This window comes from Ictidomys tridecemlineatus, chromosome 1 (assembly GCF_052094955.1).
Source record: "Ictidomys tridecemlineatus isolate mIctTri1 chromosome 1, mIctTri1.hap1, whole genome shotgun sequence".
Classification (NCBI taxonomy): Eukaryota; Metazoa; Chordata; class Mammalia; order Rodentia; family Sciuridae; genus Ictidomys; species Ictidomys tridecemlineatus.
In genome coordinates, this window is record NC_135477.1 from 209,351,185 (window position 1) to 209,423,273 (window position 72,089).

General features: G+C 37.5%; 2 protein-coding genes and 1 pseudogene across 4 annotated transcripts; 1 reads left to right on the forward strand and 2 right to left on the reverse strand.

Moving 5' to 3' along the window:
* Positions 1 to 8,292: 8,292 nt before the first annotated feature.
* On the reverse strand, positions 8,293 to 40,896 carry Cdk7 (cyclin dependent kinase 7). 3 transcript variants are annotated; one of them, XM_021722471.3, is made up of 12 exons: positions 40,791 to 40,896; positions 40,250 to 40,309; positions 34,028 to 34,061; positions 26,042 to 26,109; positions 24,183 to 24,251; positions 22,010 to 22,120; positions 19,295 to 19,413; positions 18,166 to 18,265; positions 11,633 to 11,719; positions 10,924 to 11,073; positions 9,040 to 9,187; positions 8,293 to 8,506 (listed from the first exon to the last, which is right to left on the reverse strand). In XM_021722471.3, exons 5-12 carry the CDS (start codon positions 24,198 to 24,200, stop codon positions 8,478 to 8,480), a joined length of 762 nt encoding a protein of 253 aa, XP_021578146.1. In that variant the 5' UTR covers positions 24,201 to 24,251; positions 26,042 to 26,109; positions 34,028 to 34,061; positions 40,250 to 40,309; positions 40,791 to 40,896; the 3' UTR covers positions 8,293 to 8,477. The 3 variants fall into 3 exon arrangements, with proteins under 3 accessions (XP_021578146.1, XP_005319592.1, XP_040128668.1); XM_005319535.4 differs by having other exon boundaries at positions 40,658 to 40,799; XM_040272734.2 differs by lacking the exons at positions 26,042 to 26,109; positions 40,791 to 40,896.
* On the forward strand, positions 9,183 to 10,198 carry LOC101959967 (deoxyuridine 5'-triphosphate nucleotidohydrolase, mitochondrial pseudogene; annotated as a pseudogene).
* Positions 40,897 to 46,774: 5,878 nt separating the features above from the next.
* Positions 46,775 to 55,182, reverse strand: Kgd4 (alpha-ketoglutarate dehydrogenase subunit 4). Its single transcript, XM_005319536.5, has 4 exons — positions 55,030 to 55,182; positions 49,990 to 50,053; positions 47,374 to 47,561; positions 46,775 to 46,906 (listed from the first exon to the last, which is right to left on the reverse strand). Exons 1-4 carry the CDS (start codon positions 55,069 to 55,071, stop codon positions 46,889 to 46,891), a joined length of 312 nt encoding a protein of 103 aa, XP_005319593.1. The 5' UTR covers positions 55,072 to 55,182; the 3' UTR covers positions 46,775 to 46,888.
* Between the last annotated feature and the right edge of the window lie 16,907 nt (positions 55,183 to 72,089).

Below are 72,089 nucleotides of genomic sequence, written 5' to 3' on the forward strand. Positions count from 1 at the left end.
CATGCCAGGCGAGCGCGCTACCGCTTGAGCCACATCCCCAGCCCAAGAGAATACTTTTTTAAAAAGCAAAAAGCTGCTGGGTGCAATGGTGTGCATCTGTAATCCCAGTGGCTCTGGAGGCTTAGGCAGGAGAATCTCGAGTTCAAAGCCAGCCTCAGCAAAAGCAAGGTACTAAGCAACTCAGTGAGACCCTGTCTTTAAATAAAATACAAAATAGGGCTGGTGAAGTGGCTCAGTGGCTGAGTGCCCCTGAGTTCAATTCCTGGTACCAAAAAAAAAAAAAAAAAAGCTGAAAGTTTTATTTCCTAGTTCAGTCTGAATGACTCAGAAGTTTGGATTTGAGGGCTGGAGATATTGCTCAGTTGGTAGAGTGCTTGCCTAGCATGCACAAAACCCTGGGTTCAATCCCAGCACCAACAAAAAAAAACAAACTCAGAAGTTTGGATTTAGGTTATGGATGTCATAATCTATTTGAAATCACTGGTTACTGTTTTAGAACAAAGAGAAAATAAAGAATCATGTAAATACATTTATGTAACTTACCTTTGAAGCAACAGCATAATAATCAGAGATGAGAAAACATGAAGGATTAAGAAAAGGTGTCTTCACAGATGTCTCCTAAATTCAAAATAAGTATTTAGATTACCACTTTGGCAAAAGAAAGGATTCTGTATTTAGAGGAGCCAAAAAGCTTCAGAAGATAGCTAAAGCTAAAGGAGCAGGTTACAAAATCATGTATGAAAATAAATAGCTTTCCTATACACCTATAATGAATCTACAGAGAAAGAAATCTGAAAAACAATCCTTTCCACAATAGTCTCAAAAAATAAACTAGGAGTAAATCTAACTAAGGAGGTGAAAGATATCTCCAATGAAATCTATCGAACACTTGGGAAATAAACTGAAGAAGACACACGATGGAAAGACCTTCCATATTCATGGATTGGCAGAATTATTATTATTAAAATGGCTATTATACCAAAAGCAACTTACAGATTCAATTCAATCCCCATAAAAATACCAATAATATTCTTCACAGAACTAGAATAGTTCTAAAATACATTTGGAAGACTAAAACACCCAGAATAACCAAAGCAATTCTAAGGCAAAAAAGCAGTGCTAGAGGTATTACAATACCTGACTTCAAATTATACTACAGGGTTGTAGTAACAAAAATTGCATGGTAAAAAAAATAAAATACTTTGGAATCAATCTAACAAAAGAGGTGAAAGACCTCTACAATGAAAATTCCATAACACTAAAGAAAGAAATTGAAGAAGACCTTAGAAGATGGAAAGATCTCCCATGCTCTTGGATAGGCAGAATTAACATTGTCAAAATGGCCAGACTACTAAAACTGTTATACAGATTTAATGCAATTCCTATTAAAATCCCAATGACATTCTTCATAGAACTAGAAAAAGCAATCATGAAATTCATTTGGAAAAATAAGAGACCCAGAATAAGTCAAAGCCATCCTTATCAAGAAGAGTGAAGCAAGAGACATCACAATACCAGACCTTAAACTATGCTACAGAGCAATAATAACAAAACAGCATGATATTAACACCAAAATAGAAATGTAGACCAAAGGTACAAAATAGAAGACAGAGACAAACCCTCATAAATATGGTTTTCTTATACTAGACACAGGCATCGAAAACATACACTAGAGAAAAGATAGCCCATTCAACAAATGGGGCTGGGAAAACTGGAAATCTAAATGAAATTAAACCTCTCTCACTCTCACCCTGCATAAAATCAACTCAAAGTGGATCAAAGACTTAGGCACTAGAACAAAGACCCTACGCCTAATACCATAAAACTTCTAGAATAAATAAATTCATCAGGATATAAAATCATTACCCATAAACCAAATGCATTTCTATACATAAGCAATGAAGCCACTGGAAGAGAAATTAGGAAAACTACGCAATTCACAATAGCCTCAAAAAAAAAAAAAACCAATAAAATGCTTGGGAATCAAAAACTGCATGGTACTCATATAAAAACAGACACATAGACCAATGGTACAGAAGATACTCAAGTAAACCTACACATCTACAGGCATCTGATCCTTGAAGAAAATGCCAAAAACATATACTGGAGAATAGACAATTTTTTCAACACAGGATGCTTGGAAAACTGATATCCATGTGTTGAAAAATGAGATTAGATCCTCTCTCGTCCTGTACAAAAGTCAATTCAAATGAATCAAAAGAAGTAGGAATTAGAACAAAAACTAAGCAACTCCTAGAAGAAAACATTTCAATACTCCAATATATAGCACAGGCAACCACTTATTCAATGGTAACCCTAAAGCTCAGGAAATAATGCTTAGGGGTAATAAATGGGATGGCATCAAATTAAACAGTTTCTGCATAGCAAACAAAACAAGAATGTGAAGAGAACCAACAAAATAGGGGAAAATCTTGCCTACTTTTCTAACAGAGGATTAATAGAGTATATAAATAACTCAAAAGACTAGACACCAAAAAACTAAATAACACAATCAATAAATGGGCAAATGAACTCAACAAACACTTCTCTAAAGAAGAAATACAAGGGGCTGGGGTTGTGGCTCAGTGGTGGAGCGCTTGCCTCACATGTGTGGGGCACTGGGTTCGATCCTCAGCACCACATAAAAACAAACAAATAAACAAAATAAAGGTATCGTTGTCCAGCTACAACTAACAAAATATTAAAAAAAAAGAAGAAATACAAATCGCCAATATATACATGAAAAAAATATTCAACATCATTACCAATTAGGGAAATGCACATCAAAACTCACACTAGTCAGAATGGCAGTTCTCAAGAATACACATAATAATAACAACTGCTATGGAAAGCAGTAAGGGTTTCCTCAAAAGGCTAGGAATGGAACCACCATATGACTCAGCTATACCACTCCATGGTATTTATCCTCAAGAATTTAAAGTCATCATAGTACAGTAATATAGTCATACTCATGTTCACAGCAGCACACTTCACAAGAGCCAAACTATGGAACCAGCTTAGGTGTCCATCAACAGATAAATAGATAAATATATACACAATGTGGGGCTGGGGTTTTCTCTCATGCAGAAGCTAGAGAGGAAAAGGGAAAGAAAGTTGGGGGCAGATCTCATGGAAATCAGTAAAGGGACCAATGATGGGAGGTGGGGAGAGAGGAAGTACTGGGAAGTGATACTGGCCAAGTTATATTGTTATAATGCATACATATATGTAACAACAAATCCCATCAGTATATACACCTGTAATGCACAATTAAAAATGTGAGCCAGGCGTGGTGGCGCACACTTATAATCCCAGTGGCTCAGGAAGCTGAGACAGGAGGATCCTGAGTTCAAAGCCAGCCTCAGCAATGACAAGGCTCTAAGCAAATAAGTGAGACCCTGTCTCTAAATAAAATACAAACTAGGGCTGAGATGTGGCTCAGTGGTTGAGTGCCCCTGAGTTCAATTCCTGGTACCTAAAAAATAAATTAATTAATTAAATTAAATAAAAAACAAAAAGTGAAAAAAAGTACTAACAATAAAAGCTGGAGAGGACAGAGAAAAAGGATTAATTTTACACAGTGAGATTTTTAAATTAATATAACCACTATGGAAATAAGTATGGAGCTTTCTTAAGACTACAAATGGAACCACCAAATAACCCAGCTATACCACTGCATATATATCCTAAAGAATTAATTATACTACAGTGATACAAGCATACTCAGGTTTATAGCAGCACAATTCACAACAGTCAAACCATGAAACCAGCCTACGTGACCATCAATGGACAAATGGATAAAGAAAATGTGATACACACACACACACACACACACACACAATGCAGTTTCATTCAACCATAAAGATGAATGAAATAATGTTATTTACAAGAAAATGGATAGAGCTTGAAAACATAATATTAAGTGAAATAAATGAAACTCAGAAGTCAAGGGTTGTATGTTTTTTCTCTCATATGTAGGAGCTAGTGAGAAAAAAGGAAAATGGATGGTCTCATGAAAATCAAAGAGAAATCAGTAAACTAAAGGGATGAGGGGGAAGGAAACAGAGGTGAAGAGAGAAATAATGGGGAATGATTTTGGCCAAACTATACTGTTATGTTGTGTGCATACACGTTACAAACAAGTCCCAATATTATGTATAGCTATAATGCACCAATAAAAAAAAAAGTGAAAAAGAAAAATACTTGATATTCCAATGTTTCCTTTTCTCTATATATTATCATATATATATATATATATATATATTTTTTTTTTTTTTTTTTGAGGGACACACTACCACTGGGCTACATCTCCAACCCTTTTTTATGTATTTTGAGATAAAGTCTTGTTAGGTTGCTGAAGCTGGGCTCAAACTTGAGATTCTCCTGCTTCAGCATCAGAAGTAGCTTGGAATACTGGTGTGTGCCACCTCAAACAGCCATGTAATCAATCTTTTTTTTTTAAGTGTGGATAGGCTGATTTTATTTTTTAGTGGTTCATGGACCTTTATTTTATTCATTTATTTATGTAGTCCTTTATTCATTTATATGTGGTGTTGAGAATCAAATCCAGTGCCTCACACATGTGAGGCAAGTGCTCCACCACTGAGCCACAACCCCAGTCCCATATAATCAATCTTGTTTAATAATACTTATCATTTACTTTATAAGGAAAAGAGTGACTTGAAATTACATAGTAGTTCCCAAGCTTTGGGATTATGATCTTATTTTTACGTCAGTGTGAGCAACTGAGACAATGTCTCACAAACAAAACTGGCCTGGGGTCTGGATATGTGACTTAGTGACATAGCACTTGCCTAGCATGTATGAGGCCCTGTGTTCCATCTCCAGCATGGGGGTAAAATAAAAAATAAAAACAAAAACATACAACTGCCACTTCAAGGATTTTCATCACAGCATTATTTGTACAAGTTAAAAAAAAAATGGGGGGGACCTAAATACCTAAAGGCTTGTCCCAAATGTTTGTTCACAGGGTAAGTAATATGTATCTATATAGCTAATGAAAACAGTGAAGTATACCTACACACATCTCCAAAGAACTACTCCACAAATGAAAAATAAGCAATACTGAAAAAAATTCTTTGAAGCTCATAATTGATTCAGCTAGGATTTTATCATATACAGGAATTTCTTTTTTGTATTTAGTGTTTTTTGTTTAAATTTTTTTTCAAATATTTATTCTTAAGTTTTAGGTGGACACAACATCTTTATTTTTACATATTTATGTGGTTCCAAGGATCGAACCCAGTGTCTCATGCATGCTAGGCAAGCACTCTACCACTGAGCCACAACCCCAGCCCCTGTATTTAGTCTTGTATAGATACCTTTCTTCTTTATGTAGCAATGGGGATGGAAACATGTACACTTTACTACTGAGCTACACGCCTAGTCCTTTTTGAGACAGGTTCTCCCTAAATTGCCAAGGCTGGCCTCAAATTTGTAATCCACCCTGCCTCAGCCTCTTTGGTCATTGGGATTACAGGTGTGCACCACTCCTGGTTCTGATATATTAAATGGCTATTAACTGCTTCTCTCCTTGCAAGAACAAATGATTCTAAATAGTACAAAGGTCTATCAATACAAAAATGTTTATGTAAGTTAGCCGGGCGCGGTGGTGCACGCCTATAATCCCAGCAACTCTGGAGTCGGAGGTAGGCTAATCACGAGTTCAAAGCAAGGCGCTAGGCAACTCAGTGAGACCCTGTCTCTAAATAAAATACAAACTAGGACTGGAAATGTAGCTCAGAGGTCAAGTGCCCCTGAGTTCAATCCCCAGTATCAAAAAAAATTTATATGTTATAGCATAACTATGTAATGGAGTTATGTGTTTATATAGTGTGATCCCTAAGATGTAGCAAATAAATAAAAGCAAAATGTCCTCAGACTCCTTTGACCTATTATTTCCTAGGCTCTTCTCTTAGCTGTGTGCTTTTCTGTAAGTGCCATGTACCACTCTTCCAAGGGAATACTTACAATTTTGCTGCAGTTGTCAATCAACTAACTCAGTACAGCTTTGGAGCCAGCCCATTAACTCCAAGTTTGACTTTTCCTGTCTTGAATGAAACAATGGGTATGGGATTCTTGGCTCCTGAATGGCTGCATAGCGGCCAGATGATGCAACGTAGATATACAGGACAGCTAAGTGTCTATGAATGTAATCATTGGGAACAGGAGTGAAAAAAACAGACCTTCTTTCCCCCTTCCAGATTGTTTTGAGGCATGGTTTTCAGTCTGCCTGTAGATGCAACAAACTGATAATTAATATTTCTTCAAAAATATGGCAATATAATTAATTGAAATATATATACTTTATGACCTCACAATTATAATTCTAAATATGTACATTAGAGATATTTATGTATATGCAAAAGAATATTGCCTTTTCTATTAACTTTGAAAAACTGAAAATGACCTAAATGTCCATGTGACAGAGTTCTAAAGATGGGTTTCTCAAGATTCATATTCCGATTATTCAAAACTAATCTAGGTAGTGCTTTGAAGGGGTAATTAAACTCCTTAGTAAGTTTAATATATGGATAACCCAATTAGGGGTTTATTATTATTTTTTTTTAAAGCAGTTCTCTTTAGGTAGTATATAAGGAAATCAGACAAGCTTTTTAAAGGGGCATGTGATGCCCTTGCTGAATTGTGATGGTGAGTGCCATATGATAAGGCACTCACCATATGAGTGGCCTTAAGAAGCTGAGAGAAGCCACAGGTTGGCAGCTACCAAAAGCCTGGGCCAGCAGAGCACCAGAATTAGAACCATAAGAACTGTATGAACTTCATAACAAATTCTCACCTAGAGTTTAAAGGAGTTTTAAAAAACAAAACAAAACAAAAATACCTCTGGCATACTAAGTTAAAGGGACCTGAAAAATAGCAGGTGCAAGAAGATTACTCTTTCATACTGTTTCTTAAAAGAAAAAACAAAGAGAAGAAATTCCCATATGAAATATGCAAATCTTAGCATCAAAGACAAGAAAAGTTGAGGCTGAAAGAATTCTGTACCAAAAAAAAAAAACCAAAACTTTGGTTATATACTTTTGTGGTTTTGGTCTCACAAATTGAACTCGGGGGCACTCAGGCACTGAGCCACATCTCCAGCCCTATTTTGTATTTTATTTAGAGACAGGGTCTCACTGTTGCTGAGGCTGGCTTTGAATTCACAATTCTCCTGCCTTAGCCTCCCAAGCTGCTGGGATTACAAGCATGCACCACCACGCCCCTTTTTTTAAATAAGGGCTCCCATGCCACGTAAGTCTTCTATTACATTTCTATGCTTTTCCCTATTTATCTACGTCAATCTTATTCTGGAACTCAGTTGAGACCCTACAAAAATGATAAAGTTTCCTGCCCCTACAGCCTCCAAGTTATAGCCCACCTGACAAATATCTTGGCTTTCACCTTCTGATATCCTAAGCAAAAATAGCTAAGCCATGCCAGATTTACCTCAAAACTGTGGGATATAAATCTGTGTTATGTTATTTTAAACTACTGTATTTATGGCTTTTTTTTTTTTTTTTTTGGTGGTGCTGGGAATTGAACCCAGGGCCTTGTGCATGCAAGGCAAGCAATCCACCAACTGACCTATATCCCCAGCCCTTTTGGTAATTTTCTTTACAACAGTGGAAAAATACTGCAGTCGGGCTGGGGATGTGGCTCAAGTGGTAGCGCGCTTGCCTGGCATGCGTGCGGCCCGGGTTCGATCCTCAGCACCACATACCAACAAAGATGTTGTGTCCGCCGAGAACTAAAAAATAAAAATATTAAAAATTCAAAAAAAAAAAAAAAAGAAAGAAAGAAAAATACTGCAGTCCATATATAGAGCATGGGTAAATACTGTTGCATACATGACAATTAAATCAACTACATATATATATATATATATATATATATATATATATACACACACACACACAAGAGATATACATATATATATGTAATCATAGAAAAAAGTTTCAAGTAAAAAAAAATTCATTATGAGATACAGACTGTCATTAATAATTTTGAGATCCTAAAGAATGCCATACATATTCATATTACTACAGGCACTCTTAAGGTTTCACCAATGTGTTTTCTTTTAATATTTATTTTTTTAGTTACAGATGGACACAATGTCTTTGATTTACTTTATGTGGTAGTGAAGATCAAACTCAGTGCCTCAAGCATGCTAAGCGATCGCTCTGTGCCACAACCCCAGCCCTCACTCATGTGTTTTCAATTCTGCATTTCAAAGAACCAAACTTATCTCATTTCTGCACTCAGAAAAACTAGAATTAATTTTTTTATTTTAAAATACATTTAATAAAAATAACTGACAGTTTTACATATTTTACATCTGTAGAATATTTACAAATTCACTTCTACAGTATTTACTTAATATTTATTATTTTTCCATTATTTGCTTTTTGAACTATTTCCTCCAGTAACAGAATATCATCCTGGAATCTCTGTAACTAAAAAATTAGCTTCTTGGGCAATCCTCCTAGAAAGCAAAAAAAAAAAAAAAAGTGTTCACAGTCTTGTAGTAATTTTAACCAGTCCCTGCATTCCAACTCCCATTATTTAACTTACTGGCACTAAACATTAAGCATAGTTTATACTTATGAATGTGTGAAAGGAGGAAGGAACACACAGATAGCTCTCATAACTCTGAGGTATACTAAACAAACAGTTAATAGCACATTTTGTCTATTTAATGCAACTTAAAAAAATAGCCAACCCTGGCACAGTAGTATACAGCTGTAATTCCTGCTACTTGGCAGGTAAATCTGAAGTTGAAGCCAGCCTCAACTTCAACCCTCAGCAAATTAGCAAGACTCTGTCTCAAAATATAAAATAAGAAGCATGGAAGCAGCTTAGTGGAAAAGCACCCCTGGGTTCAATCCCCAGTAGAAAAAATTAAAGTTAATACCTCATAAGCTACAATTCTTAGCTTTCCTTCAGTCACTAACTATATATGAGCTCTTTGGAGTTCTCTGAATTCATTTAATTTCTTACAAAAATGGGAATATTTACCTTGTTCCAAGGCCTCAGTTCTTTTCCGTTTTGTTGCCATGGCTGGGTTTGACTGTTCCTTTAAAGTTTCCACAGGACAATTTGGTCTTGGCAGCTGACATCCAGGGGTTGGTCCTGGACGATTACTGAAGTATTTAGTTTTCAATGCCTTTTCAAAGATACCAAAGTAAGGTTTTTAAGTGAATATCTGGACTGTGTGCAGGAAAATCTATAAATGCTCAAAAAATTAATGCCCCAAAATTGCAGGGGGCATTAAAAATACTATGTGATTAGGCTGGGCCTGTGGCTCAGTGGTAGAGCGCTCACCTGGCACACTTGAGGCACTGGGTTGGATCCTCAGCACCACATAAAAATAAAATAAAGGTATTGTGTCCACTGACAACTAAAAATACATTTATTAAAAAAAAATACTATGTGATAATTCCTATTCCCAAAACAAAGTCTAAAATAAAGTATTTGGACATGCAAATAAATCACTACAAGTAAAAATCTAGCATTCTAAGATTATTAATTTCGTTACTTTAAGAAAAAGACTGGTGGGGCTGAGGCTATAGCTCAGTGGTAAAGTGCTTGCCTTGCATGTGTGAGGTACTGGGTTCAATCCCCAGCATTACATAAAAATAAAGAATCCCTCGCTCTCTTCTTGGGTCTCTTGTCTTCCCTTGCCCTCCAGTGCTGCCATGCCCTGTTCTAAAGAAGTAACCCCCATCTCCCCCAACAAGAGGCCCGGCCTGCGGAGAAGAGCGGCTTGCGACTCCGCTTTGTAGGTCTATCGGCCCCAACCCGGGGGATTGCGTGGGCTGCAGGCACCTGCACAGTGCCTATGATTATAAAGTACCACCTATAGAGAAAGCCCTTGTGAAAACATTGAGATAGCTCTTCCTTCTGGGTGCTATAGAAGAATAGCTCCACATTCTGGGTTGGCTGCAAAATATTTCATAGATGTAGGAGCTGGTGTCATAGATGAAGATTATGGAAAAAATGCTGGTGTTGTGTTATTTAATTTTGGCAAAGAGAAGTTTGAAGTAAAAAAGGGTGATCAAATAGCACAGCACATTTGTGAATGGATTTTTTTATCCAGATATAGAAGAAGTTCTAGTGTTGAATGATACTGAAAGGGGTTCAGGAGGTTTTGGTTCTACTGGACAGAATTAAAATACAGGCCAAGTATAGAAAAATGTTACTTTCTGCTTAAAGTGTTAGTATTTTGCACGACTGTAAAGCTAACTTTAGCTTCTAAAAGTTTATTTTCTTATGATAAAGGAAAGAGTTTCTTTGTTAGTATCACATGGAAACTTTCCAATATTTTCAGTTTATAGTTGTATATAAATCTGTGGTAACCTAATGCAAAATTTTAAAAATCAAACGTACATTAATTTCACATTTAAAAAATATTCAATAAACGATATCCTTTCAACTTAACAGTAAAGAAACTGTGTTTATATACAACTAAATATTTTAAAAAATAAAGAAAGAGAGAAAGAAAGAAAAGAAAAGAAAAGAAAAGAAAAGAAAAGAAGAGAAAAAAGACTCCCCATAGCTGAGTGGTAGAGTGCTTGCCTAGCACATGTGAGGCATAGGGTTTGATCCTCAGCACCACATAAAAAAAAAAAAGTGTACATTAACAACTAAAAATAAGGTCAGGCACAGTGGCACACAACTGTAATCCCAGCATCTTGGGAGGCGGAGGCAGGAGGAGCATGAGTTCAAAGCCAGCCTCACCAATTTAGCCATGCGCTAACCATCAATGAGACCCTTTCTCTAATAAAATACAAACTAGGGCTGGGGATGTGGCTCAGAAATTTTACAAAATTCAAATTTTATTTTATCAGTGCTAACACTATCTTTATATCTCCTAATATAAAGAAAAATTGTTAAAAATACCTGTGTGGCTGTAATTCGAGTACACGGATTAAATAAGAATAAGCCTTGTATGAGATCCAGCAAGTCGTCTCCTGCTGCAATAAAGATGTGTTGCAATGGGATTCCAGGGAAACTCTTAAATGTCACATAATCGGGAAGACTACACATGTCCTGTAAAAATATTTTATAATTCAAATTTAAGTAAAGGACTGAAAGGTACATAGATGAGATAAAACTCATACTTGCAGATGATATGACGGTCTACATAAAAAATCCCAAGAAATCTATTTGTAGAAAACAAAACACTGAACATGGTGGCACATACCTATAATCCCAGCTGCTTAGGAACCTGAGGCAGAAGGATTACAAGTTCAAGGCCAGCCTCAGGAAGAGGTAAAATGCAACCCTATTATATATGTTTGTACTTGTGGGTATACAAACTCAGCATAGCTTTATACCAAATATAACAGTGATAACCTAAGAAGGAATTACTCGAGAGAAGGGCTATATGTATAACAGAGGTTGAAAGGTATACCATAATTTTAACGTATTCCTTTATAAACTTTTTAATCATTTGTAATTTCGTAATGAGGCTATCACAAATAAACTAAGATATTTAATATATTTCTTCAATAATCACATGACAGAACATACATGAAGCATATGACAACTAAATAAACTTATAGAACCCTAACTATAGTTAAAAAAAAAAAAACTCGTAAGGGCTTACAGGCCACTGTTCCTCAGTTGGTGTGCCTAAAGTTTCGAATATTCTTGTTAGTTGGTCGAGATCTGAATCTCCCGGCAAAAAAGGAACCTGAGGAAAAGCAAGAGATATTTCAAGGTGGTTTGTGATAGTTTTTAATACAAATAATACTATAAATTTAATAATAAAAATGCTAAAAGTCTCTGTAATATTAAAAAATGTAGACTGAGATATAATGTATGTGGCATTAGATCCTGCCCCCATTTGCAAAAGTAAATAGTACCTTCGGTATCCATTTTATTCACTACATAAATTTTTAATAAATTTTTACCATGTAACAGGCTCTGTGCTGTACCCTAAACACAACAACAAAGGATTAAAATTGACCCTGCAGTGAAGGTGGTGAACACTGTTGATGTAAGTAAACAGGCATTTATTTACAAAGTGTTAAGTGAGAGTACAGTATCTTAGATGACAGAGAAATAGCACCTAGCCCATTCAAGATGGGTCAGGGAAGGATATCTAGGAAAGCGGCAGTGATAGGTGAAGGATGAATACGAGTTAGCAAGAGAAATATCTAAATTGAAGAAGAAAACTATTCTAGGGCAGACAAAAAAGCTAGGAGGGAAAAAAATATTCCAATCTTATTTAAACAATTTAACAAATTCTTTATCTGAAGAGATATATCAGCAAACTCGAAAAGACAAACAATTACAAGTTAAAACTTGAGCTAGCTGGGCTCAGTGGCATATACCCGTAATCCCACAACTTGGGAGGCTAAGGCAGGAGAATTGCAAATTCAAAGCCAGCCTCAGCAAGTTAATAGGCCCTAAGCAACTTAGTGAGACCCTGTCTCCAAAAATAAAAAGGTTAAGTCTCTTAACCTTTAAGTTAACCTTTAAGTCTGGTTAAGTCTCTCTAGGTTCATTCCCTGGCACCAAAAACTCAAAACTAGTAAGTTGATAAACAATCAAAAATCTCTGCTATACATGGACCTTGTATTTTTTTTTTTTTTTTTTTTTTATTGCTGGGGATTGAACCCAGGACCTTGGGCTTGCGAGACCAACTAAGCTATACCCCTAGCCCCCACAGACCTTATTTTCTAATTCATTTTTCTCAAATATCTATGTAAATATATATAAAAGAAAAAAGGCATTTAATTCTCTACTCTATGAATACATTGGCTTCCAGTATTTTTCATGGCTTTGACAAAGTTTATAGATTCACTGTGAAGACAAGAGATTAAAAGCCAGGTCGTCAAATTCTTTGTTACTATGTACTCCTACCAGCAAAAACAAACACAAGAGTCAGGCCCAGTGGCTGATACCTGTAATCCCAGTGATTTGGGATGATGAGGCAGGAGGATCACAATTTCAAGGCCAGTTTCAACAACTTACTGAAACCCAAAGCAACCTGGTGAGAGCCTGTCTCAAAATTAAAAATAAAAAGGGCTAGGGACACAGGTCAGTGATAAAGTGCCCCTAGGTTCAACCCCCAGTACTGAGGAGGGAAAAAAAGGAAGCCCACAATAACATCCCAGGCACCAATTATCAACTTACTGCTTTTTCAGTTCTCTATGTAAATAAATCTGGAACCTTTTGCTTTCTCTATGTAAATAGATCTGGAACCTTAAAATATCTTCCTTTCATCAATGGACACTGAAGTTTTGTCAAAAGAGAATGCTGGAGAGACCTTAAGTGAAAGAACAAGTTTTGTTTCCTGGTTTCAGTTTGCATGCTCAGTTGACCACTGCAGTATCCTTAGGTTCTTTATCATCAGGCCTTTTCAGAGTGAGTATGAGCAGTCTCTCCAGTGCTTAGCTACAGTAGTATAGGAGGCCAACAGTCATCTAGCAGAGTGCTTCCAAAGAGACATTTTTTATCTGAACAGCCTTTGTCAGCATCCTGGAGCACAGATTTCCAGCACATTCTAGAAAGCAGATTTCTAGTAAAGCAGATTTCTAGATCCACAAGAAGTTTTTGGCTCTCTTCAATAACAACTAGATCTCAGCCCTAGAGTAGTAGTGATGAGCTCCTAAAACTGTAGAATTAGTTTTATTTCTTACCATTTAATCCCTTGTTACTCTAATTTCCTGTTATAGTTAATAATTCTTTATATTAACTCCCCTGATAAGAGCAGAATTATGAGGTTTCCTAATTAAGGTATAGGCCAGAAAGAGGGGAGAAAGAAAGAAGTCATTTTAACTCATAATTTCAAACTAAATCAAGAAATGGAAAGAAAAAAAAATGTTCCACATTCATTTTCCGTTTGCTGAAGATTATCCACCAAGGCTAAAATTCATTCTATTTTTTTTTTTTGGGGGGGGGGCGCGTGTACCAGGAATTAAATTCAGGGGCACTCAACCACTGAGCTACATCCCTAGCCCTATTTGTATTTTATTTCGAGACAGTGCCTCACTGAGTTGCTTAGCACCTAGCTTTTGCTAAGGCTGGCTTTGAACTGCCTTCAGCCTCCTGAGCCACTGGGATTACAGGCGTGTGCCATTGCACGCAGCTTGCATTTTGCTTTTCAAATAACCCAGACAAGTAGTAGCAAAAACTTAATAGTCTAGCTCCCAACCTAGTACTTTGCTTGCTTTGCACTGTTCCACCCACTTTATTTATAAATTATACAAAACTACCATCATGTATGTCATATTTACACAAACTGTATTAAATAACATTAAAAGTACTTTTGAATAAACTTATATTTTCTTTTAATATCTCAGAATTATCTTGTCCCCTACAGGGACATGTATTCTCATGTCCAATGCGATCTGCAAATTGTAGACAAGCTTGCAATTTTAAGGATGGCTATATTTTTGTATGATGTAAAAAATTTACATTAAAATGAGCTGCATAGGATACGGGGTGGTATAACACTTGCCTAGCATACATGAGGTCCTGGGTTCAATTCCCAGCACTGCAAACCCTTCCCAACCCCACCTCCCAAAAGACTCAAAACCAAAATGAGCTGCCAAATATATGGATTTTGGTTTTGCCTTTTGTGTGTGTGTGTGTGTGTGTGTGTGTGTGTGTGTGATGCTGGGGATTGAACCCAAGGCCTTGTGCACGCAAGGCAAGCACTCTACCAACTGAGCTACATTCCCATCCCCAATAGATTTTTCAATCCCAATTTGAACAAGACATTTATGAGAAAAAACTGGGGAAATCTCCAATACCAGACTGGGTATTTGATCAAGGAATTATTACTATTAGTAAGGAATTATTGTTCACTCTCTTCAGATCTCAATGGTATTTTGGTTATGATAAAGAATCCTTACCTTCTAGAGGAAAACACTGCAGTAACATATGAAAAATGTTATATGATATCTAAGGTGGGAAGCTCCAGTGCACCACTATGTACCACTGTGCCTGGCCTCTTACTAGTTTTTATCATATAGCAGATTTTATCTTACCAATATATTCCCACACTCCATTTTTTTGCCACAAAACAAAAAAGCCACAAAGCTTAAGTTCTAGTTCCATGGCACCTCTTCCTTCTAGGACAAAAGATTGTTTAGTATGCATATTTTCAAATATGCAAAAACAGAGAGTACTAAAATGACTCTGAATGTACTCATCAACCAGCTGTAACAGCTGGTTTGGGGGCTTTTTTTGGTACTGGGGATTAAACCCAGGGATACTTAAGCACTAAGCCACAAACCCAGCTATTTTTATTTTTAATTTTGAGATAGGTTCTCACTAAGTTACTGAGGCTGGCCTTGAACTTGAAATCCTCCTACCTTAGCCTCCCAAGTCACTGGGATTATAGGTGGGCACCATCACACCTGGAGAGCTTTGTCTCTTTTATATTGTATTTGTATTAAATTTATACATAAACCTTGTTAAAACCTAACTAGTACTAGAGACTTACAATAAAAACTGGTCCTTTGACCATAACCCCCCCTCTCTTTTGTGACTATTTTTGTTCAGACTTTTTCCATTCTTGTACAATTTGGTTATCCTAGAGGCAATGGTTTCCAAGCCCCGCTCCTCCAACTCCTGTGGCCCTCTCTTTGGCATCTTTCTTAGTACGAAGGCTAAGATTCCAGTTATTCAATATCATACTAAATACCAAACCTACATGATTAAACATTGTAATCTACCAGTTTTGTTTTTTTAAATTTCCTTCTTTCTGGAGACCTCCTCTGCTAAGCTCTTATCTCATCAATTCCAATCTAGACTAGTATTATCTGGGCCTGTGTTCACTCATACCTGTTTTCTCAGAACTTCAGTATTCAGCAGAGTTTATTAGCTTTTTTAAAAATGTTGATTCTCATGTTCCCTGGATCCCATACCCTTTTCTTGGTTTAGACCCCATCTTCCAAAAACTTTAAGAATGGAAAGGTATATAAATTTTTTTGTGGGGGGTGGGTACTGGGGATTCAACTTAGGGGCACTTGATCACTGAGCCACATCCCCAGCCTTTTTTTGTCTTTTGTTTAGAGACAGGATCTTACTTAGTTGCTTAGTGCCTCACTTTTTTTTTTTTGCTGAGGCTGGCTTTGAACTCACGATCTGCCTGCCTCAACCTAGCAAGCTGCTGAGATCACAGGCATACAACACATGTGGTTTATAAAATTTTAATAAATTTTATTTATTCTCATAGTTAACTGAAAATATGAATAAGAATAAAATTCTAGGTTGAAAATCATTTCCCCTCAAAACATGGCTAGTTCTGCAGATTCTAATGCTGTTTAGAAAGCTGATGCCATTCTTTACCCTAATCCTTTGTTTTCTATGTAAGATGTTATTCATCTCTGGGAATAGAGGCCCTGACTTACGATGGTGTGACTTATTTTTTTCTCTTATAGTGGTGTGCCTTCAGTATGATCTTTCCTGGGTCAGTGCTTTGTGGTATGATATACTCTTAAAACGCTAGGCAGGAGCAGTGATATGGTTTGAATGTTCCTCTGAAACTTCATCCCTAAACTCATATGATTATTTGGAGGTGAGGATTTTGTGAGGTAATAAGGTTTTCAGGTTAGGGTCCCCATAAACAGACTGGTGGAAAACCCCATCCCCACCTCTGGTACTAGGGATCAAACTCAGGATCTGGAGCAGTCTAGGCAAGTGCTCTACAACTGGGCTGTAACCCAATGCCTACATTGTTAAACACCTTTTTAGTTTAGTATAGTTTTTTTTCCTTTGTGTACAGAAGCTATTTTTTGTATTTAAGGAAATAAGAAAGCTATCTAATTATGGCTTCACATTTCTTCAAACACTTGAGTAAGCAGATGCTGGAATATGAAGATAAAAACACCCAGCTTCAGGATCCCTGAATAATCATTTGCTTTCATCTTTCAGAAGAGCTAGTCTTCCTTGGGAACTAAATGCTATGGTGAGAGAAAAGCTTCCAAGTTTGCATTTCTCTCTCTAGTGAGCATAAGAGAATATTTTATTGTAAGATGGTGTCAGAGAAATGTTATAGGGTCACCATATCTGTTTGAACAGAATGAAAATAATGATTTCACACAAGGTTTAAAGTTCTTGAGCCATCCTAGATGTTCATCAACAAATAAATGGATAATAAAAATGTGTTATATATACATAATGAAGTTTAGTCAATCATAAAGAAAAGTAAAATTATGTCATTTTTAGGAAAATGGATGAATTTGAGACTATTAGGTTAATGGAAGTAAGCAAACTCAAAAATCAAAAGTCATATGATTTCTCTGGTATATGGAACCTAGAGAGGAAAAAAGAAATGAAAGGTGGGGGTGGGTATCTCAAGAAAATCAAAGGGAGATCAGCAGAACAGAGGAAATGGAACAGCAGGTAAGAGGAAGGGAGGGAGGGGGAAAGCATCAGGAAATGACATTGACCAAATTATATTGTTATAGTGTGCGCAGTATGAATATATAACAATAAGACCTAACAAGTATGAATATATAACTATAATACACTAATAAAATATGGACTAAAATTGGGGGGGGGGGGCTAAAAAAAAGTTCTTTGTAATGGCAGCTACAGTAGTTGATATATTTCTAAAGTGTACTCTAAATAGCTCCAAACAAAAAACCTTCCAGGAGGACTAACACCTTTAGTCAATACAGAAATACTGACATATTACAAGTTAATTTCTGTGTTCTGAAATATAACTATAATAAGACTCTTATTCTAAATAGAGGTCTTCTCATCTCAAGTAAGCATTAATAAAAAGGATGTATTTGGAAGAGGCTTTTTAAAAAATATTTTTTAGTTGTAGATAGACACAATATCTTTGCTTTATGTATGTATGTATGTATGTGGTGCTGAGGATTAAACCTAGTGCCCCATGTGAGGCAAGCACTCAACCACTGAGCTATAATCCCAGCCTTTTTTTTTTTTAAAAAAAAGACAGGATCTTGTTAAAGTTGCTGAGGCAAGTCTCAAATTCTCAAATTCAGGATCCTTTCTGAGTAGCTGGGGTTATAGGTGGCCCCCTCTGCATCCAGCTGAGGATTTTTAAAAAAATATTTAGTTGGTTTCTAGACTTTCTGTTGCAGGGATAATGATGGGAAGACGATTTCTACACAAACAATACTGAAATATGTACATTAATTTAAGACTTACCCTTAGAAGCAATTCTGCTAAAATGCAGCCAACAGCCCACATATCCACACCTACACCGTACATTCTAGCTCCAAATAGTAACTCAGGGGCCCGATACCATCTGAAGGACAAAAAGAAATAATGTTCATTTGAGAATGGAATTACTAAAGACATTTCTTAGACATGAACTATCCTGGCTTGTTTTTTAAGTTTTCTTTCTTTTTTTTGAGGGGGGGGTGCGCTGGGGTGGGTACTAGGGATTTAACCCAGGGGCAATTTACTATTCACCTACATCCCCAGCCCTTTTTATTTTCAAACAGGGTCTCACTAAGTTGCTAAGGCTGGCCTTGAACTTGCAATTCTCCTGTCTCAGCCTCCTGCACTGCTGTGATTACAAGCATATGCCACCACACAAGGCTCTTTGCCCGTTTCTAAAACCAATTATTCATCATAACTACAAGATACCATAAATACCTGCCAATTTTCAAGAAGAGTTCTCTTGCAAGCCAAGTGTGGTGGCATATGCCTGTAATCCCAGCTACTCAGGAGGCTGAGGCAGGAAGATTACAAATGTAAGGCCAATCTTGGTAATTTAGCAGGACAATCACAAAATAAAAAGGACTGGGAATGTAGTTCAGAAGCTGAGCACCCCAGGTTTCAATCCCCAGAACCATAAAAAAATTAATAAATAAATATTGATGCTTGGTGTAGAGAACTTTCATTCACACAGAAGGTTACAGAACCAAGAAGGACAATATAATAAACAAAAAGGCCACTCGAGTTTCAGATTATCTAACTAAAATGTAGAAGAAGCATAAATTGTTCTCAAAAGTTACTAAAGGTGCTGGGCACGAAGCTCTGTGGTAGAGAGTTTCCCTAGGATGTGCAAGGCTCTGGGTTCAATTCCTTACATCACAAAAACAAGTTATAAGGTAAATATCTGAGAATTAAGTTAATTCAATTTCATTTAAAAAAAGAGCTATTTTATTCATTGTATTAAAACATATAATAAAAAAGGGATCCATTTTTAAGAAGACACCAACAATGATTCCTGAACTCTGCCAAGATATTTCAGAGAGGCCAACTGATGCTCACTTGTGACCAATAACCAATAATAGCATAAACTTTCAATTATTTAAAGGATTCTTACCTGGTTACAACCTGATGTGTATAAGCTCTATTGGGGCTCCCAAACGATTTGGCCAGGCCAAAATCTGCCAGTTTTAGAACTCCATTTTCATCTAGCAACAAATTGTTTGGTTTCAGATCCTATATCATGGAGGTTTTAAACAAACAAACAGGCAGGGTTGGGAAGAATACCATAGTGATATATTTAGTTGGCTTATAAACATAGAAAACAGGGTAATTCTCAAATTTTAAATAAATGTCAATTTTTTTCCACAAATGTAAAGTCCCAAAGCAAAGTAAGATTTAATATTATATTACTTAGTGAGATTTTGGGTAAGGTCATTTGACTAAGCAACCAATTTAACTAATTCATAGAGTAACTGTGAAGACTAAATTTAATATTTTCTGTAAAGGGTCTAGTGGAATCACTGGTTCATAGTAAGCACCCAATAAATCATTGCAACTGTGAATTTGATAATAATACATGTGAACTTTAGAAAATAAAGGCATTAAACATTTAGAAAAAAACTGAAGAACATATTTTCCAAAATCTATGCAAAAGAGCTACGAGTAATAACCTAAAAAAATTCCAGATTTAAGATAAGAATATGTAATTTTTAACTACTAGTTCCTATGTACCCAAGAACATCTATCTAGATAATTTTTTCTTTTTTTGAGACAAAAAAAAAACCCCAGGAAATTTTATTTTCAAGTGAACTTAGCCATAGGAAATAGTTTCTTTACAACTATCCTGATAGTACATTTCCTGGTCCCTCGTTGAAATTTCTTGAGAAATAAACTCATTATGCTTCGGTTTTTCTATTTACAAAATGAGGACAATCATTTTTATGACACTAGGAGTGTATTATAAATAACAATTACTTATATAGAACTTTAATGATTACAGCAGAAAAATGAAGAATATATAACACAAATAATGATACCTTTAAAAGAGAAACAGACAAAAACAAAGTGACACAAAATTTCTCTTATTACTCTCTACCTTTTATAGAAGGTGGAGAAGCATATACATAATATTGATCACATTGAGCCACGAAGCTATATTTAGAACATTCCCAATGATGGTTTTCCTTTTTTGTTCCCCCTTTTCAGAATTTAGGCTTTATAATGTTTTGCACTGAAAATTTTTTTTTCCTGATTTGAAAAGAATTTGATATCCAAAAGATGTTTTTAGTTAATGTGATTTAAATATGAAGTATATATCCTTACACTTAATGGATTACTACTTTCTAAATTTGAGGGAAAAGCCAAGGACTTTTTTTTGTTATCCTCTACCAGTTCTGCATCCACAATTCAAACAACCAATAATCAGTTACTATATAGTTAGACCTTTGTATGTACTATTTACTTATAATATCTGTACTATTTACTTATAAATACCTAATAAATGCTATGTAATCTAGAGATGACTTAAAGTATACATAAGGATTACATAGGTTATATGCAAATACTACTCCATTTTATAGAAGGGACTTGGGCACCCCCCTGGATTTTAGTATCCATGGGATTTTTTTTAACTTTTTTTTTAATACAATGCCTTTATTTTTATGAGGTTGCTGAGGATCAAACCCGGGTCCTGCCTGTTCTAGGCAAGCACTCCCAGCCACAATGTTCTAGCCACAATCCCAGCCCTATCCATGGGAATTTTGATAATAGTCCCCCATGGATACTGAGGGATGACTTTATTTATTTTTACATGGTGCTAAGAATAGAACCCAGTGCCTCACTCATGCTAGGCAAGCACTACTACTAAGCTACAGCCCAGCCATGACTTTGGGTTTTTGGTTTTTTTTTTTGGGGGTGTGTGTGTGTGGTGCTGGGGATTAAACCCGGGGCCTGTGCATGTGAGGCAAGCACTCTACCAACTGAGCTATGTCCACAGCCCCTGACTTGGTTATTCTTGTCTCTTTTCTCCTTACAAATACTTACATTTCAGCATATCTGCTGCCACAGAGTCTCTGTCTCCAAGGCCACTCTTTCTTGCTTGCTTTTTCTCAGTTATTTATTTATTCATCTTGCTATTACTGTACCAAGGGCTCTGCCACTCAGTTCTAAAAGGCTAGGAAGTCTAAGGTCAAGGGTCCACATCTGATAAGAGCCTTCTTGTTGGTGGGAACTCTCTCGGAGTCTCTATGGATTGCAGGGCATCACATGGTGAAGCCCATCCTACCTAGGTAAATCATCAGCAAATGTTCCAACAGCTAAGTGTTCCCAAAAATGATTCAATTTCATAAATTTTATTTCATAACTTCTATAAATTTTAGAGCCACTAGAAATATGATTCTTAAAAGGCATTTTAGCATTGTATAAATTAATCTAGACTCTCACTATGTTTTTCCCTTGAACAGTATAGCACAGAGAATACTAGACTTAAAGCCCAAAGACATAAGTTCTAACATCCCATCAGTTATCAGCTGCTGACCCTATAAAAAAAAAAAAAAAAAAAAAAAAACTTAGGTAATTTGGCAATCTAGCTCTTCATCTAAAAAAAAATAAAATGTACTGGATCTCTTCCAATCCTAAATTTCACATAGAAATTTGAAGTACACACAGCACCATTTGCTACAATTGAAGGAACACATAGTGGAAGAAGCTGGAATAAAATGGTTCAGCTGTATCTTTATTTTGTGCAACAATTTACACATTCAGACCATTATACACCAAAATGTACACATAAAACTTGACCAATTTAAAGAAACAATATTAAAAACCTTACCCTATGTAGAATCCAGTGTTGATGTAAATATTCTAACCCTTGAAGAGTCATCAACATATAGGCTTTAATATGTGATGGTGTCAGCACAAGACTATTATCCTTTATTATAACCTATAAAGCATATATACATACAGGCACATGTCATCATTCCAAATGAACTATACCATATAAAAAAATACAGAATTAAAATGATTCCATCCATATAGAATAGTCTCCAAGACAGATTATCCAAATCTCCTTTGAAGGTACTGTCAGAATTTCTAGTTAGATGATTAAAGATCATCTCTAGTTTGGTAAGAAAATAATGCTTCCTATGCTATAATTTTGTATAAAAGGGGCAGTCAGCTTTGATTTTTGCTTGATCTTTCTTTTGTATTCAGTAGTGCTTTAGGACACCGCCTCTTCCCAGCTCAGTCCTTATGGTTAAGCAAATACTGACTCTTCCCCACCATCTGAGGCATTCAGAGGCAGGCACTTGATGCAGTCATGGTTATTACCACACTGCAGCCTCCTGGCCAAGAGACTGTCTGCCTCAGGAAAGGATGCATGATCTAAGACTAACCAATCAACCAAGTGAAGTACTTATTTATGCTAAAATCAAAGAGAACAAAGCCCAAAGGTAAAGAGGGAAAGAAAAAGGTAAAGAAAGATAGAGGCAGATCTCATGAAAATCAATGGGAGATCCAGAGAGGAAAGGGATCAAGAGGAGAGAGGTGGAGAGGGAGGAAGAGGAAAAGTGCTAAGGAGTGATGCTGGCCAAATTATATTGTTATATTGTGTATTATGTGTATGTATGAATATGGAACAACAAATTTCATCAGTATGTACAACTATAATGCATCAATTAAGAAAAATGAGTTAAAAAAAATAGAGAGGCAGGAAAGGGCGGGGGAAACAAAAGCACTTTCTTACTTCAGGGATTATTAGATTTTAAGGATATAAGCTGACTGCCTGAACCTCCATTATTAAGTATGCCAAAAAATGAAGAAAACTGAGGGAAAAAAAGACAATTGAAACAATGTAAAACTCGGTTCAGATGGCATTATTTGCAAGCTGTGCCTAAAGTCAGTTTATTCCTATATTTATCAATTCCTTTTTATTCCTGGGGAGTGTTCCATTACATAGGCTACAACAAACTATACATTCACTAGATGGACATTGGATTTGTTTCTAGTTTTGTGATTAGGAATAAAACTAAATATTTGTGTACCAAGTAATTTCTGTGTTGGCAATGTATATGTTTCTCTTACATACATAGCAGTGGTACTGCTAAATAACAATTAGTTAGCGGTAGCAATCACAATATTAGTGACATTTATGACAGAAAGATCTATCACCACACGCTATACTTTATTGTCACCAGTTTGTATATATATATTTTTTTAAATATTTTTTTAGTTGTAGATGGACACATCTACAGTGATAGAGCCCCAACCACACCAGTTTGTATATTCAGTGTTTCTTTTACTACTTGATACTTTTATATGAAATCCTTTTTTTTCTTTTGACTTGTTTAGTAAATATGTATTTAACTACACAAGAAACCACCAAACTGTTTCCAGTTTCTTGAGTAGTTTCTTAACTATTATTATTTACATTCTCACCAATAGTGTATAAAAATTCCAGTTCTTCTGTATCCTTGGTTTATCAGTATTTTGAGATTCCACTATGATTAATGAAAATCATATAGGATTTTATTTTTTAAAAAATTTGGCTTTCAAAAATATGGCTTTAATCTGAAAATATTGGGGGAAAGCTCAAAATTATCACAGGTTTAATGCTAATTTCTCTAAAAACAATGTAATAATCTATAGGGAAATTACTAGACAAAAGTAACTAATGAAATCAAAATTTCTGCATTTAGCACTGTGAAAACAGCCAAACATAAGAAAAGAACTGAGAGATCCTTTTGATTTCAAAGTCCATCTATAGTTCAATAAAATTAAGCATTTTTTAAAATACTAGTCTATTTTTTTTGAACATAGATACAATATCTTTATTTTGTTTATTTATTTTTTTACATGGTGCTGAGGATCGAACCCGGTGACTTATACATGCGAGGCAAACACTCTGCACTGAGCCACAACCCCACTCCTCTAGTCTATTAATGGTCTAACAAACATTTAGGTTCTTCTTGGATAAACTGGAGAAAAACTAAGAATCTTAATCTTACCTCTAGATCAGTTTCCATAAAATCAAAAACAAGGCTAATATTTGATTTATGTCCAAAAGCATCAAGGAGCTGCAAAGCAAAAAAATTTTAAAGTTAAAATGTGATTCTCTATTTCATATACTTGTATGACAGTATTATACTAAGGTAATTTTTTTTAAATCCTGTAAAGCTCAAATTATTTTATTAAATTTAACATTTGTCCTTTTGTGAATAGTATTAAAGAAATTAGTATTTTTTTTTAAGTTGTCAATAAACCTTTATTTTATTCATTGAGACACGGTGCTGAGAATCAAACCCAGTGCCTCACACATGTTAGGCAAGCACTCTGCCACTGAGCCACAACTCCAGCCCCTAAAGGAATTAGTATTTTGAGAAACAAAAATATTAAACTATTTTTTTTAATTTATATTTTACTTTTTAAAATATTTTTTAGTTATACATGGATGCAGTATCTTTGTTTAATTACTTTTATGTGGTGCTGAGGATTGAACCCAATACCTCACACATGGAAGGCAAGCGCTCTACCACTGAGAAACACCCCGGTTGCCTATGTTTTTCTTTTTACAGTGTTGGGGATTGAACCTTAGACCTTGCACATGCTAGGCAAATACTCTACCTCTGAGCTACACTTGAGTCCCTAAACTACTTTTGTAAAAAACTATTAAATACTTAAAAGCTTTCCTCCTAGATTTGGGGAGTTAATAAGAATAAATTAATGAAAACTATACCTCAGTCACCAATTAAAAAAAAAAAAAATTCCCGGGCTGGGGATGTGGCTCAAGCGGTAGCGCGCTCGCCTGGCATGTGTACGGCCCAAGTTCCATCCTCAGCATCACATACAAAGATGTTGTGTCTGCCGAAAACTAAAAAAAAAAAAAATTTAAAAAAAAATTTCTCTCTCTCTCTTTAAAAAAAAAAAAAAAAATTCCCAAGCAGAATGCTTAAAAACAAAAAACCCATGCCAGGTACAGTGGCATGTGCTGCATTCCCAGCTCTCAAGAGGCAGAGGCAGGAGGATCACTTAAGTCCAGGAGTTTAAGACCAGCCTTGAAACATATGAGACCAATCTTAAAAAAATTAATAATAATCCTCTAGGGGGATATGATGTACTGGTAGAGCAGTTGCCTAGCATGTGCCAAGTTCCTTCAATCTCTATTCTACAAAAAAAGAAAGAAAAAAGAGGAGGAAAAAAAATCCTTGAAATAGCAGTAGCTACCATTAAGTGAATGAGTACATTCTCTATTGCAGGCACTAATCCCAATACATGTATTCAAATAGGTAGTCTTGCAACAAACTTATGAGGTAGGGACTATACATTAGTATTAGTATTAGTATTTTGCATTGCTGGGAATCAAACCCAGAGCCTCAGACATGCTATGCAAGTTGTCTTCCATTAAGGTACAGTCCCAGCCCAGAATGTGGTTTAAAAGAAACTTGTTCAAGGTCTTACACAGGACAAATAAAGGGTTTTGAATGCACTATGCTAGTGCTCTTTAGAATTCAAAATGATTTCTGGCAAAATGAACCTATGTCAACATTTTTTTTTTGACATTTGATTTATTTTATCAGTAGTATGATTTTTAAGAAATTTCCTATACAATTAGGATAGAAAACACATTTCAAACAGATAAACTTTAAAGCTTTTTTCAAGTCTCATCTAGAACAACTCATCTTACTAATCCTTCAATCAAAATCAACTGGGGCTGGGAACATAGCTCATTTTGTAGAGTACTTACCTTGCATGCACAAGGCCCTAGGTTCAATCCCCAGTACCACCAAAAAAAAAAAAAAAAAATCAATATCTACCATATTAAAAAAGGGCAGGGTCCCAAATATTAAATAACTCAGATCATACTCACACCAATTATATTTGGATGACTTAGCTCCTGTAATAATTTTATCTCTCTTAGGGCTGTTCTATTTATACCTATGGAAAAAGGCAAAGCAAAAAATGAACAATGATTCTCAAATCTCCAACCATCCTACAAATATGTTTTTTAAGAAAGGATGGTCATCTCAGAAAATAGAAACAAACATTACACAGAAAAATAAAGGCAATTCTGACAAATTTTATGACAAATCAATTTTTATTATTTTTAAATTTTTTTTAGTTGTTGATGGAACTTTATTTCACTTATCTGTTTTTATATGTGGTGCTGAGAATCAAACCCAGTGCCTCACACATGCTAGTACGCAAGCGCTCTACCACTGAGCCACAACCCCAGCCTTGAGTTTTACTTTTAAAGTTGCTTGGAGGAAGACGCCCGGAGCACGCCAAACCTGACTGGAGGAGGAAGTCCGGGCCCGCCCCCGAGTGCTAGCCCAGAGGAAGCCCATCAACCCTTAAAACCCATCAAAAGGGGTGTGGCTACCAGCATGGTTCTGCAGCTGATCCAGGTACCCAGTTTCCAACTCCCCCACCCTTAGCTGCCATAACTCAAAATATTTCCCACAAGCTTTTGGGGGTTGTAGCTATCAACGCAAAACAACAACTGTACAGGCACCTGGTTTCTACCTCAGAGACTAGAATAGGGAAGATACAGGTGGAAGCTCATTTCCTTTCACACTGGCTATGCCCACCATCCTGAATTCAGAGGCTCAAGCTAGGAATAGACAATGCCACCTACTGGAAGCAAGGAAAACAGTGTTCTGAGAGACTTTTTTTTTCCTCTTTCTTTCTCTTTTCTTCTCTCTTCCACAACTTCAGCATATGTGAAACCAACTGTGCATGAACAACCGAATTACCAAAGTAATATATATAATATATAATATATACCCCACCTTCCCCCCCATTTTTTTTCTTGATTTCTATCTTACTTTCCTTTTCCTTCTCTTATTTCTCTTTTCTTCCTTGTTTTTTCTTTTTTTTTTCCATTCATATTCTCTCTATCCCACTTTCAATCTCCTAACCTTTGCTATCTACACATAGGGTAACTATCTAAATTCAGATAGGAGGTTGAGTCTATACATTCTTCCATAAATTACCAGTCTATTGTTTAGAGTTCTCCAAAGGTGCTAAGTTAGTTTAACCTCATACCCTCACTCCTTTCCCTCTAAGTATAACATCCTTCGTCTGAAATTAAGTTTTCTATATGCCACCAGATATGGTACGCCTTTTATGAAACTAATGAATATATTCTTAAGTAATAATTAAAACCAATATCTATAGTCTTAGAATCTAACTATAAATGTATTAATAATGAAAACTTGTGCTTAGATAATGTACTGTTGATATTGGGAACTGTTAACATTGTCTTTCTCCGCAAAAGAGGGATTTGGAGCTATACAAGAACAATACAAATATATAAGGGGAAAAATATTAGCACAATAGTTTCACAAAGCTAAGAAGAATCATCAGCAGTATGAAAAGACAAGGAAAGAAAGGACCACAAACAATACAGGTCAATTCAACATTAGATGAGGTAATATCTGCAGCTGATGGAATGTCAGACAAAGAGTTCAGGATATACATGCTTCAGATGATGTGGAGTCTCAAGGAAGACATTATACAGCAAATTCAGACAATGAAAAATCACTTTGACAATGAATTACATAAACAAATCCAAGAAGCAAAAGATCAACTCTATAGGGAGATAGAGGATATAAAAAACAAACAAACAGAAATCCTGGAAATGCAGGAAACAATAAACCAAATTAAAAACTCAAATGAGAGTATTACCAGCAGAATAGAACACTTAGAAGATAGAACTTCAGACAACAAAGACAAAAGTTTTTCAACTTGAAAAGAACATAGACAGCTCAGCGAGAATGTTAAGAAATCATGAGCAGAACATCCAAGAATTATGGGATAACATCAAGAAACCAAACCTAAGAGTTATTGGGATACAAGAGGGTATAGAGGTCCAAACCAAGGGAATGAGCAATCTATTCAATGAAATAATACTAGAAAACTTCCCAGACTTAAAGAATGAAAAAGAAATCCAAATACTAGAAGCCTTCAGGACACCGAATGTACAAAATCATAAGAGATCCTCACCAAGACACATAATAATGAAGATGCCCAACATACAGAATAAGGAGAGAATCTTAATAGCCACAGAGAGAGGAAGCAGATTACATTTAGGGGTAAACCAATCAATCTGTTTTGATCTTTCAAAACAGACTCTGAAAGCTACAAGATCCTGGAACAACATATTTCAAACGCTGAAAGAAAAAGGGTTCCAACCAAGAATCATGTATCCAGCGAAATTAAGCTTCAGGATTGAAGATGAAATAAAATCTTCCATGACAAACAAAAGAATTTGCAGCTAGAAAACCAGCTCTTCAAAACACCCTGGGCAAAACATTACAGGAAGAGGAAATGAAAAATAACAATGAAAACCAACAGCAGGAGGTAGTACAGTAAAGGAAAAACTAAGCATAGTGGAAAAACAAATCATGTTAAGTAACAAACATAACCAAATATGGCTGGAAATACAAACCATATCTCAATAGTAACCCTAAATGTTAATGGCTTAAATGCACCAATCAAAAGACATAGGCTAGTAGAATGGATTAAAAAAAAAAAAGATCCAACAATATGCTGCCTACAGGAGACTCATCTGATAGGAAAAGACATACATAGACTGAACTTGAAAGGTTGGGAAAAATCATATCACTCATATGGACCCCGGAAGCAACAGGGTGTCCATACTTGTATCAAATAAAATAGACTTCAAGCCAAAGTTAATCAAAAGGGATAAACAAGGACACTACATACTGCTCAAGGGAACCATACACCAACAAGACTTGACGATCATTAATATATATGCCCCAAACAATGGTGCAGCTATGTTCATCAAACTCTTCTCAAGTTCAAGAGTCTAATAGACCACAACACAATAATCATGGGAGATTTTAACACACCTCTCTCACCACTGGACAGATCTTCCAAACAAAAGTTGAATAAAGAAAACATAGAGCTCAATAATACAATTAATAATTTAGACTTAATTGATATATACAGAGTATACCACCCAACATCAAGCGGATACACTTTCTTCTCAAAAATAGACCATATATTATGTCACAGGGCAAATCTACCATGCATTTTATCTGATCATAATGGAATGAGTTACTACCATGCATTTTATCTGATCATAATGGAATGAAATTGGAAATCAATAATAAAATGAGAAAGGAAAAATCCTACATCACATGGAGATTAAACAATATGCTACTGAATGAACAAAGGGTTACAGAAGACATCAAAGAGGAAATTAAAAAATTCTTAGAGGTAAACGAAAACTCAGACACAACATATCGAAATCTCTGGGACACTATGAAAGCAGTACTAAGAGGAAAATTCATTTCATGGAGTTCATTCCTTAAAAGAAGGAAAAGCCAACAAATAAATGACCTCACACTACACCTCGAAGCCTTAGAAAAAGAACAAATCAGCAACGAATACAGTAGAAGGCAAGAAATAATTAAAATTAGAGCTGAAATCAATGAAATCGAAACAAAAGAAACAATCAAAAAAATTGACAAAACTAAAAGTTGGTTCTTTGAAAAAATAAATAAGATTGATAAACCACTAGCCACACTAACAAAGAGAAGAAGAGAGAGAACCCAAATTACTAGCTTACAGGATGAAAAAGGCAACATCACAACAGACAATTCAGAAATACAGAAGATAATTAGAAATTATTTTGAAACCCTATACTCTAATAAAATAGAAGATAGTGAAGGCATCGATAAATTCCTTAAGACATATGAACTACCCAGATTGAGTCAGGAAGATATAAACAACCTAAACAGACCAATATCAAGTGAGGAAACAGAAGAAGCCATCAAAAGACTAGCAACCAAGAAAAGCCCAGGACCGGATGGATATACAGCAGAGTTTTACAAGAACTTTAAAGAAGAACTACTACCAATACTCCACAATCTATTTCAGGAGATAGAAAAAGAGGGAGAACTTCTAAATTCATTCTATGAGGCCAATATCACCCTGATCCCCAAACCAGATAAAGACACCTCAAAGAAAGAAAACTACAGACCAATATCCCTAATGAATTTAGATGCAAAAATCCTCAATAAAATTCTGGCAAATCGTATACAAAAACATATCAAAAAGATTGTGCACCATGATCAAGTAGGATTGATCCCTGGGATGCAAGGCTGGTTCAATATACGGAAATCAATAAATGTTATTCACCATATCAATAGACTTAAAGATAAGAACCCTATGATCATCTCGATAGACGCAGAAAAAGCATTCAACAAAGTACAACATCCCTTTATGTTCAAAACACTAGAAAAACTAGGGATAACAGGAACTTACCTCAACATTATAAAAGCTATATATGCTAAGCCTCAGGCTAGCATCATTCTAAATGGAGAAAAACTGAAGGCATTCCCTCTAAAATCTGGAACAAGACAGGGATGCCCTCTCTCACCACTGGCCAGAGCAATTAGACAGACAAAAGAAATTAAAAGCATTAAGATAGGAAAAGAAGAACTTAAATTATCACTATTTGCGGATGATATGATCCTATACCTGGAAGACATAAAAGGGTCTACAAAGAAACTACTAGAGCTAATAAATGAATTCAGCAAAGTGGCAGGATATAAAATCAACACGCATAAATCAAAGGCATTCCTGTACATCAGCGACAAATCTTCTGAACTGGAAATGAGGAAAACCACCCCATTCACAATATCCTCAAAAAAAATAAAATACTTGGGAATCAACCTAACAAAAAAGGTGAAAGATTTATACAATGAAAACTACAGAACCCTAAAGAGAGAAATAGAAGAAGATCTTAGAAGATGGAAAAATATACCCTGTTCATGGATAGGCAGAACTAACATCAAAATGGAGATATTACCAAAAGTTCTCTATAGGTTCAATGCAATGCCAATCAAAATGCCAACAGCATTTCTTATAGAAATAGATAAAGAAATCATGAAATTCATATGGAAAAATAAAAGACCCAGAATAGCAAAAGCAATTCTAAGCAGGAAGTGTGAATCAGGAGGTATAGCGATACCAGAGTTCAAACTATACTACAGAGCAATAGAAACAAAAAACAGCATGGTACTGGTACCAAAACAGGTGGGTGGACCAATGGTATAGAATAGAGGACACAGAAACCAATCCACAAAATTACAACTATCTTATATTGGATAAAGGGGCTAAAAGCATGCAATGGAGGAAGGATAGCATCTTCAACAAATGGTGCTGGGAAAACTGGAAATCCATATGCAACAAAATGAAACTGAATCCCCTTCTCTCGCCATGCACAAAAGTTAACTCAAAATGGATCAAGGACCTTGATATCAAATCAGAGACTATGTGTCTGATAGAAGAAAAGGCTGGCTCCGATCTACATATTGTGGGGTCGGGCTCCAAATTCCTTAATAGGACACCCATAGCACAAGAGTTAATAACAAGAATCAACAAATGGGACTTACTTAAACTAAAAAGTTTTTTCTCAGCAAGAGAAACAATGAGAGAGGTAAATAGGGAGCCTACATCATGGGAACAAATTTTTACTCCTCACACTTCAGATAGAGCCCTAATATCCAGAGTATACAAAGAACTCAAAAAATTAAATAATAAGAAAACAAATAACCCAATCAACAAATGGGCCAAAGACTTGAACAGACAATTCTCAGAGGAGGACATATAATCAATCAACAAGTACATGAAAAAATGCTCACCATCTCTAGCAGTCAGAGAAATGCAAATCAAAGCCACATCCCCAGCCCCCTAAGGTACATTTCTAACCCTTTTCCTTTTGAGAAACGGTTTGCCCAGGCTGGCCTTGAACTTGTGATCCTATTCCTTCAGTCTCATAGTAGCTGGGATTATAGGCACGTGTTTTAATAAGAACTATTTTGTGATGACTAAGAAATAAATCTTTTTGATAGCCTCTTCAACAAATGGTTCTGGGAAAACTGGGAATCCACATGTAGTAAAATGAAATTAAACCCCTATCTCTGACCCTGCCCAAAAATCAACTCAACAGTGGATCAAAAGACTTAGGCACTAGAACAAAGACAGACCTTCACCTTACAAAAGAAACAGCAGGCCCAAATCTACACCATGTTGGCTTAAGAAATAACTTCTTTAACAAGACTCCTAAAGCACAATAAGCAAAATCAAGAATCAATAAATGGGGGGCTAGTGGTATAGACCTTGTCTAGCACGTGTGAGGCACTGGGTTCAATCCTCAGCACCACATAAAAATAAAATAAAGCTATTGTGTCCACCTACAACTAAAATAATACATTAAAAATAAGAGAATCAATAAATGGGATGGAATCAAACTAAAAAGCTTCTTCACAGCAAAGAAACAATCAAAAACATGGAGAGTATATAAAATAGGAAAAAAATCTACCGCAGCATCTCAGATAGAGCATTAATCACCAAGATATATAAAGAACTCAAAAAACTTAACACCAAAAAACAAATAACTCTATTAATAAGTGGGCAAAGGAACTGAATACACACCTCACAGAAGAAATACAATTGATCAATATATGAAAAAACGTTCAACATTTCTACCAATTAGAGAAATGCAAATCAAAATGACACTGAGATTCCATCTCACTCTAGTCAGAATGGCAATCATAAAGAATACAAGCAATAAATGTTGGCTAAGATGTAGGGGAGGAAGGTACACTCTTATTGGCGGGACTGAAAATCGGCGCACTATGGAAAGCAGTGTGGAGATTCCTCAGAAAACTTGGAATGTTACCATCATTTGACCTAGTCATCCCACTCCTAGGTTTATACCCAAAGGATTTAAAATCAGCATACTACATTGACGCAGCCACATCAACGTTTATAGCATCTCAATTTACAATAGCTAAAATATGGAACCAACCTGGTGTCCTTCAACAAAGGTAGGGGTAAGGAAACTGTGATATATATACACAATGGAATATTATTCAGCCTTAAAGAATAATAAAATTATGGCATTTGCCAGTCAATAGATGGAACTAGAGAATAATATGTTAAATGAAATAAGCCAAAGAACAAAAGGCCAAATGTTTTCTCTGACATGCAGATGCTAATTCACAATAAGTGGGGAAGGGGAAGAATAGAGGTATTTTGGACTAGACAAAGGGGAGTGAAGAGAACAAAAGCGGCATGGAGGTAGGAATAACAGTAGAATGAATCAGACATTATTATCCTCTGTGCATATACGATACATGACCTGTGTAACTCTAAATCATGTACAGACAAATGAGAAGTTATACTCCATTTATGTATGATGTGTTAAAATGCATTCTGTTATATATAACTAATTAGAAAAATTTTAAAGATACCTATGCAATATAAAGATCAACATAGAAACATAAAAAGAAATCTTTTCTCCATGTATGCATTTTATAGCGAACTTTGTGTATTTCCATGAAGATGTAGCCTTAATTTTTTTAAACATTTTTAAAATTTTTAGTTGTAGATGGACACGATGCCTTTATTCATTTTATTTATTCATATATGATGCTGAATATCAAACCCAGTGCTCCAACACATGTGAGGTAAGTGCTCTATCACTGAGGCACATCCCCAACCCCTCAATTTTCAAAGTAATTAGAAGTTCAGAAATAGAAAAAACAATGCTTCTAATACCTAAAACAGTAATGAGGACAGCAAGACAAGGCAACTTGCTGCCTTCCATTTACTTAAGAATTTGAATATTCCTCTGAACACTCAAGTAGTGAAAATCATCAAATGTCCTCTTTCTGTCCTAAGTCTATCTTTACTTTGGGAGGAATACTACAAAAACTCTATCCAAAACCACTGCTAAATCTTAATAATAATTTGCTTATTTCCTAAGTAAGAGTAAGAACATTTCCTAATTTGTCAAATTATTTGAAATACTTACCATCTTTAGCTTCTGATCTATGTCCAAGTTTGATCTAATATACAAAACACAAACACAAATATTAAAATTAGATAATTATGCAGACTAAACACTTAACCTATTAAACACTTTTTAAAATCTCTTGGTTTATTAATAAACAACTTTTTAAAAAAAAAATTTTTTAGTTGTAGATGGACACAATACCTTTATTTATTTGTTTTTGTTTTTATGTGGTGCTGGGGATCTAACCCAGTGCCTCACACATGCTAAGCAAGTACTCTACCACTGAGCCACAACCCCAGCCCTTATTAAACACTTTAAAAAAATTTTTTTTTATTAGTTGTTGATGCAACTTTATTTTATTTATTTATTTACTTACATGCAGTGTTGAGAATCAAATCCAGTGCCTCACACATGCTAGGCAAGTGCTCTACCACTGAGCCACAGCCCTAAACTATTAAACATTTTAAAAACTAATCTCATGAAGTTTTTTACTTCATCATCCAGATTAAAAATAACTAATATTTTGCTACATTTACTTCATTCATGCATCCTTTCCTCTTTTGCTGGCTAAAATACTTAAAAGTAAATCCAAGTCTTTGTGTCATTTTACCCTTATACAATTAAGTAAACAACTCTAAAACATGGACATTCTTATATAACCATAAAGCCATTTTCAAACCTAACATAATTAACAATATTGGCACAGAAGCACCTAATATCTAATTCCTACACAAATTTCCCAATTAGATTATACAGTAGTCAAGACAATTTTGAAGAAAAAAACAACATGTGTGAGACTTTAAAATTTTCAAGACTTATTATAAAGTAAAAATAACTAAAAATACTGTAGTACTTCAGCAGATAATGGGGGGAAAATCAGTCACTAGAACAAAATAGCATGCTTAGAAATGGATCCAAGTATATACTGGAACTTGGCATAACAAGTGTATGGGGTAAAAGAACAGGCAATCAATAGTGTTAGGATAGCTGGGGGAAAATATTAGATCCCCCATCACATAATACAGAGAAGTTACAGATGGAATAAAGACCTAAATGTTAAAATGAATACTTTAAAATTCCATAGGAAAATTCCTTGTAGGAATGTTCTTATATAGGAAATAGAAGATTACACAAAAAGGAAACCTACAAAGGAAAAAAAAACTGACAAATTCAACCATGTTAACTTAAAAGATACCACAAGTAGCCTGATTCAGTGATGCGTGCCTGTAATCCCCACAGCCCAAGAGGGCTGAGGCAGGACGATCAAAAGCTCAAAGCCAGCCTCAGCAAAAAGTAAGGTGCTAGACAACTCAATGAGACCCTATCTCTAAATAAAATACAAAAAAGGGCTGAGGATGTGGCTCAGTGGTCAAGTGTTCCTGAGTTCAATTCCCAGTTTTAAAAAAAAAAAAACTTTAAATAAACTAAAGCTTAGCTAAAAACTGGAAGATGATAACTGCAATGTATATTTCTAAGGATCAATATTCAGAATATATAATAAATTTCAACAAATTAACACAAAGAAAAAAATTTAAGCAACCTGTGCTGAGGATGTAATACAGACAGAGCACAGAGGTTTGCCTGGCATTTGTGAGGGCTCTGAGTTCAATCCCCAGTAACACACACACACACACACACCATAAGCATCCCAAAGAAAAACAAATAGGAGAAAAAAAACCTAAGTTAAAAATTCTAAGATGAGGGCTGGGGATGTGGCTCAAGCAGTAGCATGCTCGCCTGGCATGCGTGCGGCCCAGGTTCAATCCTCAGCACCACATACAAAGATGTTGTGTCCACCGAAAACTGAAAAATAAATATTGAAAGAATTCTCTCTCTTTCTCTCACTCTCTCTCTTTCTTTAAAAAAAAAAAAAATTCTAAGATGAAACTCACTAGTAAACAAAAAAACATTAACTGAAACAACAAACATTCCATTTTCAACTCATCTAAATGACAAAATGTCTTAATGAATGACAATACAAATATGTTGAAAGTATGGTGGAAGGTAAACTTAATCCAGACACGTCAGAGAGCAACTTGACCTTATCTGGTGAAGATGATGTTGTTAATATTCTGAAACAAAAATTCATAATTGGTCTCAAATATAGATACATTCTCTAGAGAAGCTAAAATATGCATACAAGATGATTCATAAAGACTATTCATAGAACCAAGTATGGTGGCACACACCTGTAATCCCAGCAGCTCAGAAGGCTGAGGCAGTATAATCACACTTTCAAAGCCAGCCTCAGCAATTTGGCAAGGCTTATAAGCAACCTAGTGAGAACCTGTCTCAAAAAAAATTTAAAGAGCTGGGGGTGTGGCTTAATGGTTAATAAGCACCCTTGGGTTTGATTCCTGGTACCAAACAAACAAACAAACCAGACTGTCAATAAAAGGGCTATTATCAACAGAGTTTGAAAATTTCAGTATAGCACCCCTTTGTAATCCCAGCCTCTTGGGAGGATGAGGCAGAAGGGTAGAAAGTTTGAGGCCTCATCATATACAAACAGGAAACCAGAAGAATGAGAAGTTATACTCCACATATGTATAATGTGTCAAAATACATTCTACTATCATGTATAAATAAGAACAAATTTTTTAAAATAAAAGAAAGTTTGAAGCCAGTTTCAGCAATTTAGCAAGATTCTGCCTCAAAAAAAAAAAAAAGACTGCCAGGCTTGGTGGTGCATACCTATAATCCCAGTGGCTTGGGAGGGTGAGACACAAGGATCTTTTAGTTCAAAGCCAGCCTCACCAACTTAGCAAGGCACTAAGCAACTCAGTTGAGAACCTATCTCTAAATCAAATACAAAATAGGGCTGGGAATATAGCTTAGTGGTATAGTGCCCAGGGTTCATTCCCCAGAACCACAAAGAAAAAAAAAACTGTAGAGTTACATATAATGGAATCTAATCAATGAGTATGAATAAACCATGATCTATAGATATATCAATATAGAAAATTTCATGATATTGATTCAGAAAACAATTATAAAAGAATATATATTAAATAAATATGTGTATATATATATAGCTTAAAAGCATGCAAACATTATATATTGAACTGACATACATCTATTTTGGACCAATACTGAAAAAAGAAAACTGACCCAAAATGCTCACTAGGGGACTGACTAAATTAGGAAATATGGGAAACAAATTCAATATGATCTTTCTTTGGTTCTGAGGATTGAACCCACTAGGGCATAATGAGCACTGTTCTACCCCTAAGCTATACTTCTAGCCCCAATATGATTTTTTTAAAAGAATGAGGAAGATCAATGATTTTTAAAAGTCCAAGACCCATTAGGTAAAAGGGTAAAGAAGGGTAAAAAGTAGCTTCTTTAATGATTTCTTTTTTTGTAAACTTAAATATGCATTTTAACAAAAGAATGGGAATAGAAATTAGGAGTGTTGGAACAGGAAGGTCCAAAGCACCAAATCCTCCATATTCATAGTAGAAAGTAAAAATAATGCCTAAAATTGGGGAAACAAACAAAACATACATACAACACTCAAAAAAAAAAAAATCTATGTATATTATTTTTTTTTAAATGGACAGGCATGCCTGTAATCCCAGCAGCTCAGGAGGCTGAGAGAGGAGGATTTCAAGTTTAAAGACAGCCTCAGCAATGGCAAGGCACTAAGGAACTCAGTTGAGATCATCTCTAAATAAAATACAAAATTTGAGCTGGGGACGTGGCTCAGTGGTCGAGTGCCCTTGAGTTCTATCCCTGGTACCAAAAAAATAAAAAATAAAAAGAAAGTGGTTGCTCTGAGAATGAAAACCAGGAGTAGAGGAGTTAGGCATGTTAAAAGCCTTGGCCTATTAACTGACTTTAAAACCATAAAAATATATCATTTGAAATAAAATAATAACTAAATATATAAGTACATGTATGAAGACACAAATGGTATGAAAATACTTTGTGTACACCCAATGACTTGAAAAATTGTTCTCTATGTGTAATATGAAATGAATTGCATTCTGCCATCATATATAATAAATTACAATAAATAATTTAATTAAAAAACTAAATATAATTTAAACTATCTTTAAGGGGGAAAAAGTCTACCACAGAGAAAAAGGCTGGATTTTAAGTCCTAATTAACACTAAAAACAAGCAACAGAAAACATTTGGGGGCTGGGGCTATAGCTCAGTGGTAGAGTACTTGCCTAACGTGTTAGGCGCCAAGTTCGGTCCTCAGCACCACATAAAAATAAATAAAATACAGGTATTGTGTCCATCTACAACTAAAGATATTTAAACACACACACACACACACACACACACACACACACACACACACACACTTGGACTTTTTCAGAAAACTACAGAACTCAATACGCCAACAGTACCAGTCAAGCCAATATCCTTTTTGTTTCTGAGACAGACTCTTCTCATGTTCCACAGGTTAGCCTCAAACTCCTGGTCTCAGGTGATCCCCCTGCCTCCGCCTCCACCTCCCCTGTGTTAGGAACATAAACACACACCACCACACCCAGCTAATTCCATACCTTTTGTGTTTTTTTTTAAGTTATAGATGGACACAATACCTTTATTTTATAAGGGCCTGAGAATTGAACCCAGCACCTCACACGTGCTAGGCCAATGCTCTATTGTCAAGCACAATCCCAGCCCCATAAAGAGTTGCCTATAATATGCTTGCCATAGTCCTAGCTATAATGTGAATGGAATTAAAGACAATAAAGTCAGGTAAGAGAATTTCAATTTTGATAAATATCATGAAGATGAGAAGGAACAAATGCAAAGACAACAGAGAAGGATGCATACCTATTTTATCTGGAATGAACACAGAAGGCCTCTATGTGGAGTACACATCTGAGTGAAACCTTAATAAGCAATCAGCCACATCAAGTTCTATAAAGAAACAACCAGAAGGCAAAGCAAATGCAATAATCTTGAGAATGAAATGAATTTAAGGGGTCCCAGGAACAGAAAGATCAGTGTTGCCGAGATGGGGAACAAAGCACTAGAACTGAAAGATGACAAGGGAGTCAGAAGAGTTGAGGATTTTGCAAGGGAGTGGCCATAATGATGGATCACAAAACATAAGCTGGAAAACAAGGATATCAGAAAAGTAAATAATAATACAACAAACATAAGGATGGCAGGAATAACTTAAGATAAAAAAAGAAAGAAAGCCAGGTATTAACTAAATAAGACTGTGGGGGAGGCTGGAAATGAAAGCCTGATGATACACTTCAAAGAAGTTAGGGTTTTTGAAGAACAAATTCAAAGTAGCAACAAGAACAAAGACACATAGAGGTAACTTACTCCACTACCAGGCCCTGAGACAGGTGAGACAGTCTCTCCTTAAAAGTGTTATCAATTTCAATAGCATGAGGAAAAGCAACCAACCTGGCTCACATCAGGACACCTGAATTCAAATCCTAACTTCAGCAATTACTAGCTTTGTATTCTTGACAAGTCACTTAACTAACCTTTCTCAGTCTCAATTTCTGAGTGCAAAATAGGAATTCTTTTAACTATTTCACAAGCTGTTTGGAGGGGTAAGTGAAAAAAGTGTAGGTCAAAGTGCCTAGCATACAGAAATGTTAGCTACTTATGAATAAGTCTTTTAAATGAATCTAAGTTTAAAAGCAGCTTAAGTTCTTTTAGAAAATGCACCACATTAGGTTTTTTTGTTTGTTTTCTGGTACTGGGAATTGAACCACTGAGCTGCCACCCCCAGCCTTCTTTATTTTTATTTTGAGACAGGGTTGCTGAGGTTAGTGTGGAAATTACATCCTCCTGCCTCAGCCTCCCAAGTCTCTGGGATTAAATGCAGCTGGCTACATTCGTGTTGTTAATGCTACTGAAAACCTTTCATGTAAATCTGTACAAAGATACTATAAATATGCACACAGAATGTGGATGCAGACAGGGCAGAACTGTGACCTAAAAAGAAAGTTTTGAAGACTGAACAGATGGGCAGTACCTGCCCCTTTAGTCAACATCCGAGTTCATGCAGCAAAAATAACATACAGCTTCCTCTTCGTTTCATTTTAATTTAAATTAATGGAACAAAGACTGGTTCGACTCCATAGTTCCCTCCTTGGAACACATTAATGCTATTTTCTCTGGAAATAACATGAGTAACTTCTGATTTTTCAGAGTACCATCAAGAGTAGTAAAATGGCCACCAATCAATTCATAATACAGACACCTTGAAGGAGACTTGAAGGAAAAAAAACAACATAAAAGACAACTTACTTTCTTAATGGCGACTATTTGGTTGGTGTTCTTATCTCTGGCCTTGTAAACCGTGGCAAACTATGAAGAAAAACGGGAATAACGTTAAGTTTGTTTGCCTTTTTTTCTTCTTTTTTTACCTTTGGGGAACTAAAGAACCCAGGGTTCTGAAAGGACTCGCGGCGGCTTGGAATGTAGTCGGGCAATCCGAGTCCCGCTCCAGCCAGTTCTTCAGAAGGACCGCGCCTCAGGGTTCACTTAGAATCGATAAGATCAATGGGCAACAGGACAGTGTGCGCTGCCTGCCCCCACCCAAGAAGAACGAGCAGCCAGGCCAGTCCTGTGGCTTCCACAAGAAAACCTGCAAAGCTGTGAGGCGCCGCGATGCTCCCCGCTCGGGGTCCTCCCAATCCAGTCCCAGAGCCTCACCTGTCCCTCCCCAAGGAAGTCCAGTTTCTCATAGCGCTTTGCTCGAGACTTCACGTCTAAAGCCATCAGGCGCTCAAAGCCTGACTCGGGTGGAAAGGGACAAGCGTTCAAGACAGCAGGAATTTAAAGCTACCTGAAAGCGTCCAACAGCCACTTCCGTTCGCTGGACGCTGACGCCTATTAGCTCCTCCCCCACTTCCCGGGTGAGAGGTGTTGCTGTTAAAGGGGCCCGGGCACAGCCAGCCCCTACCAAACCTAAGTTAACCCAGGACTGTTGCCGTCACCTTCCCTGGTCATGTGATTCTTGTTGGTGCGGAAAGCGGAGTGTTTTATCATCCTATTACCGTTTTAACTTGGATATATTTTTTTTCACTACCAAGGACAGGTCAACGTTCTGATACGGAATTCAGGATTTGGTGGGCGTGCATGATTATGGAAAACTAGACCTTTACCTGATCTCGCTTTCTAGTTCATGCTCCAGCGCGTACTGGCGCCACGGTTGCCATGGACACCAAACCTTGAAATCTCTTGTTAAAATGAGTGCCAAATTCTTAAAAGCTAATCAACAACTAAATCAGTCCCGTTATGAAGAAACAGGCTCAGGGAAACAAAATCCAACGGTACTGAAACAGCTTCTGGTCCTCTACTCTAAAATGGAAAATCGACTACAACATGAGCGGTTGTGAGGGTTAAATGATAGGAGGAGAAAGTTTAGCGGTAGCGCGCTTGCCTAGCGTGCGTGCGCCCGGGTTCGATCCTCAGCACCACACACAAAACGAAGTTGTTGTGTACGCCGAGAACTAAGAAAAAATAAATAGGGGCTGTGGTTGTGGCTCAGGGGTAGAGCGCTCGCCTAGCATGTGTGAGGCACTGGGTTCGATCCTCAGCACCACATATAAATAAAATGAAGATACTGTGTCCACCTAAAACTAAAATAAGTAAATATTTAAAATAAATAAATAAATAAATAAATGTATGTTAAAATTCATTCTCTCTCTCTCTCTCTCTCACTCTCAAAAAAAAAAAAGTTTAGGTATTTAGTAACTAGGCAAGTAAGAGTTAGCTGTGGCGTAGACCAGTAATCCCAGCAGTTTGAGAGGCTGAGGCAGGAGGATTCCAAATTCAAAGCCAGCCTCAGCAAAAGCAAGGCACTAAGCAAATCAGTGAGACGCAAATCAGTGAGACCCTGTCTCTAAATAAAATACAAAACAGGGCTGGAGATGTGAGCGGCGTAGTACCCCGCCCCCCAGAGTTAGCTGTAATCGGCAGGTAACAAAACAAAAATCCCCATCTTCTAAAGGGAGGAGATTAAAAAAAAGTGTTATAATGGGGAGAGTGATGGGGGCGTTGCAGTTTTAAATAGGGTGGTATAAGGACCTTATTGAAAAGGCACTGGAGGAATTGAGCAGCCAAGTGATGTAATCTATGTTTTGGAATAGTGGCGCAAATTCGAGGCTAGCGTCTTGCAATTTATCGAGACTCTGTCATAAAGAAATAGTTACTAAATAAATAAATAAATAATCTTGCAGGGCTGGGTTCAATCCCCAGTACCACAAAATAAAGTTTGATTCTGGCTGTTCCGGGAGACTACACCTCTAGATTTAGAGGGGCCAGAAAGACTGCTGGTGAATTATTGCTGTAATCCAGAGGGCTCTACTAGGGGAGTACCAGTTTAGCTTCCAGGCAATAGGGATTTGCTGACAAGCTAGATATGGTTAGGAAGGCGGGGTGGCAGATTCCAATAGTCTGAGCTGAAACAGCTGTCAACATGGAAATGTTACCCCTTTTCCTCTCTTTTTAGTTTATGGTGCTGGGGTTTGAACCCAGAGCCTTGTGCATTGGAGGCAAGTACTCTACCAACTGAGCTATGTCCTCAGCTCAAATGTTATTCCTTTTTTTTACATTAGATGTTTCTAAGAATTGAGAATCCTAATTTTCAAAGATATGTTGAAGATGGCAGAATTCTAAGGCCAGTAATCTAGACAAAATTAGTGTAGCATATTTCAGTTTTTGCTCTTGAACCAGACTGCCTGATTTTGAATACTAACCGACCAGTATTCAGTCACTAGATGAATGACTTAATCAAATTATTATCTGAACTTAATCTGAAGCTAGTTTCCTCCTGTGTAACAGGATTACTGCAAGACTTAAATAGGGGCTGGGGATGTGGCTCAAGCGGTATCGAGCTTGCCTGGCATTCGAGGCCAGGGTTTGATCCTCAGCACCACATACAAACAAAGATGTTGTGTCTGCCGAGAACTAAAAAATAAATATTAAAAAAAAATCGCCAAAAGACTTAAATGGCTTCACATTTGTAAAGCCGGTTTATGTTCACCATTACTATTATTATCTTTCAGCCCTTTGACACTACTCTCTACTTGGGTCTCATACATTGCAGAAAACACACCATCTTTACCACTTTTTTTTTTTTTGCAGGGGGCAGCAAAGGTACTAGAGATTAAACCCAGGGGCACATTATCACTAAGCCCTTTTATTATTTTTTAATTTTTATTTTATTGGTTTTTTACTTATACATAACATTAGGGTTCATTGTGACATAATTATAAAAGCATGAAATATAATTTGTTCTAATTCATTCCCCAGTACTTCCCCTTAACCTCCCCTCTTTACCCCCCTGTTCCTTTCCCTTTTACCACTGATCTTTCTTATTTGTAGACTTTTTTTAAAATTAGTATCTTGTGGATATACATGATGGTGAGATTCACTATGGTATATTCAAAAATGTACATAGGAAAGTTAGGTCAGATTCATTCCATTGTTCTTTCCCTATCCCATTTGTCCTCCTCCCTTTCATTCCCCTTCATCTACTCCATTGATCTTTATTCTATTTTTTAATCCCTCTTCCTATTTTGGATTAGCTTCCCCATATCAGAGAAAACATTCAGACTTTGTTTTTTTTTTTTTTGAGATTGACTTATTTCAATTACCATGATAGTATTCAGTTCCATCCATTTACTGGCTGGTATCTTCAGACTTATTTATTTATAAAATGCAAGGCTTTGACGGGCATGCTGGAATATGTCTATAATCCCAGTGACTTGGGAGGCTGAGGCAGAAGGATTGCAAGTTTGAGGCTAGTCTCTGTAACTTAGCAAGACCCTGTCTGAAAAAAAAAAAAAAAAAAAAAAAGGTCTGTGGCTGTGGCTCAGTGTTTAAGTACCCCTAGGTTAAATCCCTGGTATCAAAATAAATAAACCAAGGGCCTCGCACATGCTAAGCACACATTGAAACACTAAGTGACTAGCTTAGAACATTTTCAAATAAGGTAACTAAAGCAGTTAAATGATATTCTACAGAAATAAGGTTGTGTATATAAAACCATTAAATATCTGTATAGCATTTTAGTTTACAAAGTACTTCTATAGGCTGGGGTTGTAGCTCAGTAGTAGAGCACTTGCCTATCATTTGTGAGGCACTGGGTTAGATCCTCAGCACCATATAAAAACAATAAGAGGCTGAGATTGAGGCTTAATGATACAGTGCTTGCCTAGCCCGTGTGAGGTGCTGGGTTCGATCCTCCGCACCACATAAAAATTTAAAAAATATATAAAAATAAAGGTATTGTGCCCATCTACAACTAAAAATATTTTTTAATTAATATTTTTAAAAAGTACTTCTACACATGTGATTTAGCCAGATTTCAAGGCCATAATGATCTTTGCCTTCTGGCATTTTGTTTTTAATATTTATTTTTTAGACATAGGTGGACACGTATTTGTATGTGGTGCTGGGGATTGAAACCAGTGCCTCATGCATGGTAGGCGAGTACTCTACTTCTGAGCCATAGCCCCAACCCTGCCTTCTGGCATTAATGTACTTCTCCCACATTTAAACAAGCTGTTCTGAATGACTAATTGAATATGGTAGAATGTGGGGTATGATTTCTGAGACGAGATCATAAAAGGCATTACTGCTTCTCACTTGGGTACTTAATTCATTTGTTCTGGGTAAGGGCAGTCACATCATTAAATTTATTCAGGCAGTTCTTTGGAGAGGCCTATGTGAAAAGGAACTGAGGTCTCCTACCAACAGCCAGCATCAATTTGCTTGCCATGAGTAAGCCACCTTAGAGGTGATCAAGCTCCAGCCAGACTTTCAAATTACTGCAGCCCCAGATAATATCTGATGGAAGCCTCATGGAAAACAGTCAGAACTGCCCAGGGAAGCTGCTTCTCAGTTCCTGACCAAGAAAAACCATGAATTAATTATTAATTATTATTGTTTTTAGCCACTTAATTTTTGAGGTGATTGATTATAAAGTGATAGCTAATTAATTTGATCTTACCTCTTGTTGGGAGTCTCCCTGAGAACTCCCCAGGCCTTTCAAACATGGCGGTGGGCAAATTGCCATTGGGCAGCTAGAACTCCCCGGGCCTTTCAAATAAGGAGCAGCACCTAACGCAACATGGCGACGGGCAAGTTGCCAGTGGGTGGATAACAAGTTGTTTTGAAAACCTTCGGTACACATGGACAGTTTGTGCCCCCCATGAATCTTATGCAGGGAGGATGTGCGTGCACAGTAGGTGATGACCTGACCTTTACTATGGTTGGCCCCGGGAGCTTCCTGGTTTAAGATAACTGACTCTCAGTTTCTATATAAGCTAGAACCAGCTTGCAGTAAAGTGCTTCATCTTTTTTTTTTTTTAGAGAATTTTTAATTTTTACTTCTTAGTTCTCGGCGGACACAACATCTTTGTTGGTATGTGGTGCTGAGGATCGAACCCGAGCCGCACGCATGCCAGGCGAGCGCGCTATCGCTGAGCCACATCCCCAGCCCAGTGCTTCATCTTTGTCACTGCTATCTGTGTGTGTGCATTTTAATCTCCGAGGAACCTTAGCCTTTCACCTATCACATTGCATAGTACTAGAGAGGAAAGCTGATACTTGGACAAATTAAGCAATTTGCTGATGGTTACACACATTTAAGTACTTAAACTCTATGTGAAAATACAGGCTATTTGACTCTAAGACTAGCTAGAATTCTTTCTATAACAATGTCCTTCTTGGGAGTGCATCCTGTAGCAGCAATACCCACTGACATGCCTTTTATGTAATATCTGTACTCATAAATCCTATAAAAGCGCTATTTTTTCCTTTGGCTTGAATGGCAACAGCTATAGTGAATACTGACTTCACATATACACCCCAGTTGCAGTATTTGGCCCTAATTGACCCACAGAAGTAACCCAAACTACTCTTCATTACCTGAATCCACTGTTTCTTTTTTTTTTTTTTTCAGATAGAGGGAAGGGGGAGAGAGAGAGAATTTTTTTTTAAATATTGTTTTTAAGGATTTTTTTTTAAAGAGAGAGAGAGAGAGGAGAGAGAGAGAGAGAGAATTTCTTTAATATTTATTTTTTTAGTTCTCGGCGGACACAACATCTTTGTTGGTATGTGGTGCTGAGGATCGAACCCGGGCCGCACGCATGCCAGGCGAGCGCGCTACCGCTTGAGCCACATCCCCAGCCCTCACTGTTTCTGAAAGCAAAATAAATGGCCAAAGACTTTGTTTTACTGAAATCAGAAAATTAAGGCAGAGAGGGGTGCTAATACTTTTACTAATACTTTTTTTTATCCGCCCACTGGCAAAATCAAAATAACGGTAAATCATGTATTTTTCACAAGTTAACAGAATAGCTTATTGCTAACATTAAACCCAAACCTCTTGTCTAATTTGTGTTGGGCAACACTTATACTAGGCCATAGTACAGAATTTATAAAAGAAACACAGAAAGTAAAGGTTAACCCACAGTAGTTGGGCAAATAATGAAGACATTATTTCACTGATTCTCATTTCAGGAAAATCACTTCCCTAAAGCAGTAATTCTGCCTCATGAATTCTTTCCATATCTAAATAGAAACAGAAATAAAAGTGAAATCATGGAAAACCTTATAGTAGTTTACTAGACACTGTGTGCTTTTAATAATAGTTCATTACTGGTAATATTTGATAATCAAGAGTAAATTAATAGGCTAACATTTCAAAATGTATACTTTAATAAGTATAATGTATATAAACAATTAGGTAAGCTTGTAGAGAAGCCTACCAAGATATATAAATTAGAAATTAAAAGTATTCATTTAAATTTTCTGTACTTCATTTTTTTGCAGAATATTTATTAAGATTAATATACAGTTTTTCATTTGTCTTGGAAGTCCTCTACTGTAAAGATAATTCTTTTGTCTGATGACAAACAGCAGCCACAGTGATTATTCTGGACCTCCACGCTGAAAAGAAAAACATAAGCAATAAGGTTAGGTTAGATGTTAAATTGACACAGGAAATGTTTTCATGGCTACTATTCAAACTAATTTATGCAATTTTTAAGCAAATTTTAGGTTTTTCATAACTCTACACCCTTATATTCATTGTTATGATTTCAGATCTGGAAGAAACTCAAGGTTGACCTACTTCAATTGTCCCCACATTTCTTATCTAAGAGGTTCTTCTCTGAAGAATTTTTGAGGACACCAAGAAGCTTTTATTTATGTGGTTTTTATCAGTAACATAACCTGCAGATTTCTTGAGGGCTCCAATGATGGTTTGTTTTTACAGTCTGGCCTACATCCCCATCTGTCTTAGCTATGACACACTTGGCAAGACAATGGGAAGAGCATAGAAATCAACAAATGAAATTCCAAAGCTGATATGTTAATGGTGTTTTATACAGTCTTATGATAGAGCAACAACATACTTGGATAAATTCCATTTCTTCTTGAGATACAGGTTTCCTTCTGTATTTCTGAGGTAATGTTTTTATTATTTCTGCAGTGTCTGGTGGACCGTGATGCATCAGCAAATCTGGTGATTTATTCCCCTTAGAATGTTGTGAAATTACAGGTGAGTGAGATGGCAGCCCCGCTGATCTCAAACCTTCTGTTACTGAAAGACACAGAACCTAATTAGAGAAATTATCCAGGTGTTGCAATATATTATTTTGAGTTATCTTCTATTGAATGATCAATTCATTCTTAAAATCAACATTCTTTTCAAAAGATATAAAGAGGTAGTTTTTGTTTTCAGTGCTGGGGATGGAACCCAGGGAGTTGTACATGCTACGTACAACTTGGAGATTGGCTACAGTTCCAGCCCTTTTTTATTTTATTTATTTTTTTTAATTTTTGTGAAGGGGTCTCACTACATTACTAAACAGGCTATCCTCAAACTACTGAGCTCAATCTCTGGCTAGAGCTTCCATTTTACCTAGAAAGCAGGTAGTTTTAAGTAAGCGAATTACTAAAATGAACATAAAGTTTGTAAAATAATAAAGTTTCTTGTTAGAGGTGTTCAACCATTGTGGGTGACTTACATTACTTAAGTTTTTGTCATGTAACCTCTTAAAGGCCACACACGGTGAAGTTTACAGGTAATGTCTTATAATGGGGAATAACAAAGTTAGTAAATGAGAATACTTTTTTCAACATCTTAATTTTTCAATAGTTAAAATAAATTTTTAAATCCCTATGAAAACTGTTGAAATTCTTCTGGAATTAAAGATCAAGTATCAAGAGAGACACATAAGATTTAGTAAAATAAAAAACAGAAGGCAGGCTGGGGATGTAGCTCAATTGGTAGAGTGCTTGCCTCACATGGATTAAGGCCCTAGGTTCAATCCCCAGCACCACCCCCCCCTAAAAAAGGGGAAGAATTTCAGAATCTTCCCTAATTTATAAAGGTCGTTATATTATAGTCAGTAACTGCTAAGGGTTCAGGCAATCCAAGAAACAGTTACTGACTGAATGAATAGGTAAAGGAGTAAATGAAAGAAAAGCTGGTTAGCTGGGAGATAAATGTAAGAATGGTTACTATTCCTCATAATCTCTATAAATATAAGCAGAGGCGAATCTTCCCAAAAGATGGAAGAAGGTGCAGTGGCACACACCTGTAATCCCAGGGACTTGGGAGGATATAGACAGAAGGATCACAAGTTTGAGGCCAGCCTCAGCAATTTAATTAGACCCTTAATAACTTAATGGGACCCTGTCTAAAAATAAAAAATAAAAGTAAGTCAGGCACGGTGGCACATGCCTATTATTCCAGCAACTAGGGAGGCTGGGGCAGGAGGATTACAAATTCTAAGCCAGCCTCAGCAATGAGGCCCTAAGCAACTCAGTGAGACCCTGTCTCTAAATAAAATACAAAAAGTGGTTGGGGGGCGGGGGTGCTGGGGTTGTGGCTCAGGGGCAGAGTGTTCACCTAGCACATGCAGGAAGATTGCAAGTTTGAGGCCAGTCTCAGCAATTTGGTGAAACCCTCAGCAAATCAGCAAGACCCTGTCTCAAAATAAAAAGGACTGTGGGGGACAAATGGAAGAAGTGCTTAGGAGTGATATTATCCAAATTATATTGTTAAATGGTATATATGTACAAATATGTAACAAATCCTATCATTATGTACAACTATAATATACCAATAAAACATGTGGAAAGAGAAAAAATAAAATAAGCCACTATTGAGACGAAGTTTTCTATTACTCATAACGAAAACAAAACAAATCTAACTAACTAACTTAATTGATTAATTAAAAGGACTATCGAGGTAATAGTGGTAAATTGCTTCAGGTTCAATCCCCATTACCAATGAATGAATGAATAAGAAATAATGCTTAGGGTCTGGGAATGTGGCTCAAGTGGTAGCACGCTCGCCTGGCATGCATGCGGCCCGGGTTCGATCCTTAGCACCACGTACAAAGATGTTGTGTCTGCTAAAAAATATTAAAAAATTCTCTCTCCTCTCTCTCTCTCTCTTTAAACAAAAAAAGAAAGAAAGAATGCTTATAGCTGGACGTGGTTGTTTACACCTGTAATCCCAGTGGCTTGGGAGGCCAAGGCAAGAGGATCACAAGTTCATAGCCAGACTTAGCAACTCAGTGAGGCCCTAAGCAATTTAGCAAGACCCTGTCTCAAAATAAAATATAAAGCCAGGCATATGCCTGTAATCCCAGAATCAGGAGGCTGAGACAGGAGAATGCTGAGTTCAAAGACAACCTCAGCAACAGCAAGGTGGTAAGCAACTCAGTGAGACCCTATCTCTAAATAAAATACAAAACAGGGCTGGGGATGTGGCTCAGTGGTTGAGTACCCGAGTTTAATCCCTAATACCAAAAAAATAAATAAGATATAAAAAAATTGGCTGGCGATGTTGCTCAGTGGTTAAGCACACTGGTGCCAAAAGAGAGAGAGAGAGAGAGAGAGAGAGAGAGAGAGAGAGAGAGAGAGAGAAAAGAAAAAAAGAAATAATGCTTATAATAGAATATCATTTCTAAATATGCATACTTTTTAAAAAAAAATCTAAATAGAATATCACTTACCACTAAGTTTAGGATTGTTTCTTCTGTCAGGAAATCTTATTAATGGAGTATGTGGCTTGACTACCTAAAGGAAAACATGACAAAAAATAACCTCATTAACTGTAAAAGCAATGATCTATACTAATCCTGATACGTTTGTTAAAATAAATTACTACTTGACATCATCTTTAAATTGTATTTTTCCCAACCAAGGTAACTGATCTATGAATTATTAATTTATCAGTTATTCATAACTTTGTAGTTTATACATTCTTTTTTCTGTACTAGGGATTAAACTCAGGGCGTCTTGCATAGCAAGGCAAGCCCTCTACCACTGTACCACTGAGCTACATTCCAGCCTTTTTTACTTGTTTTTCTTGGCACTAAAGATTGAACCCAGGCTTAACCACTGAGCCACATCCCCAGCCCTTTTTTGTATTTTATTTAGAGACAAGTTCTCACTGAGTTGCTTCAAGCCTCACTAAGTTGCAGAAGCTGGCTTTGAACTTGTGCTCTTCCTGCCTCAGCCTCCTGAGCTGCTGGGATTACAGGTAGGAACCACCATGCCCAGCTCAACTTTATTTTGAGACAGGGTCCAGCTAAATTGCCCAAGCTGGTGTCAAATTTGTGACGCTCCTGCCTCAGCTTCTAGAGTAGCTGGAATTACAGGCATGTCACTAGGATACCTAACCATCACTGTTTTTTTTTTTTTCCTTTTTTGGTACTGGGGACTGAACCCATGTGTACTTTAATCACTAAACTATATCCCTATTCTTTTTTTTTTTTTTTGTAGTTGTGGATGAACAGAACTTCTTTATTTTTTTATTTTCATGTAATGCTAAGAATCTAATCCAGTGCCTCACACGTTAGGCAAGCATTCTACCACTGAACTAGAGCCCAACCCTCCATCCAATTCCTTTTTATTTTGTACTTTGAGACAAGATCTCACTAAGTAGTTTAGGACCTTACTAAATTGCTGAGGCTGGTTTTGAACTTGAACTCCTCCTTCCTCAGCCTCTCAAAGTTGCTAGGATTACAGGCATGTGCTACTGTGTCCAGTACAAGATTTTTTAATGTATTAACAACCGATCTCAAAACCACCCAATGAATAGGACGGCATGGATTTTGTGTTCTGTGACTTATAGATTAGTAAGAAAAGAATTGGAAGTTTCCTAATCTGTATGGAGTGTGGTTTCTCTACTATGTTAATACGTAATAGTTTAAAATAGGATAGAAAGCAATTGTATTGAAAACTAGGTCATTTTAAAAACACCTGTTCTGACTACCAAAGTAACACAATCTGTATAAAAATTTTGGCTGAGACAGGAGGTTATGAGTTCAAAGCTAGCCTCAGCAAAAGCAAGGCACTAAGCAACTCAGTGAGACCCTGTCTCTAAAATACAAAATAGGGCTGAGGATGAATCCCCACCCCAGTATCCCTCCCAATTTTTTTTTTTTTTAACTTTGGGAAAAATGAAGAAAAGCACAAAGGAGAAAATACTGTCTATAACCTCCAAATCCATATACAACAGATTAAAATATTTGATAGCTTTCTGTCTTTTTTCTTTACCTATCAAAATACTTATTTTTAGGGGCTAGAGATGTGGCTCAAGCCATAGAGCGTTCGCCTGGCATGCGTGCGGCCCGGGTTCGATCCTCAGCACCACATACAAACAAAGATGTTGTGTCCGCCGAATACTAAAAAATAAATACTAAAAAAATTCTCCTCTCTCTCTCTCTCTCTCTCTCTCTCTCTCTCTCCAAAAAAAAAAAAAATACTTATTTTCAGAATAATGTTTTTCTAACTGGTATTCTCATACCTAAAATTACAGATAGTGTTATAGAGGACCTCAAATGAGCCTATCAATATGAAATCTCCTGAATATACAGTGCTAAAAAATCTAATGAACAGAGTACTATTTTGCCAACTAATGTAATATGCAAATTGTTATGTTACTGAGACTGAAGTATGTTTATCTGCAATATATTTGTATATATTTGCTATATAATTTTTATATGGGTACAGAAGTAAATAAAGTGTTGGGGTCAGCCTGAAAAGTCACCACCATAAAAGCATGTTTACCTGCATTGTTAAAATGCTTCTCTAACAATTTTTCTCCTTGAATAGCTAAGATTCTTAAAATATTCTATTTACTGTCACTCCCCTAGTTTAAGTTTGAAAAATGTTTCACGGAGCTGGGGATGTGGCTCAAGCAGTAGCCCGCTCGCCTGGCAAGCGTGCAGCCCCGGTTCGATCCTCAGCACCACATACAAAGATATTGTGTCTGCCGAAAACTAAAGAATAAATATTTTAAAAAATTCTCTCTCTTAAAAGAAAAAAAAAAGAACAATGTTTCACAGTTTTCATGATAAAGCTCACACTTTTTTAAAAAATATTTTTAGTTGTACATGGACACAATACCTCTATTTATTTATTTTTTGTATATATTAATTTTGTAGTTGTAGGTGCACACAATATCTTTATTTCATTTTTATGTGGTGCTGAGGATTGAACCAAGTGCCTCACATATGCTAGGCGAGCGAGCACTCCACCACTGAGCCACAACCCCAGCCCCAAAATTCAAACTCTTAGCACTCACAAGGCCTATCAGAAACTGGCCTCTCCTTACCTTGGTTTCATTCCCAGCCGCTGTCTGATGTACTTGCCCTTCCATGTTTTCTCAAGTACTTCTCATTTCCCTAATTTATCATGCTATTTCCATGCCCATTTCATCTGAAGCTCACATCCTTTCTCAGGAATTCTCTTCCCCATTCCACTTCCATGTCTATCATTACAACCACTATAATCCCTTAAGACAGCTCAAACATCACTCCTCTCCAAACAGCTTTCCCCACTCTACAAGCTGATTTAAAAAACCTCTCATATGACCATTTTCTCTAGTGTTGCTCTCTCCTATGGAATGAAGCTCAAGTCTCTGGCTATCTCTAGCCATTACAGATGCAGAGTTTTTCCCCCAATAAGTACAACTAGTCCTTCAAATTAAATGTTTTATTTGAATGAGAAAAATAAATAAAATGGATCTAATATCTTAATGTAAAAAACAAAAACAAAATTGCATAGAACTCAAGAGCACAAATGAATCCATATAAATATGATTAAATAAGCTATGTTAACTGTACTGATGTCAGTTTCCTGGTTTTGATATTATATTACACATATACAAAATGTTACCACAGTCCCAATTGATCATGGACTGAAATTCCTAACTGAAGTTATAATGAATGACAGAAAGCACACTAAAACATGTAAAGTTTTCTGTCATATCATGTGATCCTTGTTTCTGATTTGGGACCTAATATAAATAAACCTGCTATTAACTTCTTTAAAAATATTTTTATTAGTTGTTGATGGGCCTTTATTTTATTTACTTATTTATATGTGGTGATGAGAATCAAACCCAGTGCCTCACACATGCTAGGCAAGTGCTGTTCCACTGAGCTATAACCTCAGCCCTGCTATTAACTTTCTATCAGAATTTTATGTTTTCTTGTTTTCTGTTTACAGTACTGGGGATTGAAACCAGGGCCTAAAATATGCTAAGCAAGTGCTCTATCACTGAGATACAGCTGCAGCCCATACAAGTCTTTTTGTAGGTATATGCATTCACTTCTTTTGGGTAATAAATCTATAAGTGTATTTGCTGAGTCATAGAGAAATGTTTTTTAAAGACTGGCAGTTCTCCATAATGGCAGTACCATTTCACACATCCACCAGCAATGTATGAGTGTTTCAGTACTTCCTGTTCACATCACCATTTGGTATTGTCAGTCTTTTAAATTTTAGTTGCAAGGGCTATGGATGTAGTTTAGAGACAAGAGCAAGTGCTTAGCATACATGAGGTCCTGGGTTCAATCCCAAGCAATGAAGAAATAAATTTAAGCCACTTTGGTGGATGTACAGTACCTCCTAGTTTTAATTTGTATTTTGCAGGCAAGTATGGATTACTAAGCATCTTTCACATGTTTATTGCTCATTTGACAGTTTTATTATGCAGCATCAACTCCCTGACCCATTTTAAATTGGGTTACATATTTATTATTGATATTATGGTTATGTAGTCCTTTGTCAGGTTTCTGTCTTTAGAGAATCTTTAATTAGTTAATGCTCAGTAACCACCCACTGAATAAATAAGTGAGCATCATTTATTGCAATGGAACCAAAGACTGGAATCTAGAATTATCTTTCAGACAACTTCTGGAACTTCAGGAAAAGATCTTTTAAGAGATGTACTAATTAATGTAAAGGGAAATGTACCTCTCATATCAAAGACAAAAGCTAATCACTATAACATGCTTCTAAATTGTAACCCAATTTACAAAAGGTCGTGCCTATTTATATACCAAATTTACCTCTCCTATTTAAGATGGAGAAGCAAAGGAAAAGGTGTCAAGAGTTAGTAGGTCATAGGTGGATTAACAATGTTACTTCAGCTGCCTATCTAAGCAGGGAAAAAAGGTTTGGGAAATAACACAAAAATATATACTAGTAATAAAGTTAAGGAAAATATTTTTCTATTTCCCCATTCAGCCTGTAGACAGATGCCTGAAAAAGGTGGGCTGAACCGGCCGTAGGAGCCAGTTATCCTGACATTCTCAAGACCTTGAAGGGACACTGGGTCAGATCCGGCGTTCGCTTCCTTTAACGCTCCGCTATCGCCTTACTCCGGATTGGCCCACTGGGGACAGTACAGACAATACTAGACCGCGATTGGCCAGGCTACTGGAGGGCAGCGTAGCCCGCAAACTAAGGCTAGGGAGGACCTGGCGGAGGAGTCCAGAGACCCCAGACCAGTACGTACCTATCTGCGGAGATGTCGCTCTCCCACTGCCAGACTCGAACCCTCAGCTCCGGACCCTGGCTTAACTGCCCGACGCAATGGGCTTAAGCTCCCATTCTCATACACCCCGGGCGCAGCCATGCCCCTATTCAGGGCCGCGGTCAGCACGCATCCTGTGCCACCGCCTTTCCTCCCTCGCGCCATTGCCACATCTGCACCATCTCTCTGCCCAACGTGAGAAAAAACTACCGAGTCTCTTTACCTGAACGACCCTGCTGGCAGACGCCATTTTGCTGCCCATCATGACCCCCGAGAAGGGGCAGCTTCCGGGGCGCAAGCAAACAGCAGTGGTACCGGGGAGTCCTGGGCATCTGGGGGCGGGGCCTGCCTGTGGCGTCACGGGGAGGAGCGAAAGGCTCGCGGGCAAGGTCCTCCTCGGCTCTGCGGGTAGCTCCACCCCTCTGCGCCAGACTCCGCCCCGCTCCTCTTCCCGCGCTGGGCCTGAACCTTATTCTCCATTCCTATTGTTGTTTTGCAGTGGAGGATTTGTGATGGGTGTATTTGGTTCAGCCTGCTTGAGTTATCCAGTATTATTCCCTTCCCAGATTGCCAGGTTTTTTGGAGTTTTGGGGGTTTTTTTTGGTACCAGGGATTGAACCTAGGAGCTCTTAACCTCTGAGCCACCTCCTCGGCTCTTTTTTGTATTTTATTTAGAGACAGGGTCTGCTAAATTGCTTAGGGCCTCCCTAAATTACCGATGCTGATTTTGAACTCATAATCCTGCCTCAGCTCCTGAGCTGCTGGGATTACAGGTGTGCACCACTGCGCTGGGCAAAGATAGCCAGTTTTTAATTTCGATATAGTTTAAAATTTAATTGGAAAGCTTATAAGTAATACAGGCTGTTTTGGTTTCCTAAAATGAAAAAACTTGACAAAACTTGGGTTTATAGGCAAGCTCAGAATGATCAATTTTACTCCCTCGCTGATTTGCAAAGTTTGATTTTAATCTGTTCCTAGTTTCTCTAATTCATTATTCCTGATAATGAACTGCTGCCTCTGCTTCATGTTAGAAAACTCTTAAATCCAGGGTCTAATTATTATTTTTTTAAACTTAAAACAGTTATATCATTACTCCAAAGTTAACATTAAATTCTATATTAATTAATGCTTACATCACTATTTTAATACACAACATGTTGTAGCTCCTTAACCTTGTAGTTATATAACCTCAAACTGCTGTAATTTTTTTTTTCGACTTTTTTTGTAGTATTAGGGATTAAATTCAAAGGACCTCTAACACCAAGCTACATGCCCAGAACCTTTTTGGGATTACAGGCTGTAGTAATTTATATTTCTAAAAGCCACCCATTTAGGAATCTATCATTAACCCTCATTGTCAAAACAAATTGATCACTCTAAATATTTAGCAACAGGTGAAGTGGCTCACACCTATAATCCCAGCTATTCAGGAGGCCAAAGGCTGGAGGATCCCAATTGGAGACCAGCCTAGGCAATTTAGCTAGATCCTGTCTCAGAGAAGAAAATAAAAGGGCTTGACCAAACAGACTCACATGCCTGTAATCTCAGCAACTCCAGAGGCTGAGGCTGTAAGATTGCAAATTCAAGGTCAGCAATTTGGTGAATCCCTAAATTACTTACTGAGACCTTGTATAAAAACAAACAAAGTCAGGCATGGTGGCACACGCCTGTAATCCCAGTGGAGTGGTTTGGGAGGCTGAGGCAGGAGGATCACAAGTTCAAAGTCAGCCTTAGCAATTTAACTTGGCCCTGTCTCAAAATAAAAAATTAAAAGGGTTGCAGATGTGGCTCAGTGGTTAAATGCACATGGGTTTTAATCTCTGGTACAAAAAAAAAATAAATTAATTATTAAATATTAAATAAGAAAGGAAAATTAAACCAAAAATATTAATAAAAATGGTTGGGGATGTAGCTTAATGGTAAAGCACCTATGAGTTTAATCCCCACTACCAATAAAATAAAAGGGCTGGAAAATGTAGTTCAGGGGTAAAGTGCTCCTGGGTTCAATACCAAGTACTGATTAAAAGAAAAGAAAGGATATATATATTTTTTTGGGGGGGCACTTCTGATTAGCATGTCTGTGGAGAAGCCCGTAAACCTATGTAAAATTTTTCAAAATTTGTTTAATAGCAGAGATGCTAAAATTGGACTGATAACAATTCTGTAACAGGCAAAGGACGTTAATAGGAAGCTTGCAGAAAAAAATAAAAACAACCCTTTAAAAACATTGAGAGGCTAGGCCTGGTTGTTTGGGCCTGTAATTCCAGCTACTTGGGAGGCTAAGGCAGGAGGATCTCAAGTTCAAGGCCAGTTTAGGGAAACCCTGTCTCAAAATGAAAAATAAAAAGGGCTGGAGATATAACTCCGTTGTAGAGCACCACAAGGTTAAATCCCCAGTACTGGGGGGGAAAAAAAAGTTTAAAACATTTAATTTTTCTTATTCTAAGATAAAGTTGAACTATACTGAAATGTTTTTATCTTCTGTCAAGTTGGCAAATATACATATGATGATGAGGAAAGAGGCACACACATCTTTGGTGGGAAAAAAAGATAATATAATCTGTATGGAGATTATATATTATATATAATTTGGTAATTTTAAAGTGTAAAATTACTAATAATTTATCCTTTCACCTGGTATTCACATTTCTAAGAATTTATTCAAAAAGATTATCTATTGCAACATTATTTGTTTTGTTATGTTTTTAAATTTTTTTATTCTAATTTGTTATATATGACAGAAGAATGCATTTCAATTCATAGTACAGATATAGAGCACAATTTTCCTTTTTTTAATATTTATTTTTTAGTTGGACACATACCCTTATTTTATTCATTTATTTTTATGTGGTGCTGAGGATCAAACCCAGCACCTCTCCCGTACTAGGCAAGCGCTCTACCACTGAACCACAACTCCAGCTCCAAGAGCACAATTTTTCATGTCTCTGGTTGTATACAAAGTAGAGTCACACCATTCGTGTCTTCATACATGTACTTGGGATAATGATGTCTATCTCATTCCACTGTCTTTCCTATCCCATGCCCCCTCCCTTCCCCTCCCTCCCCTTTGCCCTATCTAAACATTCTTTGTATTAGAAAGAATTGGAAGCCATTGTGGGAGGCCAACCTTATGGGTGACTGAGTTACACTCCCCAGCTGGGTGCTGAGGCGCTCAGTCACAGGAATGGGTGTGTCTTGCTACAGTCCCATGGGTGAAGCTATGCTCACCTGTTCCTTTGTAATATAACCCCTTGCCCTGTTTAGGTTAGAATCTTCCATGAAAGTGCCTTGTATGTGTCCCCTCCTCTTACTGTGCCCTTGGGTGTGGCCTACCCAGGTGTAAGTCAACCTGCTGACAGTGGACATCATGAAGATAGACTCAACCCCCTGAAATCTGACCCCTTGCCTCATTTGAATAGCTTCTCCTCAATAAAAGGGGTCAGCGTGTGCTCTCTCTCTCTTCCTGCAGACCCTTAAGGTCAGAGGAGCCATCACAGCAACCCCAAAGAAAAAGGTATTTGTATCTCTTGTATGGTTATTTCATGCAGCCCAGTTAGCCCAGTTAAACTAGAGTGACCCCCGAGCCTTTTAGTTGCAAGAACAGAAACCCGGCAAGCCATAAATTTTATAAAGAAGGAATTGGGGAGCCAGGGGTTGTGGTGCATGCCTGTAATCCCTTAGCAATTTATCAAGGCCCTAAGCAGTTTAGCAAGACCCTGTCTCTAAATAAAAATATAAAAAGGGGGCTGAGGTTGTGGCTCAGCGGTAGAGTGCTTGCCTAGCATATGCGAGACTCTAGGTTCGATCCTTAGCACCACATCAAAATAAATAAATAAATTAAATAAAGGTATTGTGTCTAACTACAACTAAAAAATAAAAATATTAAAAAATATATATAGGGGCTGGGGTTGTGGTTCAGTGGTAGAGTACTCGCCCTAGCATGTGCAAGGCCCTGGGTTCGATTCTCAGCACCACATAAAAATAAGTAAACAAAATAAAGATATTGTGTCCAACTACAACTAAAAAAATATAAATATAAAAAATATATATAAAGAGCTGGGGATGAGGCTCAGTGGTGGTTTACCGCCCTTGGGTTCAATCCCTGGTACCAAAAAAAGAAAGAAAGAGAGAGAGAGAGAGAGAAGGAATTGGCTAAACCACAGAATATCCCCACTATGTGATATTGTGTAACTGTGAAAAGAGAGAGCTAGAAACAAGAAAAAGAAAGAGGGAGGAGGAAAAGGAGGAGGAGGAAGAAGTTCTCTCAGATTTAGATTAGTGAAGAAAGCAAGGTGCAGAACAGTGCATGTAATATCTTACCTTTTATATAAGAAAGGAGTAATAAAAGGGCTGGGGTTGTGACTCTGAGGTAGAGCACTTGCCTGGCACACATGATGCACTGGGTTTGATCCTCAGCACCACATAAAACAAAATAAAGGTATTGTGTTCACCTAAAAAATATATATATTAAAAAAAAAAAAAGAAAGGAGGGGCTGGGGTTGTGGCTCAGCGGTAGAGTTCTTGCCTAGTATGTGCAAGGCCCTTGGATCGATCCTCAGCACCACATAAAAATAAATAAATAAAGGTATTGTGTCCAACTACAATTAAAATAAATAAATAAATAAATATTTTTTAAAAGAAAGGAGTAAAAATAAGCATATTAGTATTTGTATCTACAGAGGGAACCAGGATACCCAGGTGTAATAGAGATTATTGGTGCTCACTAAACATCCTAGCCTCAATCCAGGTTAGGTTGTGAGATCATACAGCTAGTTCTTACCAGCAGTTCCAGAAGAAAAGCAAGATGTGTAACTTTCAGGCTGACGTAGTAAGTAAGAGTTGTGACCTCCTCTACTCCCTATTGCAGTAATTTTGAAACTATTGAAAGGAATCCAGATGGTGAGGCTTCAAGATGGAACTGATTTGTGCAACTATACAGGCTTTTGTGTAAATAAGAAGCGAAAGTTGCTTGAAGAACTGGGCAAAGTGGCTCATGTCTATAATCCTAGCACCTCAGGAGGCCAAGGCAGAAGATTCTCAAGTTCGAGGTCAGCCTCAGCAACTTGGCGAGGCCCTAAGTAATTTAGTGAGACCCTGGATAAAAACAAAAAAAGCCAGGCATGGTGGCACATGCCTGTAATCCCAGCAACTCAGGAGGCTGGGTCAGGATTGGGAATTCAAACCCAGCCTTTTAGCAATTTAGTGAGGTCTTAAGCAACTCAGTGAGACCTGTCTCTAAATAAAATACAAAATGGAACTGGGGATGTGGCTCAGTGGTCAAGTGCCCCCCCACCCCCCCACCCCCCCTCCCCACCCCCGAGTTCAATCCCTGGTAAAAAAAAAAAAAAAAAAATCAACATACTATAGTGACACAGCTATACCAATGTTTATAGCAGCTCAATTCACATAGCTAAACTGTGGAACCAACCTAGATGCCCTTCAATAGGTGAATGGATAAAGAAACTATATATCTATATCATAGTTTCTTTATCTATATCTATCTATATATATATATGTATATATACACACACACACACAATGGAATATTACTCAGCTTTAAAAGAGAATAAAATTATGGCATTTTCAGGTAAATGGATGGAGTTGGAGAATATCATGCTAAGCAAAGTAAGCCAATCTCAAAAAACCAAAGACCAAATGAATGTTCTTCTTGATAAGTGGATACTTATCCATAATGTGGGGAGGGGCATGGGAAGAAAGGAGGAAATTTGACTGGACAAAGGGGAGGGTAAAGGGGGAGGCATGGAGGTAGGAAAGGTGATGGAATGAGATGGACATCATTCCCCTAGGTACATATATGACTGCACATACAGTGCAACTCTATATTGTGTACTACCAAAGAAATGAAAATCTGTGCTCCATTTGTGTACAATAAACCAAAATGCATTCTGCTGTCATGTATAACTAATTAGAACTAATTAAAAGGGGGGGGAGGTGCTGGGAATGTGGCTCAGTGGTTAAGTGCCCCTGGTTTCAAAAACACAAAAACAAAGAGAAAGGAAGAAAGTAGCTGGAAGAGAAAGTGCACATCTCCAATCCCAGCAACCCTGGAGACTGAGTTAGGAAGAGCAGTTGAGCCCAGGAGTTTTAGGTCATCCTGGGAAATATAGCAAAACTCCATGTCAAAAGAAGAAGCCAGGTCTGGTGACATATGCCTGTAATCCCAGTGACTCAGGAGGCTGAAGAATAAGAATTGGAAATTCAAGGCCAGGGTGGGCAACTTGGAGAACTCTGTCTCAAAAAATAAAAGGGATTGGGGATGTAGCTCAGTGGTAGATAGCCCCTTGGCCCATCACCAGTATGGGGGTGAGGAGGAGGATGAAGAAGAAGGAGAAACAAACCTTTTTTATGTTAAACTGAGGTCTCTAAAAGTTGTGTGTTTCATCAGCTAGAGTTGATTGTCCTAATGTGGAATTTCTCTGCAAGTGTGAAACTGCTACAACACAAACCTACAGTATGTACCATGGGGTGGTGAGGCAATGGGAGAAAGGTAATTATTTTTAAAGTTTATCATTTCACTTGGCAAAACCACCTGTTGTGGTAACTTAGGAGGGAAAATCATGTGGCACTAAGTTAAGAAGAAAAGTAGGGGGGTTGGTAGTTAGGAGTGGTGGCTGTGTTTGCCAAGACATTACTAAAGAGATAAATTCAAGAAAGTATTGGCCATTTTGCAAGCAAGCAGACATAAAAGGAAATAGCTTGCATTCAGAAATGCAGAATTTGCAGATCTGATCAGTTGTTTGCTTCTAGACTCCCAAATGAGAAAGATGAGATTTTTTTTTCAATTGTTATTTTTATTTTGAGATAATTGTAGATTCACATGCAGTTGAAAGAAATAAAAATCACCTGGATAGGGCTGGGGATGTGGCTCAAGCGGTAGCGCGCTCACCTGGCATGCGTGCGGCCTGGGTTTGATCCTCAGCACCACATACAGACAAAGATGTTGTGTCCGCTGATAACTAAAAAATAAACATTAAAATTCTCAAAAAAAAAAAATCACCTGGATAATTTTCCCAGTTTCACCCAGTGGTAAACATTTTTCAAAACCATACTACATTATCACAACTATGATATTGGCATTGATACAGTCAAGTTGCAAAACAGTTCCCTTACCTCCTATTAACAACTATACCCACTTCTCTATTACCCCTCTTCCCTCAGGACTCCTGGAAATCACTAACCTGTTCTGTATTTTATACTTTTGTCATTTCAGTGGTGTTACAAATAGAATTATATAGTATGAAACCTTTGAGATTGGTTTTATTTACTTTTTTTTCATTCTTATAATTCCCTGGAGATTCATCCAGTTTATAGCATATATCAATAGTTTGTTCTTTTTATTGTTGAGTAGTACTCCCTGATATAGACACATCATTCTAACCTTTTATTCATGGAAAGTCATCAGTGTTGTTTTCAACTGAGGTTATTAGAAATAAATCTGTCATTAACATTAATGTGGTGATATAACACAGTATTTATTTCTCTGGGATAAATTACCAAAAGTACAATTCTAGGGGCATATGGTAGTTGCATTTTTAGTTTTTGTAAGAACTATTTTCCAGGCTAGGGATTTAGCTCAGTGGTAAAGTGCTTATTTATGTGAGGCCCTGGGTTTGATCCTCAGCACTATCAAACAAACAAAGCCACTTTTCCAGAGTGTCTATGTCATTTTACATTCTGTTTTCATTTGTATCTTAAGTGTCCCTGGAATTGCACTCCTTGTCATTTATTCCAGAGAAATAAATACTTTTTATACCTGTACATGAGTATAAATTTATTTATACATTTGTAGCCCAAACTGAAAACAACACAGAAGTCCTTCCATGAGTAAATAGTTAGAATGATTATTTCATGACAAAGGCTTTGTGCCCAGTGTGTTACTTTTGGCAAGCAATGAAATCTTTATGAGGTGAGACCTAATGAGAGATATATAGATCAGGTCACTTGGGGCATATTTTTTAAAGGAATAGTGGGACCCCAGCTTCTTCCTTCTTTTTTTTTCCAGACATGAGCAGAGCAATTTGGCTTTACCACCATATGCTGCCAAACAACAGGGCCAAGTGATCATGGACCGAAACCTCCAAAACTGTGAGCCAAATGAAACTTTTCACTTTATAAGTGACTACTTCAGGTATTTTGAAAGCTGATTTAGTCAGTGGGGGTGTTTGTTTGTTTTGTTTTGTTTTTTCCTGCTGTGACCAAAAGATCTCACAAGAACAAATTGGGAGGAGGAAAACTTTATTTGGTGCTTATGGTTTCATAAGTCTCAGTCCATAGGCAGCCAGCTCCATTGCTCTGAGCCCTACAAGAGTCCCAAGTGTGTGGTGGAAGAAAGCAGGTTGGGACATGACACCAGGAAGCAGAGAAAGAGAGAGCTCTCAGCTCAGTAAGGACAAAATATACATCCCAAAGGCACATCCCCAGGCATCCAACTCCCCCAGCTGCACCCAAGTTGCCTAACAGTTACAACCAAATTAATTCCTATCAGGGGATTAATGCTCTGATTAGATTAAACTTCTAATAACTCAATCATTTGTCTCTGAACTTTCTTGCACTGAGCCTTTGGGGGACACCTAATATCTAAACATAACATTCTACCCACTGGTCTCCAAAAACTCATACTCATCTCACAATGCAAAATATATTTAGTCCATTTCCAAGAGTCCTCATAGTCTCAACAGTTCCAGGATTGACCAAAAGTCCAAATCTGAAGTCTCCTCTGAAACTTAAGGCAAACTCTCAGCATGAGCCCCTGTAAAAATCAAATCTAGTTACATTTATCCCATATATAAAGGCAAAAAGTAAATGTTTCCATGTGAAGAAATAGGGGCATAGGAAGAAGGAATGGGACCAAAGTAAGACTAAAATCCAACTGAGCAAACAAGTTCTGTAGTTTCATGTCCAATATCTGGAACACATGGCATTACGTACGATGTTCTCCCCAAAGAGCTGTATAGGTCTGCCCCTATGGCATTGCTGGTTGCAACCCACATGGCCTCTGTCTTGGCTCAATTCCTTCAGCTTTCCTCAACAGCATTCATGGTATTGGTATCTCTTAATCTTGAGGGTCTCCACTGCAACTTTAACTTTGTCTTCACATCTCCATGCATCACCCTGTCAGGGGCAGCCCACAGAGACTGCTGCACTTTGTCTGGCTTCCCAGGCCTTCCTTTGAAATCTCACTGGTGGCTTCCATGACCCTCTAACTCCAGCATCTTGTATTCCTGTAAAACCAGCACAATATGCTTGATGCCAGATTCTGCCACCATTTCTAGCAGTAGCCAAACCTCCAGGGACCACAGCTGCAGCAGTCTCTTGAGTACCTGGGTGGCTCAGCATGATAAAAACAAACAACGACACAAAAAAACCTTCCTAGGACAGTCTGTGCAAGCAGGATGCCCCCATGGTCTCTTCTCAAAGGAAATTTTACTTTTATACCCTTGAGCCTAAGATGGCTGTAGTCTTGTAGGAGTTGCCCTCAAGCCAACTTTCCTACAGTTTATGGGTAGGGTACTAAACAGCATTTCTTAGATGGCTGTAATGTTTTTAACAACCACACCTTCCTGCTGACAGTAGTGCAAGACTGTAACTCCAGGGACTCAGAGGCTGATACAGAGGGATCCCAAGTTCCAAACCAGCCTCAGCAATTTAGCAAGGCCCTAAACAACTTAGCAAGACCCTGTCTCAAAAAATAAAAAGGAGTGGGGAGGGCTGGGGTTGTGGCTCAGTGGTAGAGCACTCGTCTGACATGTGTGAGGCCCTGGGTTTGATCCTCAGCACCACATAAAAATAAGTAAATAAAATAAAGGCATTGTGCCCAACTACACCTAAAAAAAAAAAAAAGAAAGAAAGAAAGAAAGAGAGAAAGAAAGACATGGGGATGTGGCGGGGTGATTAAGCATCCAGGTTCAATCCTTGGTACCAAAACAAACAAACAAACAAACAAAAAAAAACCACAACCACAACTTCCTCAGTCCCAGTTTAATTCAGGTTTCTGGCCAAACTCCAAGTTTTTCAAATATTCTGCTCTTCTTTCTGCCTTTGGTTATCACAATAAAGGTGGCTAAAAGCTGCCAGCAATATCCATGTCACCACTTGAATACTCTATTGCCAAGAAATTTCTTCTACCAGAGTAAGAAGTTGGCCGCCTTAAATTTACCCTCAAAGAAATGGGCAAAATGTAGACAACTTCTTAGCCAGAGCATAACATGAATGGCCTCTAGTCCAATTCCCAATAGAGCCTTTCTTCTTCTCTGAAACCTCATAAGCTCAGTTTTTACTATCCACAGTCCTTTCTGCATTCTGTTCTTCTGTACTCCACCAGAATTGCTCAGTAAGGTCCACTTACAACATACTAAAGCTTTTCTAGCATGCATTGCTAAACTTTCAACAATTCTTCCCATAAATTCCCCAAATTCCACAAGTTTCGGAACCACATGTTCAGGTTAGTCCCAGCAACACCCTTACTTCTTGGTACAATTTTTGTTTTAGTCAGCTTTTTGCTGCTGTGACCAAAAGACCTGACAATAATGTTGGATATGGAAAATGACAAACCCCAAAATAATGTAACCCAGGGAGAGGGAATGAGGGACAAGGCATACACTGATCCTTCCTAATACATTCTTTCCCAGTGACAAGACAGGCCGAGAGGAGATATCTATCAAGTCTGAAATGACAGTCTCTGGGAAGAAGCCACAACATTGACTCCTCCCTAAAATTCTTTCCCAGATACTGATCACTGACCCCAAACCTTCCATCTGGCCCAGTAAAGATAGCCCAAACTGACATGTTCATTGAGTTACCTCTCAGTGTAATATATATAAGCACAACCCCTCCCCTTTGACCAGGGGCTCATTTTCCACCAGGAAAGTAGGTCTATCAGAGGCGTCACTCTGTTCCTGAATAAAAGCTATACCGATCCATGAAGTTTGCATCTGACGCGGTTCCTTTTGTGCTAACAAAGAACAACTAGAAGGAAAAGTTTATTTGGGGGCTCATGGTTTCAGAGGTCTCAGTCCATAGATAGCTGGTGCCATTCCTCAGGGCTCTAGGTGAGGCAGAACGTCATGGTGGAAGGGTGTGGTGGAGGAAAGCAGGTCAGGATGTGGCCACCAAGGAACAGAGAGAGAGCTCTGCTCCCAATGAAGACAAAGTATATACCCAAAGGCACTCCCCCAAAGACCCACCTCCTCTAGCCACAGTCTACTTGCCTACGGTTACTGCCAAATTAATCCCTATCAAGGGATCAATGCACTGGTTAAGTTAAACATCTTAAAATTCAATAGTTTCATCTCTAAACTTTTTTTTTCCATTGTCTCATACATGAGTTTTGGGGGGGATACCTAATATCTTAACCATAACAAAGGCTAACAGACATTTCTATCAGCAACGTATGAGTGATCTAATTTTAACCTCATCAGCATTTGTTGTTGACACTTTATTTTAGCCTTACCAATAGGTGTATTATGATAGCTCATTGTAGTTTTAATTTGAATTTTTCTAATGGCTAATGGGGATTAATGGGTACCAGGGATTGAACCAAGGGATGCTTTACCACTGAGAAGAAACACCCCCGGCCTTTTTTTTTAATTTTTTTTTTTTAGTTGTCAATGGATATTCATTTTTATTTATTTGTATGCAGTGCTGAGAATCGAACCCAGTGCCTCACACATGCTAGGAAAGCATTCTACCACTGAGCCACAACCCCAGTCCCCAGCCTGGGCAATTTAATGAGACGCTGTCTCAAAAATGAAAAAGGGCTGAAGGTGTGGGCTGGTCCCACCAGGAGAGGAATTAGATGTATAGACCCTTTGTGTCTAATGGGTGCTGTTAAAGGCATGATTAGAAATTGATTATTATGGGCTACATCTGTGTTTGGAGCTAGATTACTAGTGTGCATGTTCCTGTCTAGTTGGCCAGTAATTACAAATAAAAATTTGTTCCACACAGAAGGAAATATTCCTGGTGTCTCCTTAGAGAAACTAGTTTCAATAGTGAACATGTGGGTTAGTTTTTCGTTTTCAAATTCCCATGTGGATAGGGCTCTGGCTAATGTAGCCCTTGTCAGAGGCTGGAAGGAACAATGGGACTGATCTGGGACGGTGACCAAGGTCTTATTTTCCCTAATGTAGAAAACTTTTTTATATCCATGAGAATCCATTTAGTTAAGTTTTTGTTATTGATGATTAGTAAACATTCTGAAGGGTGGGGTTAGAGCAAGTCTCCCAAGGGAAGATTCTTGGGCAAGCAGAGTATCTGCTTTGACAGTATCCTGAATTTTTATTTATTTATTTATTTATTTTTTAAAGAGAGAGTGGGGGAGACAGAGAGAGAGAGAGAGAGAGAGAGAGAGAGAATTTTAACATTTATTTATTTTTTCTTAGTTCTCGGCAGACACAACATCTTTGTTGGTATGTGGTGCTGCTGAGGATCGAACCCGGGCCGCACGCATGCTAGGCAAGCGCACTACCGCTTGAGCCACATCCCCAGCCCCCCTGAATTTTTATTTAATTCTTTTGTCTTTTTTCAAGGATGGTTTCCATGAGAACCATAATGGTTGTCTAAAGGTGGTATATTGGACTAATGCATAATTGGTGTGGTCATTTTAGGGAGCACTTATAAAAGTGTGATTGTAAAAGTGGTCTTTTAATTACCTCAAGTTGTATCCCGAGATCTGCTTCCTTGGGATACAGAGAGGTGCCTGAAATTGAGTCTCATCTGGGCTGTAATAGGCCCCCATATTGGCAGGCAAGATGAGATCTTAGTGAGGTTATTTTGATAGGACTGGAGGAATTGATCTGCCCATCTAGTCATTGTGTTTTTAGTGATATCTGTGATTTTTTTTTTATGTTATATAAATTGTCTAAGGTCATTAACAGAAATGGACAGCCACCTGATATTGAGGGTGGAGAGTTACTGTGCTGTTTGCCCATAGTCTGGCATATACTGAAATGATATTACTTTTGGAGCTGAGAACAGGTATATCCAGCAGTCCTTGGCCATCCTGGAGTTATATTGATTTAAAAGATGTCAAGTAAGGCTTAAAGTTTTAAACAGGTATGTTGTATCTAAAGATTCTCCCAGAGGCTGACCTGAGTCAATTACTGACGATAGGATGAAAATCAGTCCCAAGATCAGAATCCTTGCGCCTTGGTTAGAAGGTTTTACAGTAAGCATTGTGGAGATAATGAACAACTTTGTTTACAGATAAAATGGTTATTACAAGAGTTATTAATATATTCATCTAGTCCTTAAGTGGCTGTCTCCTGAGGAGTAGTTTAAGATCCTTAATTGGCTCTCTGGACTCAGGTCTCCCAAGTCTTTTTTTTTTTTTTAATACTTGTAGAATTATTTATTTATTTATTTATTTTAATATTTATTTATTTATTTATTTAGTTTTGGGCGGACACAATATCTTTGTTTGTGGTGCTGAGAATCGAACCCGGGCCACACGAATGCCAGACGAGTGCGCTACTACTTGAGCTACATCCCCAGCCCCTTATTTGTTTATTTTTATGTGGTGCTAGGGATTGAACCCAGTGCATCACACCTGTTAGGCAAGTGCTCTGCCACTGAGCTACAGCCCCTCTCCTAAGTCTTTTTAAAATCTGGTTCTAATTTAGGAGGAGCAGGATCAGACTTTACTCTTGAGAAATATATCCCGTTGCTGATTTCTCTGACCTTAACAGTTTTCAGGATGGTCAGGATTCCTTGGTAAGGTCCCTTCCATTTGATTATAATTAGTCTTTCAGGGATCTGACCCTCTCCTGGATGCAGCATGCATAGAGGTCAGGGGACAGGGTTTGCAGTGGGAATCCTGGAAGGAATTGATTTCCTATCATCTGTATGGCCAAAATTGAAATTGTCCCAAATCTATGAGATATTTGATGAGTTGGGCTGCCTCAGGATCTGCCACAGGTCTCTGGATAGAAAAGGACACCCATAGAGCATTTCACAGAAGCTTATGTTTGTTCTGGGTGCCTTCCAGATTTTTTTTGAGATCAATAGGTAATATAGTTACCCAGGTTCCAGAAGTCTCCTGACAAGAGTTTAGCCAAGGTACATTTTAGAGTTTGGTCAGCCCTCTCTACCTTTCCTGATGATTGGGGTCTCCAAGTAGAATGTAGGTGATACTTAATTCTCAGAGAGCTTTGGCAATTCTCAATTCTGTGTCTTGGAACACAAAGGCTCATTTTACTCTGTAGGCTCTGTGGAAGCTCAGTTTCCTGTTATACCAAACCAATGGATTTACTTGTATCTCTAGCTTAGGGTCTGTATCCCAGTTGTAAAATATTTCTCAATTTTTTCATAATGTCTCTCTCAGGAGAGGAATTGGGTACAAGGAACTACTGGAACTCTTGCATGAAGAGTTTCTGACCCAACTGATATGGTGTAAGGGGAGTAAAGAAATTAGTTTTGTTTTATCTGTCTATGCCTACCACCAGAGTGGTTTGGGAGGAATCCTTTCCTGTAAAACCTGTTAGAACCAAATAAGTGGCCCTATACCTAAAAGGAATTGATTTGGCTTATCCATGACATCCAAGGTCATCTGGGGCTCCTTAGATGATAATTATTATCCTTTGGTGGGTGCCTTGGCAATGGCCCCAGGCATCCTCAGTTGCTCATGGGCTTCATCTGTGTGCAATCAGCACAGCAAGTCTTGACTGGCCAGGTCTCCCTTTTGGAATGAGGGCAGTCAATCCTCCAGTGCCAGGAGTCATCTGGGGAGGTTTTTTTTTTTTTTTTTTCCACATAAAAATAAACAAAGAAAATAAAGGCATTCTGCCCATCTGGTACTGGGGATTGAACCTAGGGGTGTATTATCACTGAGCTATGTCCCCAGCCCTTTTTCTTATTTTTTCAGTTTTAGTCAAGGTCTCACTAAGTTGCTAAGGCTGGCCTTGAGTTTGTAATCTCTTGTCTCAGCCTCCTGAGTTGCTGGGATAACAGGCATGCTCCACCACACCTAGCACTGGGGAGTTTTCACATACGTGACAAAGACCAGGTAGTGGTTTGGGGCAGTCTTTGACCCAGTACCTTTGCACTTAAAGCAAGAGGTCTTTCACAGGGCCTCTTGAGTTTCCTCAAGATGTCTTATGGGTTGCCAGAATATTGTCAATTATTGCTGCCATGCTTTGGCTTGTAGTCTTTCCTTAGTCTGGTCCTTTTTACCTCTATGTTGTTGAAAAACATAAAGGCAGAATGTAATAGATTTTTTTTCTATTAGTCTGGGAGGATCCCATCTGGAGTTTTCGTCTAATATCTGGAGCTAACTGATGATATGCTGACTTATTAAAGTAGCTCCTTCACTAGAGGTGGGGTCTTTATTGGTATATTTTAGGAAGTTTCCTCATAAAAGGCAACTGGATTTTGTCTTTCCTGGGTAATATTTCATAACATCACTATTGACAGGCTTGCTAATGCTTTTTTTAAAAAAAATTCTTGTCAAGAGGGCTCTTATTATCTGTCTTTCTCATCATACCAGTTTGGTTGTTGTAGACCCAGTTGGGGTCATTAACTGGGACAGTTTCATCCCCAGGGTGATTTTGGTTGGGGTAAAGGCAAAGATTTCATCAGCATTCCTGGAGTAGTGTCCCTTCAATAATTTCTATCTCTCTCTTTCTCTCTCGTAAAGCACAACTGATTAAAAAATAAATTGAATGTCCTTCCAGGATAAGTAAAAAACCATAGTTAGAGTTTGAAATATATCAACAAACTTTTCTGAGTTCTCAGCATATTTTCCTAGTCTTTCTTTTTTTAAAATAATTTTTAGATACACCTGACAGTAGAGTAGGTTTTGACATATTATACATACTTAGAGTATAACTTCCTATTTTTTTTTTTTTTTTGGTACTGGGGATTGAACTCAGAAGCACTCAACCACTGAGCCACAACTCCAGCTCTATTTTGTATTTTATTTAGAGACAGGGTCTCACTGAGTTTCTAAGTGCCTCGCCATTGCTGAGGCTGGCTTTGAACTCATGATCCTCCTGTCTCAGCCTCCCAAGCCACTGGGATCATAGGTGTGCGCCACTGCATCTGGCTAACTTCTTGTGGTTGTATATGTTGTGGAGTTACATTGGTCATGTATTAATAATGAACATAGGAAAATTATGTCTGATTCATTCTACTGTCTTTCCTATTCCCATTTCCCCTCCCTTCCCTTCATTCCCCTTTTTTTAATCCAATGAACTTCTATTCTCTCCCCCAACTCCCTTATTGTATGTTAGCATCTGCTTATCAGAATATTTGGTGCATAAGAAAGAAAATTGTAGGAGGAATAAACACATTAAAAGGAAATCCATGCACAAATGCACACAAAGAATCCTGAGGAGCCAGTGTAGGCACATAGCAAGAGAGGCTGATACCAGAGGTTCCAGTAAAGTCACAGTATCTCTACCCTTACAGGCTGAAGAGTTCCCAGGAGGTGCATTCTGATCTTCCCTGAGGATGCCCCAGGGAGGGTCAATTGCTCCTCCATCTGAAAGTGGTACTCTCAGAGTCTGATAGAAAGTCTGGAGAAAGCTGGGTCAGGGAGGTGGTGTTAGGACACCCTGATGTTGGCCAGGCCACAGAACCATGTACTTGCTTGCATCACCCATGTTATCATGAGATTGCCTGCTACAAGTCCTGTGAAGGATTCATCACCAGAGTGACTCCTGTGACAAGTCCTATATTCTAATTAGGTGAAAATAAGATGAGCAACAGGAATAAATGAGCATGACATCTTACCTCCTGGCTGGCTTGCCAATCGTTACCAGAGGAGGGTTGAATATGTCAGGGTTAGGCATCACAAACAAAGAATTCACGAGACACATGGAGGTAGCAGACAGTATAGATTTATTGAAAGTGAAATTACACTCTGTAAAGTGCAGCAGACCGATTGAGAGAGACTAGCTAAGGCCCCAGTGTCTGAGTGAGTTGTCATATATCCCCTTCCCACAACCTGACTAGAAACCCTGCCCCATTTTTCTGGTTGGCTATTTTATTTTCACCTAATTGGAATACAGAACTTGAGGCAGGATTTGTTATGGTGATAAGCCCTCTACAGAACTTGTTGCTATGGCTATTTCTATGGCAATGTGGGTGGTCCTGTGGAGCCAGGGCAGTTTTTATAGTAATGGTGATTTAAGCAGGTACCTGTTTCTGTGATCCCCACTGACATTTTGATATATTCCAACATCTTGTCATCCCTAGCCTCCTGCCTCAGCAATGAGGCTGAGCTATAAGACTGTGAACTGACCAAGAACCACCCTCAAAGAGGCA

Coding starts and splice junctions, on each gene's coding strand:
- Cdk7 (XM_005319535.4), bottom strand. CDS start 40,723: ATGGCTTTAGACGTGAAGTCTCGAGCAAAGCGCTATGAGAAACTGGAC. Junction 40,310..40,657: donor ACTTCCTTGGGGAGGGACAG/GTGAGGCTCTGG, acceptor TTTTCTTCATAG/TTTGCCACGGTTTACAAGGC. Junction 11,074..11,632: donor CAACTGAGGAACAGTGGCCT/GTAAGCCCTTAC, acceptor ATATTTTTACAG/GACATGTGTAGTCTTCCCGA.
- Kgd4 (XM_005319536.5), bottom strand. CDS start 55,071: ATGATGGGCAGCAAAATGGCGTCTGCCAGCAGGGTCGTTCAG. Junction 50,054..55,029: donor CTGCCAGCAGGGTCGTTCAG/GTAAAGAGACTC, acceptor GTTTTCCTTTAG/GTAGTCAAGCCACATACTCC. Junction 47,562..49,989: donor AAACAATCCTAAACTTAGTG/GTAAGTGATATT, acceptor TGTGTCTTTCAG/TAACAGAAGGTTTGAGATCA.